This window comes from Cibotium barometz, chromosome 22 (assembly GCF_041138505.1).
Source record: "Cibotium barometz isolate CiBa-2024 chromosome 22, ASM4113850v1, whole genome shotgun sequence".
Taxonomy (NCBI): domain Eukaryota; kingdom Viridiplantae; phylum Streptophyta; class Polypodiopsida; order Cyatheales; family Cibotiaceae; genus Cibotium; species Cibotium barometz.
The window spans coordinates 8513614-8583613 of record NC_141067.1 but is presented as its reverse complement, the minus strand read 5'-3'; the positions used below and the strand labels follow the sequence as shown (position 1 = coordinate 8583613).

General features: G+C 39.5%; 3 protein-coding genes across 5 annotated transcripts; all 3 read left to right on the top strand.

Annotated features, from left to right (window-relative positions):
* The first annotated feature begins 15994 nt into the window (after positions 1-15994).
* On the top strand, positions 15995-23524 carry LOC147626232 (uncharacterized). 2 transcript variants are annotated; one of them, XM_086816898.1, is made up of 6 exons: positions 16005-16069; positions 16818-16890; positions 22637-22687; positions 22774-22846; positions 22941-23197; positions 23301-23524. In XM_086816898.1, the coding sequence occupies exons 3-6, from the start codon at positions 22639-22641 to the stop codon at positions 23441-23443; spliced, it is 522 nt and encodes a 173-aa protein (XP_086673024.1). In that variant the 5' UTR covers positions 16005-16069; positions 16818-16890; positions 22637-22638; the 3' UTR covers positions 23444-23524. The 2 variants fall into 2 exon arrangements, with proteins under 2 accessions (XP_086673025.1, XP_086673024.1); XM_086816899.1 differs by lacking the exon at positions 16818-16890 and having other exon boundaries at positions 15995-16069.
* Positions 23525-23778: 254 nt separating this feature from the next.
* On the top strand, positions 23779-25971 carry LOC147626231 (uncharacterized). Of its 2 annotated transcripts, none has more exons than XM_086816373.1 (3): positions 23779-24178; positions 24748-24846; positions 25230-25558. In XM_086816373.1, the coding sequence occupies exons 1-3, from the start codon at positions 24023-24025 to the stop codon at positions 25293-25295; spliced, it is 321 nt and encodes a 106-aa protein (XP_086672499.1). In that variant the 5' UTR covers positions 23779-24022; the 3' UTR covers positions 25296-25558. The 2 variants fall into 2 exon arrangements, with proteins under 2 accessions (XP_086672499.1, XP_086672500.1); XM_086816374.1 differs by lacking the exon at positions 25230-25558 and adding an exon at positions 25593-25971 and having other exon boundaries at positions 23782-24178.
* Positions 25972-68909: 42938 nt separating this feature from the next.
* On the top strand, positions 68910-69888 carry LOC147626230 (chlorophyll a-b binding protein of LHCII type I, chloroplastic-like). Its single transcript, XM_086816372.1, has one exon. The coding sequence runs from the start codon at positions 68923-68925 to the stop codon at positions 69727-69729; it is 807 nt and encodes a 268-aa protein (XP_086672498.1). The 5' UTR covers positions 68910-68922; the 3' UTR covers positions 69730-69888.
* Positions 69889-70000: the final 112 nt, after the last annotated feature.

Sequence of the window (70000 nt, the reverse complement as noted above, 5' to 3'; positions counted from 1 at the left end):
ATCTCAGACTTCGAATGGATCATACAACATGCAGTATGCCATAATAGATAGATAGAGATTATGCATGGAGGTTTTTAGAGTAGACAGACAATAAATGAAGAAACCCGTGCATCTCAGACTTCGAATGGATCATACAACATGCAGTATGCCATAACAGATTGACCATCCAAACAAAACCCAACAAAAGGGATTCACAAAGATCATTATCCCAAAGAGTGCATGGACTGCCACATAGTCTCGCAGGTACAAATTACATGAGAAGAAGAACTTCCAGAGCAGAAGCCAAAACCAACGACATGGTGTTATATACTCGCCCCGTGGAGCCGAGGAAGCTAGCTAAGGCCTCCATTTGTTTTAATGAGGATCCTTCAGTGCATATTGTGTAGAGCTCCAGCCTTAGATTTTGCCAGGCAGTCCTTAGAGAAGTAAAGCCCATAACATGGATACCGCCAAAAGGGCAATAACATGGCATCTACAACCAAAATCAGTTGAGATAAACCATGTACGAAAAGTGTGTGTTTGTGGGGGTGTGTGTGTAAACGAGCCCATGCATGAGGTGAATTAAATATAGCCCATGCCATATCATATGGTATGCGTTTGTAAAGCATCATTAGGATATATGTAATAATTATACCACTAGCAATATCCATGCAACAGTCCTTGATACATACAAGCTTTTGTAATAGATTTTTTTTTTGGGTGTAAATCCAAATACAAGATATAGTAGTAAAAATCCAAATCTCCAGGCCTTTATATCACAAACACCAAAATTAGTTTAGATGAAAACTACCCCGAATGTGAGTGTGTATGTGCACACACACACGCACACACACACACACACACACGTATATACATACCCTCCCCCTACCTCTTGGCCACTCGTCCTAGCCAACCATCCCTCCCTCCCTCTCGGCTACCTCCTTGCTCGTCCTTCTCTCCCGTTATATTTATATATATATTATTTAAGTTTATATAATAATATTATAATTTAATTATAAATATATATATATATATATATATATATAACCTTAGTAGCATGAATATATGTCTTAATTATATTTTTAATAATGATTTAAATAAGAAATAGATTCATAAAAAAGTAATAAATTAAGAGTATATTTTTATGATTAGTATTTATTAAAAGTTGGTATATATTTATACTGATAATATAATAAATATATTACATTAACATAGTTATTAAGTTAAGAGTATACTTTTATGATTAGTATTTATTAAAAGTTGGTATATATTTATATTGATAATATGATAAATATATTACATTAACATAGTTGTTAAATTATTTAAATAATGGTATTTATAACAATATATTTTTATCACATGGTTGATTATTCAAAAAGTTTTAATGCAAAGGCATGATTCTACAAACAGAGGAAAAGGCATGATTCTACAAAGAGAGGCAAGAAGGGATTTGGTTCATGGTGTTACACCTCCTCATGATCATGTGGGTGTTCTTATAGTGGCTTATTGGCGAGGAAAAAATGTGACACTTCTGTTTCCAATAGAGAATGGAGAGATTGTGTATCTTCATGGTACACTGAAAAGCTTTATCATTTGGCCTTTTTTTGGGTAAGATTTCATCATTCACTTTAATATTATATTATTTTATGGTAAAATTATGAAAAGGTTACATTTTATGAATTGTGCTTAGGTATTAATACAAGGATCAGAATATCCTTTGAATGTTGAAGGATGGAAGAAAGAAACTCCCAAGCAGACAAACAAAGAGCGCAATGCTGATGATGAAGATAAAGAATGGGCACCTAAGCAAATGACACCAACAAAGAAGGCCTAAAAAACAAAGCACCTATGAAGAAAAGGACGAGGAAGATGAAATTATGCAAGGATGCCAAGAAAGAAGACCCGAAAGGAGGTGGTGTAAGAAGACCCGAAAGGAGGTGGTGTAAGAAGACAAAGATAAGTTAGATGTAGACGAAGATGATGATGAGTTTGAAATAGATGAATAATTCATGATAAACTATTTCAACCATCTCCGACTTGGCCTTATACAAAACACCCTTGATCATCTCTAATGCATTTGCGTATGATAAATCTAAGTTAAAGAAGGTTTTTGATAGATTATAATAAGTATAGACCACTCTTTTGAACAGGTGAAGAAATCAACCCGCCTACCTCCTTCTCCACTTTGTCACCTAGTTAGTAACCCTTCAAGAAGGGTTCACTCTAGGTACCAAAGGTTATGTGTAGAGTATTTCACGAATGGATATATTAGGGGTAGGGAAAATTTTATTTGCTCTCTCAAATCATCTAAGTATCTTATTAGAGAGGTGCTTAATGCAAACGAGGATAGTTGGGATGATATATGGAAAGCAAAGAATAAAGAATTTGAAGATTAAATTTGAGAATCCGAGTGGGCTTTCCTATCTGAGAAGATACTATATGTTTGGGATGGAAATCATCGTCTTGTAGCTTGGATTGAGGAAATAAATAGAGGTAAGTTCTTAGAATGTTCATACTCTATGTGATTGACTAATTGATTAAGTTATAATAAATAAAGATTGTGTCCCTTTAGCATTTAAACAGAAAGCAGAGTACGACCCTTATTTGGATACGGTTCTCCTGGACATAGAGGAAGAGAATGAGAGAGAGGCTCTCTCACTTACAACTAGATTAAATTGGTATGCCATTGTTTGTTTATAATCTATATTGTTGCTATTATTATTTGTTTAGAATGAGAGAAAGGCTCTCTCACTTACAACTAGATTAAATTGGTATGCCATTGTTTGTTTATAATCTATATTGTTGCTATTATTATTTGTTATTTTATTTTTTGCAACTCAAGTAATGCCACGTTTATAAGATGAATGAGGCGGGCTAAATTTTCTCACAACACCCATTGACAAGATCTATCCTATTCGAGCATTGGGGGGACAACAAATAAGGAAACCATACTTACACATGCTTGGACTTTAAATAATTAAGGTTTTTACATAAGCAAAATTGAAGGGGGTGACCTCTTCCGATCATGGCACAAATCGTATTTCAGGTAATAGTATGGCAAATTTTAAAGTATAAAGCTATATAGAAATGCAAGATAAACATACTTAATATATATATAGATTCTAGTGCCTCTAGCCACATGAATAGTCATGGTGAGTGGTTTTAGAGAGATGTAAAAAATGAAAAAACCTAGATATGTGGAAATAGATGATGATATTGTACATCCCATAATGCATGTTGGTAAAGTGCCATTATCTATGAAGGATGGCAAAATGAAGTACTTCATGTTTTAAATATTACAAAGAACATAGTTTTTATTGGATATATGGTTGAGTAGGGTTTGCAAGTGAAGTTCAATCCTCAAGGGTGTTCTGTAAAAGACTTCAACAACATCAATGCCGCTTGGTTGTTGGAAGCCATCGCTCGGATAGACTCAACCGGCGGGGACGGTTGTAAGGGCAACAGAAATGGTAAGATGTTTACTTTGGATGTTAACATGCATGAGCTAAAGGCAACCATGTTTGTGCATGGGATAGGTGTCATCGCAGGTAATAACATATGGCACAAGTGTATTGGCCATTGGATGTTATACCATCGAATGTATGGGGACTGACCAAGATTGCAATAATTGCAGGTTGCAAGTACTATGTTACATTCATTGATGATCACACTAGGAAAGTGTGGGTTTATTTCTTGAAGGAGAAAAATGAGGTGTTTGCTTACTTTTTAAAAATTTAAAGCCTTGGTCGAGAGAAGAAAAAAGGTATGTAAATAAAATGCCTGAGATCAGACAGGGAAGAGTATTTTTCCAATGAGTTTAGTGATTTCTTGAGAAAGCAAGAAACCAAGAGATAATTTAGTGATTTCTTGAGAAAGCAAGAAACCAAGAGATAATTTACAAACGGGTACACTTTGAAAAAGAATGGTGTTGTAGAAAGAAAAAATAGGCACATTGTAGAAGGGGCACGTGAATTAATGTCTAAAAAGAATCATATGCCAAATTATTTTTGGGCAAAAGCAGCAGCAAACTATTTACATTATGAATAGGACCCCTATTGTAGCTGTTCATGGTATGACGCATGAACAGAAGTTTACAGGCATAAAACCAGATGCGCCTCACTTGAAAGTGCTTGGATATATTGCATATGTGCATGTTTTTGATGAAGTGTGAGAAAAAAGTTAAATCCAAAGGTAGAGAAATATATCTTCATTGGTTATGCTTTAAAATAGAAAGGTTATAGATATTATAACCCCACCATCGTGATGAGATGAGATGCAAGTAAGTAGAGATGTTGTCTTTGATGATATGAGTAGCTGGTATGTACGAGTAACATAAGATGAAGATGTAAGAAGTAATAATGTCGCCCCACATGTAGCGCATCAATAATCATAGGTGCTTAGTGGACCTAGAGATTCCTTTAGTAATGGGATCCAGTGTTAGTCCATGGTCAGGCAAGTTGAGGGGGCAAGTTGAGGACAAATGTGGGTGCATATGTATCACACAAAGGGAAGGAAAAGGTAGATCAACCTTTTGTGCCCGATCTATTAAGTAGGTCACTCTCATATGTGGATATGGTGACTCTAGTGGCTCCGAGCAAAGCCTTGATGAGGAGCTTGGGATTTTGTCAGTGGTGGTTACTCTTGGTGCAAGGAGAATCAAGACTGTTTTGAGGAGACCTGTTATTAGTGATCTAGGTATACGCAGGTCTAGGAGGGTAAGATATCCTATTAGCACATTGAGATATGATGAATATACATTCCATCATCATGCTTACATGGTTAAATCAATACAAGAGTTGGATCCCACTTCTTCTGAGCAGGTACTTGGAAATAAAAAATGGAAAGATACCATGGATGAGGAGATGGTAGCATTGGATACAAATGCAACATGGGAATTAGTGCCTTTACCTAAGGAAAAGAAGGTAATTAGATATAAGTGGGTGTATAAGATCAAACATAACTCAGATGGATCAGTGAGAGCAAGTAGGCAAGATTAGTTATGAATAGACCTATGGCATTGACTATCAGGAGATATTCAGCTCGGTTGCATGAATGGTAACTGTGTGAGAGCTATCATTGCTATGGCTGCAATGAAGGGTTGGTCTTTACATTAGATGGATGTAAAGAATGCCTTCTTACATGGTGATTTGCAAGAAGAAATATATATTATGCAGCCACCACTGGGTTATAAGAGGCATACACACCTAGATTTTGTGTGCAAGTTACGCAAAGCCTTGTGTATGGCTTGAAGTAGGTACCTAGAGCATGGTCAAACAAGATCGGGGAGTACCATTAAATTTCAGATATCTAATGTAGAGTTTTCACTTTATGCAAAAAAGACATATAGAGGGATCATGCTATTAGTCATTTATGTGGATGACTTGATTATCATTGGTGGAACTGATGCTAATATGATGTCAGAATAATTTTGAAGTAAAAGTTTGAGATGAAGGATTTGAGTGAGCTACGATATTTCTTAGGTATAGAGGTGGTGAGATCACCTCATGGCATTTTGTTGTTATCGAGGCAGTATGGCTTGGACAGGTTGTCCAAGTATGGTACGCCGAGTTGTAAGTCTATTTAAGTGCCATTGGAGAAGAACACTAAGCTTTCTGTAGATACAGGTGAGCTTTTGGAGGACCCCACTATGTACAAATGCATAATGGGTTGCTCAATCTACATGATCATTACAAGACTAGACTTGAGCTGCCAGGCTGAAGCTATGTTGTTGGACTTGTGAGTCAGTTATTCAAGCTCCTAGGAAGACACACTTGGAAGGGGGTAGATAGATTCTTAGGTACATAAAGTCCATAGTTAATTATGAACTTTTCTATGAGGCTGGCACAAAGATATAGCTACATGGGTACCCATATGATGATTGGGATGGTAGTGTCATAGATAGGAGATCTACTAGCAGCTTTATGTTTTCTTTTAGGAGTGTTGCTATGAGTTACAGTAACAAGAAATAGCCCACAGTTAGCTTGTCAAGTATAGAGACAAAGTACATGGGCACTGCTATGGCAGCTTGTGAGGTATCTGGGTTTCAAAAGCTACTTGGTGATATGGGTGAGCCCGTGTGGATAGGATTGTTGTCATTTGTTAACAACATGAGTAACATACAACTGGCCCTCAGTAACCTAGTATATCGTGCTGGGACGAAGCACATTGAAGAGCATTATCACTTTGTGAGGGAGAAGGTTCTAGTAGGTGATGTAGATCTGATATATGTCATCACAATTGGCTGTCATCTTCACAAAGGCATTGGATACAGAGAAGCTTTGTAGGTTGAGGAGCTTACTTAGAGTATAGTGTGTGGAGTTGAGCTTGAGGGTGAGTGTTGAGATATTGAGCTCAACTAGTGATGTAGATATTGATGACCTGCCTAGGTGATAACTATGCACTTATGCCAACTGGCATGGTTGGTGAGATTATGGGTGATATGCCGCCAATGGTTTATAGGCTATGTGGTGTACTAGAGTTATGGCATAGCTATAGCGCCAGCTCATGTAATCGGGTTCACATTCTTGATCGACCTTTGCAAGGTATAGTAGGAGAGTACTTTCCTATATAGTTTTTCTCTTTAGTTTATGATTTTAAATTATATGAGGGAGAGTGGGATATTTTGTGTAATCTAATTCTGAGATATTAAATGTTATATGTCCATGCTGCTTCAGGTACACCTCGACACTAGGATCAAGATCTAATAGTGCACCTGCTATGGATTCCACTCCCATACTAGTCACACCCGTACCACCCCTCCCCCCCATGCAGCTCCACCACCACCTTCTGTCACACCCATTACTACCACACCCATACTAGTCACACCCGTACCACCCCTCCCCCCCATGCAGCTCCACCACCACCTTCTATCACACCCATTACTACCACACCACCACTTGTTACACCCACACCATCCCCACGGCACAGCATACCCTGATCCCCATCCACCACACTTCCCTTGTCCACCACATACACATCATGCCTATAGGCTAGGTTACCTATGATGTTGTAGGTCGAGCATTTTAGGCACGACTGCAAGAGTAAGTGTCGCTCTATCTACCACACGTGTATATTTCATGGACGTAGGTATATCTCTCTCTTGTGTCTTTCTCTTTCTTGTGTGTGTGTTTTGCTTGCAAGGAATTCAAGCTTTCTCTCTCCCCCGCCTTCTCTTTACTAAAAGAATATTGAGAGAGCAAATCAAGCATACCATTTATCCAAAATATGCAAATTAAAAATATTTAAACTTTAAATAGATATGGAGTTTATTTGGTGACTTACAATTGGATGCAAAGTTTATTTGGTGACTTACAATTGGATGCAAAGTTTATCTGGTGACTTATAATTGGATGGAAACCTATTGTTTTCATTATTTGGGTCAAGATTCACGTACGTGGTGTGTACACATGTTACACACTTGCAAGTAAACTACACTCGTTGATTCATAGAAACCGATCAACCTTCCCTTCCAATGAATATCTAATATTCCTTGTTATTGAACTCAATAGCAGCCTATGGCACTAGGTTGCATGAACATCAACACTATGGGTATTTCTTGAATATTTCTTCTTTTTAACGTTCACTGTCATCTTTGACATTGTGCACTAACACTAAAGAGATGGATTCCTTAGAGCGTCTTATGGAGCCTACAGAGAAGACATGAAGGGCTATGGAGGAGAGAAACTTGAAGAAGAAAGCTCTTGATCTTGACCCTTAATCCTAAAAAATAATGATGTAGATTAGAAAAACTAAAGAAGATGGTGAGAGAATAACAATAAGGAAATGACTCCCAGTAGAAAGGTGGAAGGAGAAAACAAGAAGGAGAGATGGGAGAAAGATGTGTGAAGAACCACGATCCATATGACCCTTTAAAAAAAAGAGAGGTTTTCTACTCCTATACTCACCCACCCATGTGTGAGCCATGCCCCCACACCCTTATATGATGTCGTAAACAACTCATGAGTGAATGTGTGAAGAGCGAAGGCCCATTGGATCCTTCCCCCCATTGGATCCTTCCCTCATACATATATATATATCCTAAATGTTAGCAACATACTTTTTGTAAAATCAAGACAAGCCCCACATAAAAACACACACACACACACACACAAACTCTCTCTCTCTCTCTCTTTCACACACACACACACACACACACACACACACACACAAAGACACACTGACTTTTTCTCTCATGAACCGTTCTCTCTCGAGTGTGTGACCCCACACCTTTATGTCGTAACAACTCATGCTTATTAGGACTTAAATTCCCTTAAGGAATGTGTGAAGAGCCAAGGCCCATTGGATCCACCCCACACACATATATATCCTAAAATGTCATTTCAGTTAACAACATCTATACAAGATTAAGGGAGACTGGCCCTCCCTCCACGTGGCCAAACGAGGGGGGCCTATTTCAAAATTATCCCCCCTCCTGCAAGCGTGATGTTCACGCTTAGTTCCCACGCTTCGTTTCCACGTCAATGTCACCTACGTTCGACGTGTTCCACGCGGTTGCTGCTCCACGCCTGTCTGCCATTCCGCCTCGAGCTCCACACGGTACGTCGTCTGCAGTGTTTCGTCTCACGTCGAATGTTAATGTTTGTAATGTTTGTAAAGCTAATGTTTGGATTGAGCGGGGAGGGTGCTGACGACGTCAGAGTCTGCAACTGCGGGGCTGGCCAGGGGGTAGAGGGGGCGCAGAGCTCTGGGGTGAGTGGGGCGCCTCAGCGCAGTGCCAGCGACGCGGATTGAGCGGGGAGGGTGCTGACGACGCCAGTGAAGCGACGTGTGGATTGAGCGGGGAGGGTGCTGACGACGCCAGAGCTCTGGGGTGAGTGGGGCGCCTCAGCGCAGTGCCAGTGAAGCGACGTGTGGATTGAGCGGGGAGGGTGCTGACGACGCCAGAGCTCTGGGGTGAGTGGGGCGCCTCAGCGCAGTGCCAGCGACGCGGATTGAGCGGGGAGGGTGCTGACGACGCCAGTCAACCGACGTGCCAGCGACGTGGATTGAGCGGGGAGGGTGCTGACGACGCCAGTGAAGCGACGGAGCGCTCTCGAGACTGTGTAGGCTTTTCACTGCAGGTGAGCGTAGGCATAGGCCGGCTCAGCATGTATAGCGGAACAGAGACCGACGACGTGCTCTGGGGTGAGTGGGAGCGACGCGGATTGAGCGGGGAGGGTGCTGACGACGCCAGTGAAGCGACGGAGCGCTCTCGAGACTGTGTAGGCTTTTCACTGCAGGTGAGCGTAGGCATAGGCCGGCTCAGCATGTATAGGGGAACAGAGACCGACGACGACGCAACAGACTGGACGTCGCTGGCGTTTGCATGGGAGATCTACTAGACAAATGGAGGGCGCAACAGACTGGACGTCGCTGGCGTTTGCATGGGAGATCTACTAGACAAATGGACCTGCATGAAGATATGCCGTGTGCTACCGTTGGACAGGAGATCCGACTGCAGCTGAGCCAGAGAACTACAGTTTTCTGAATTCGAGCCATTCCACGTTTCAAGCCATTCCACGTTTCAAAACAAATGATTTTTTATTTAAAAAATCTAAAATTATATACACATGTGTGTGTGTGTATAAGATTTAAATAAAAAAGAGTCCCCCGCGATGGATACCACGCGAATAGGACTATAGCCGTGCAGCTCCGGGGAGAGCCCCCCTCCGCGATGGATACCCACCACACCCACGAGCTCTGGGCATGACCTTCTTGGCTCTCTTCAGAAGACGTATCAATTAAATGGAGAGCGCCCCACCCACCACACCCACGTGCTGATTGCAAAGCTGGCTTTAGAGCCATGCAGCTGGGAGAGCCTCTGGACCTTTTTGGCTCTCTTCAGAAGACGTATCAATTAAATAAGCCGCAATATATATATTTCTAAAAACAAGTATAAAAGTATTTCATATACACATGTGTGTGTGTGTGTGTGTGTGTGTGTGTGTGTGTATAAGATCCGACTGCAGCTGAGCCAGAGAACTACAGTTTTATGAATTCGAGCCATTCCACGTTTCAAGCCATTCCATGTTTCAAAACAAATGATTTTTTATTTAAAAAATCTAAAATTATATACACATGTGTGTGTGTGTGTGTATAAGATTTAAATAAAAAAGAGCCCCCCGCGATGGATACCACGCGAATAGGACTATAGCCGTGCAGCTCCAGGGAGAGCCCCCCTCCGCGATGGATACCCACCACACCCACGAGCTCTTGGCATGACCTTCTTGGCTCTCTTCAGAAGACGTATCAATTAAATGGAGAGCGCCCCACCCACCACACCCACGTGCTGATTGCAAAGCTGGCTTTAGAGCCATGCAGCTGGGAGAGCCTCTGGACCTTTTTGGCTCTCTTCAGAAGACGTATCAATTAAATAAGCCGCAATATATATATTTCTAAAAACAAGTATAAAAGTATTTCATATACACATGTGTGTGTGTGTGTGTGTGTGTGTGTGTGTATAAGATTTAAATAAAAAAGATTTGGATTGTTCGGAGAGCCCCCCGCGATGGATACCACGCGAATAGGACTATAGCCGTGCAGCTCCGGGGAGAGCCCCCCTCCGCGATGGATACCCACCACACCCACGAGCTCTGGGCATGACCTTCTTGGCTCTCTTCAGAAGACGTATCAATTAAATGGAGAGCGCCCCACCCACCACACCCACGTGCTGATTGCAAAGCTGGCTTTAGAGCCATGCAGCTGGGAGAGCCTCTGGACCTTTTTGGCTCTCTTCAGAAGACGTATCAATTAAATAAGCCGCAATATATATATTTCTAAAAACAAGTATAAAAGTATTTCATATACACATGTGTGTGTGTGTGTGTGTGTGTGTGTGTGTGTGTGTGTATAAGATTTGGATTGTTCGGAGAGCCCCCCGCGATGGATACCACGCGAATAGGACTATAGCCGTGCAGCTCCGGGGAGAGCCCCCCTCCGCGATGGATACCCACCACACCCACGAGCTCTGGGCATGACCTTCTTGGCTCTCTTCAGAAGACGTATCAATTAAATGGAGAGCGCCCCACCCACCACACCCACGTGCTGATTGCAAAGCTGGCTTTAGAGCCATGCAGCTGGGAGAGCCTCTGGACCTTTTTGGCTCTCTTCAGAAGACGTATCAATTAAATAAGCCGCAATATATATATTTCTAAAAACAAGTATAAAAGTATTTCATATACACATGTGTGTGTGTGTGTGTGTGTGTGTGTGTATAAGATTTAAATAAAAAAGATTTGGATTGTTCGGAGAGCCCCCCGCGATGGATACCACGCGAATAGGACTATAGCCGTGCAGCTCCGGGGAGAGCCCCCCTCCGCGATGGATACCCACCACACCCACGAGCTCTGGGCATGACCTTTTTGGCTCTCTTCAGAAGACGTATCAATTAAAGGGAGAGCGCCCCACCCACCACACCCACGTGCTGATTGCAAAGCTGGCTTTAGAGCCATGCAGCTGGGAGAGCCTCTGGACCTTTTTGGCTCTCTTTAGAAGACGTATCAATTAAATAAGCTGCAATATATATATCTCTAAAAACAAGTATAAAAGTATTTCTTTGCATTAATTAATTACTCTTCTCAATTTTAAATTTTGACGTACTCATACCCCCCCCCCCAAAAAAAAGGAACAGCGGATTGATGTGGCCTTGGGCCGGATAAGGAATGGTGAGGACATGAAAATCTATACAAGATTAACCACATCCCCACCTCTTTCCACGTGACCGGTTGAACACCGGTTGAAAAGATATTATTTTATTTTATATAGTTAATAAAAAGGCCCTAACATTGGCACCTTTGACCGCTGGGTCGTCATCTATCTATACAGGATTAAGGAGAACCCCACCTCAGACTTATTTTCATCCATCTTTTTAAATTAGTTCCCTAAGAGTTCTAAAAGTGTATTTTGTAAAATGATTTTGGACTTTTTAGATAAAAAATGATTTGTTTTGTTATATATATATATATATATATATATATATATATATATATATAGAGAGAGAGAGAGAGAGAGAGAGAGAGAGAGAGAGAGAGAGAGAGAGAGAGAGAGAGAAGTGTAGAATAATTCGGGTTTTTTAATTAAAAAATGATTGAGAAAAAGTGGTTGCATTTTGGCTAGCCTTCAAATTTTTAAAAATTTTGGTTATTCCCTAAGAGTTCTAAAAGTGTATTTTGTAAAATGATTTTGGACTTTTTAGATAAAAAATGATTTGTTTTGTTATATATATATATATATATATATATATATATATATATATATATATATATATATATAGAGAGAGAGAGAGAGAGAGAGAGAGAGAGAGAGAGAGAGAGAGAGAGAGAGAGAGAGAAAGTGTAGAATAATTCGGGTTTTTTAATTAAAAAATGATTGAGAAAAAGTGGTTGCATTTTGGCTAGCCTTCAAATTTTTAAAAATTTTGGTTATTCTATGTATGCCAGGCACCTCAGTCTGCTAGCTTTGAGCTCCACGTGGTCGTGCCTTCGCCTCCTCGAGCTCCTCGACCGCCTTTGCCTCCTCCAAGTGCAAACCAGAACTGGTACTGCGCTGTTACCTTGAACTCGATGCAATTGAAAAAATGAGTGTTGTAATGAATTGTTTTATAATTAATGATTCAACCTAATATAAACATCAATTCAAAACCTTCCTAAAAAGTCGAAGATTGATGACTTTTGATTAATGTTTGATAAAGATTTGGATTGTTTTGTTTTAAATAAAAGATTTATTTATATAGAATATATATATATATAGAGGACTACCTAAAGATTTCAAACAAAATGTATTATATATATTTATCTATACCTTGAACTCGATGCATTCATGGATGGGAGAGGAGGCTATTCACATGAACGGCTTGATGTCAACGGTGTGGCCAACGGCAGCCCCTTCGCCATGGCAGAAGGAAATGATCGATCACTGTCTTGGTTTTTGTTGTGATACCTGAGAAGCCCATGGGACCAAATCCCTTCTGCATTGCATTGCCCCTCATACCTCTTATGCTCGAATTATTGACATGCACGCCTTCAAGAACAGATTTTTTTATGAAAGTTGGCACAGTATGTGTCCTCTACATGGGGAACACCCACGTGCTGATTGCAAAGCTGGCTTTAGAGCCATGCAGCTGAGAGAGCCTCTGGACCTTTTTGGCTCTCTTTAGAAGACGTATCAATTAAATAAGCCGCAATATATATATCTCTAAAAACAAGTATAAAAGTATTTCTTTGCATTAATTAATTGCTCTTCTCAATTTTAAATTTTGACGTACTCATACCGCCCCCCCAAAAAAAGGAACAGCGGATTGATGTGGCCTTGGGCCGGATAAGGAATGGTGAGGACATGAAAATCTATACAAGATTAACCACATCCCCACCTCTTTCCACGTGGGCAAAGGAGGTGCGCAACCCCTATGCTATCGATAGAGAGCAGCTGAGGCAAAACCTAATCTCACCAAAATCCTAGCCTATTCAAACCCTAGGTTGTCCAAGCCCTAATCTGTTGATCCTTGGAGGTCGATGAGAAGAGCTGCGGACAGCGACGATGATAATGTAGAGAAAAAGACGACAAGGAGGGCCAGTAAAACTAAAACTAGGAATTGAAGGGCATTTTGGTTCCCCAAAGAAAAACATAGAATAGCATTGGAAATGTCATGACGCCTTTGACCGGTTGAACACCGGTTGAAAAGATATTATTTTATTTTATATAGTTAATAAAAAGGCCCTAACATTGGCACCTTTGACCGCTGGGTCGTCATCTATCTATGAAAGTTGACATAGTATGTCTCCTCTACATGGGGAACATACATGTTGTTCAAACAATATGTGTCCTCTACATGGGGAACATGCATGTTGTTGAGACAAAGAGAGTGGTTCTCACGATAAGTGTAAGGGAGTTCACTAAAGGAGTAGTTTAAAACTCTTTAAAGCTGAGGCAAAACCTAATCTCACCAAAATCCTAGCCTATTCAAACCCTAGGTTGTCCAAGCCCTAATCTGTTGATCCTTGGAGGTCGATGAGAAGAGCTGCGGACAGCGACGATGATAATGTAGAGAAAAAGACGACAAGGAGGGCCAGTAAAACTAAAACTAGGAATTGAAGGTTGATGTTTTAAATATACCCATTTTGTTAACTTCAAGGTAATAAACTACGGTTAAGCTTAGAACTTTCTTCATTCTTTGTATTTAAAAAATCGAGGATGTATGTAAAACTTTATGTGAGTCGATGAAATTGTAAGCGCCTTTTGTTTAACTCACATGATATTTTACATATTCCTAGGTGAATACCTTGGGCCCACACTCTCAGCCATCTTTTTCAATGAGTTTCCCAAAAGCTAAAATTAGGTGAACCGCCTTCAGACATATATAGATATATATACAAATACATATACATATATATATGTATGTATATGCATATACATATATATATACATATACAAATACATATACAACCATATATGTATGTATATGCATATGCATATACATGTACATATACATATACATATACATATACATCATGTGGATACCTTTTTACCATTCATTCACTTGAGCGTAGTTGGGTCTTAATCTATTCTACGTACGTGTGATTTAGTTTGTGATTCACCGTTTCGATTATTTTCATAATCCATAATTTCTTCTAGATTAAAAAAAATTTGAAAAATATTTCATTAATATATTTCTTAATGATGTACAGTATGGATAACGAGGGGAAAATTGTGAGGTGTTCCATGGACGTTCAGGATAGAAGCCATTGTGCAGAGTATTCAAGACCTCAACAATCTGAGGTAAGAGAAGATAACGAGAAGACTCAACGAATAATGCATGCTTTTAAGCAATGCCGGAGGAAACTAAAAACCTCTACTAAGTGGGTGCGACGTAACCATGGTAAGAAGACTCGAAATGGAAAGAAGACAATAAATGTAACATCAGAGAATATACTCCATTTGGTCAACGACACAAACTCCCATGTGTTAAATGTGGAGAGCTTGATTGCTGGTCTTGGTCAGTGCATAAGAAATCATGGAAGTGGGGAGAGCAGTTCAACTCGAGAATCAGTTTCTGCCATTATAAGTGGCAATCACGAGATCAAGGATATTGTCGAAGCTACCTACCTCCGCATAATGGATACATGTGGTGCTTTCGGAGCACACCTTTGTGATATTGGTTGTCGAAAGACAATTGATGCTATAAAAGAGCAACAAGACAAGTTAAGTGCCCATGTTGATAGGCTTGGAATGGAAGTATCAAGCCTTAAAGTAACATTGAATAGGTTTGGGGCTTTACTTACCCAAATGAGTCGTAGATTGCAAACACGTGGAATGTAATTACTCAATTGGTTCACCAATTAGGAGTTGATCTTATGATCCTTTTGTAATGCTTATGACACTATTATCTTTTTGAAAGTTTGGGCTCTAAGTACTCTAATGATAATGATTACCAAAATGAGTTATAGATTGCAAACACGTGGAATGTAATTATTCATTTGGTTCACCGATTGGAAGTTGATGTTATGATCCTTTTGTAATGCTTATGACAGTATTTTCTTTTTGTAACTTTGGGCTCTAAGTACTCGAATGATAAGTATGGTTCTTTTTGTCTCTCAGATATCATTGTTGTGAGAGAGAGAGAGAGAGAGAGAGAGAGAGAGAGAGAGAGAGAGAGATTGATTTATATATGTGGATATAATCTCTTAGTATTTATATGGAGATTATAGAGAATGTCTCTTTTAATGGTTTTTTTATAGAAAATTCTCTTTTTATGGCTTTTTGTCTCTTATATGTACATGGGGGGAAGAGAGAGAGAGATTTCTAAGCTTGGTTTGGTCATTGGAAGACATTGGATGTTGATTTTATAATGTTTTTGTAATATTTGTGACATTGTTATTGTCTTTTTATAAGTATATATGTAATGTTTTAGGATTATAGATTTTGTCTGTTATTTTTATATATGTAAGTTTTAAGGAAAAATGTGAAATGAAGTTAAGGGGATGGAAAGAGCTCTCATGTATTCTACTTTGTGGATCAATGTAGGTACATTAGCTTTTCATAGGGCTGCCATATTGTTGATTTGTCATATAGTTTGGGTCTTCCTTAGTCTTTTGAGGTAAGCTACCAAAACTTTGCTTTATTTTTGTTTTTCTTCTTAATTGTATGTTTATTTTTAGAATTTATGATTTTTAAATACGAATAGTTCGATATAGTTTGATAAGAGCATAAGGATTTTAATGCTCATGAGAAAAGATGAAACTTGGCAAAGATCAAATAAGTTTATGACATTTACTTACCTGCATATAAGCACAATCTAGCTTGAGTCAAAGGGATGGATATATATATAGATATATATATATATGTATATATATATATATACATGTACATATATATATACATGTATATATATATATATATATATATATTCATGTATATACATGTATATATAGATGTATATATACATGTATATACACATGAATATATAGATGTATATATATATATATATGTGTGTGTGTGTGTGTGTATATATATATATATACATGTAAATATATATGTATAGATATATATATACATGTATATATATATATATATATATATATATACATATATATATATACATATATATACACATGCATATATAGATGTATATATTCTACTTTGTGGATCAATGTAGGTACATTAGCTTTTCATAGGGCTGCCATATCGTTGATTTGTCATATAGTTTGGGTCTTCCTTAGTGTAATGTTTTAGGATAATAGATTTTGTCTGTTATTTTTATATATGTAAGTTTTAAGGAAAAATGTGAAATGAAGTTAAGGGGATGGAAAGAGCTCTCATCTATTCTACTTTGTGGATCAATGTAGGTACATTAGCTTTTCATAGGGCTGCCATATTGTTGATTTGTCATATAGTTTGGTTCTTCCTTAGTCTTTTGAGGTAAGCTACCAAAACTTTGCTTTATTTTTGTTTTTCTTCTTAATTGTATGTTTATTTTTAGAATTTATGATTTTTAAATACGAATAGTTCGATATAGTTTGATAAGAGCATAAGGATTTTAATGCTCATGAGAAAAGATGAAACTTGGCAAAGATCAAATAAGTTTATGACATTTACTTACCTGCATTTAAGCACAATCTAGCTTGAGTCAAAGGGATGGATATATATATAGATATATATATATGTATATATATATATATACATGTACATATATATATATATATATATATATTCATGTATATACATGTATATATTCATGTATATACATATATATATATACATGTATATATAGATGTATATATACATGTAAATATATATGTATAGATATATATATACATGTATATATATATATGTATATATATATATACATATATATATATATACATATATATATACATATATATATATATACATATATATATATATATATACATCCCAAGAGAGAGAGAGAGAGAGAGAGAGAGAGAGAGAGAGAGAGAGAGCTTTATAATCTTTTAGTATGTATGTGAAGATTGGAGAAAATCTCATGAGGGATTTGTATATTATGTGTATACACAAATATCATAGAAAAAATATTGTTATTTTTATTCAATGTTTACTATTTTATAATAAAGAAAATGACTTTACTATTTTATGATGGAATTAGGTTTATAGCAAGAATGGTAGAGACACGTAGTTTGAGGTGTCCTCTTCAGACCATTTCCTTGAATGCTCCAAGGAAAAGAAGAAGAAATGAAAAAATAAAATGTGCACAGGAGTCAAGGGATAGTGAACCTCATTGTTGTGATGCAAGGATGCATAATGTTACCTGTAATACCGGTGATGTATTGATGCAAGAGACTCATAGGATTCTTGCAGAAAACGATACCTTTTGTGCACAAAGACAAGTAGCAAAAGAAACTTTGATGTGTTTACCTCAATCTAGCACTAAGAGGTCTCAAATTGCCTTGGGTGGAGATAAAAGGATATCTAACAAGAGTGCTAGAAGTGTTCGCCGTGAAATTGCTAGGAATAGGACTCTTTTGAAAGAAATAACAAGGGAAATTGCAAGTGGAGTTTATTCAGGGATATCACTGGTTCAAAGTTTGAGACTTACAAGAAGGTACCGTCGCTTCATCGCTAGAAATAGGACCTCTTATAATGCAGCTAGAAGAGTAAATGAGGGTAATGCAATTACAATGTCTTCCTTTTTTTCCCATGAAGAGAGAGAAGTACCATTTGCTAATACAATAAGAAGGGAGAGTATCGAAGAAATTACCTCTTATGTATTTGAAAAAAGAAAGGGAGGGATTTTGTCTATCCTCCATGAACTCCCGCCCGTACAAGGTACACATGCAGCTACTTGGCCTTTGGTATATTCGTGCACTTTAAGTCACTCATTAGGAGGGATGACACATGAGTGTCGGTTTTGTGGAGCACAGTTATGGGCAAGTGAAAAGAAGATGAGTTGTGGACAGGTTCTTGGCAAATATTGTTGTAAACATGGGCGTGTGTCTGTTCCTTCACTTGCTGAACCACCTGAGCCATTAAGGTCTCTTTTGATTGGTAGTGACACTACAAGTAAAAAATTTCGAGAAAACATCAGGGCTTATAATAGTGTGTTGGCTTTTTCATCATTGGGTGCACAAATAGATGACTCTCTCTTTCACAATAGTAGTGTCTATACTTTCAAGGTGCATGGGACTGTTTATCATCGGATTGGGTCCTTGGTCCCCAATAATATGTACAATCCTAAGCCACAGTTTGCACAGTTGTATGTGTTTGATACTGAGCACGAATTACAAAATCGACTAGGTGTCATGAATGGATTGGAATCCACAACCCTAGAAGCACTTCAATCGATGATGCACACTTCTAATCCATTTGCACAAGCTTTTAAGTATGTGGGAAGAATGTTGAGTGACAATCCAAGTTTGGATTTGAAAATGACTATATGTGAGACGAAATCCACATCTAGGCAGTACTCAATGCCAACAGCTTCCGAGATTGCTGGTATCATGATTGGTCAAGGTGATGATCATAATGTTGGTCGTCGTGATATTTTATTGCATACTCGAGAAGGCACATGCAAACACATCTCTAATTTGCATAGGTGCTATATGCCTCTTTTGTACGTCATGTTATTTCCAAGAGGGGAGGATGGATGGCACTTGAGAATCCCTTATGCTGATGCACAAGTGAGTGCATTGAGAAATGGTCATTGTGTGACTCAACGACAATACTATGCTTATCGATTGCAAATTCGCCCAGATACAAATGCATGCTTGCTACGTGGTGGAAGGTTGTTGCAACAGTTTATGGTTGATGCCTATTGCAGTGTTGAAGAGTCACGATTATCTTGGCTACGCCATAATCAAAAAAGTTTGCGTTCAGAGGTTTATAGTGGTTTAGCAGACATGCTTCATGTGGAAGGAAGTGGAAGTGGTATTGCAGGAAGGACAGTGGGAAGTAGAATAGTGTTACCTTCCAGTTTTACTGGTGGGCCACGACAAATGTATCAACTTTATCAGGATGCCATGGCAATTGTTCGTTCAAAGGGCAAGCCCGATTTATTCATTACTTTCACCTGTAACCCAAAGTGGCCAGAGGTATTAGATGCTTTACTCCCGGGGCAAAGTGCATGTGACCGGCCTGATTTGACTACTAGAGTATTTCACCAAAAACATTCAGATATGATGAAAAATATCGTGAAGAAGGACCTCTTTGGTAAGGTGATTGGATATGTGAGTGTCATTGAGTTCCAAAAAAGAGGATTGCCTCATTCACACACGTTATTGATCTTGGATAGTGCCTATAAACCTAAGACTGTCCAAGACTATGATAGATTAGTATGTGCCGAATTGCCTGACAAGCAAATGTTTCCTGCTCTGCATGATGTCGTGTTGCATTGCAATATCCATGGGCCCTGTGGGCCATTCAATCCAAGTGCAATTTGTATGGATAAAGGGAAATGCACAAGGAACTATCCACGAGCTTTTGCACAAGAGACTACTGTGGATGAGAGTGGTTACCCCGTGTATATGCGTCGAAATGATGGAAGAACTGTGGCATTGAAAAAGTGTAATGTTGATAATAGATGGGTTGTGCCATATAACCCTTATCTTTCAGTCACATATAATGCTCATGTAAATGTGGAAATATGCTCAACAATAGCAGCAGTGAAATATCTTTACAAGTACATATACAAGGGGCATGACAGAGCAACAATAAGATTTAGCACTGTACAAGGTGGGGATGTTAATGCTGCTTGCGTAGTCGATGAGATTCAGAGGTATTTGGATGCACGTTACGTCTCTGCATCAGAGGCATGTTGGAGACTCTTTGAGTATGATTTACACAATGAGAAGCCTGATGTGCAACGGTTGCAGGTACACTTAGATGGGGGTCATAATGTTATCTTCAGAGATGATGATAATATTGCAGATGTTTTTCAGAGGGAAAATGTAGGCAAGACTACTATGACTGAATGGTTTACCTGTAATCAACAACATCCTGAAGCAAACAATACATTGTATGGTGATTTCCCTCAACAATGGGTTTGGAACTCCAGGTTGAAGAAATGGACCAAAAGAAAGATTGGAAACACTATAGGGCGCATGTACTTTGTAGCTCCTTCGGCAGGTGAGGCATACTATGTTCGCCTACTTCTTACAATATGTAAAGGATCTAAGTCATTTGAAGATTTGCGTTCGCTCAATGGTCACATCTATCCTTCTTTCAAGGCAGCTTGCATTGCCAGAGGGATACTGGAAGATGATTCTGAATGGGTTGCATGTATGGAGGAAGCATCATCTATGCAAAATGCCTTGCAATTGAGATGTCTTTTTGGTACTATATTGCTATTTTGTGAGCCTTCCTGTCCAGGAATATTGTGGAAGAGATTTCGAGAAGAAATGATAGAAGATTTTCTATACCAGTTATCAAGAAGCAGGGGTCAGTTTATTGGTATTGAACAATTAGCTGAAACTCATGCACTACTACATTTGGAAGAAATTCTTCGTGCTCAGAGACGGACATTGGCAGATTTTGAAGGAATGCCTGAACTAAACAGAACTGATTTGGAAGTCTTGGGTGAAAATACATTGCTTTTGGAAGAGAGATCTTTTGATACTGTGGAACAATATAACCTGTCAAGTGCTATGGAGTCAACATTAACAGATAGCCAGCGTGTTGCTTTCGATGCTGTAATGCATGCAATTGCGACAGATGCAGGTGACATTTTTTTCCTGGATGGTCCGGGGGGATCGGGCAAGACCTATTTGTATAATTGCTTGCTTGCGCGAGTACGTGGACAAGGGTATGTTGCTTTGGCCACTGCATCGTCAGGTATTGCTTCTCTACTCTTGGCGAATGGACGTACTGCACATTCTAGATTCAAGATACCTCTGGAGCTAAACAATTCTTCAACTTGCAAAATCCCTGTACATGGACAACTTGCTGAGGTTTTGAGAGTTTGTAAGCTCATTATTTGGGATGAGGCTCCAATGATTCATCGTTATGCTTTTGAAGCATTGGATAGGAGCTTACAAGATGTATTATTCTCAGATAAGCCATTTGGTGGAAAGGTTGTATTAATGGGAGGAGATTTTAGACAAATCTTGCCTGTTATTATGAAGGGAAGACGTGAGGATATTGTTAATGCAGCATTGTGTCGTTCCTTTCTATGGAACTCTATCAAAGTTCTAAAGTTAGCTGGAAATATGCGTATTCAATCAAGCAATACTAATGGATGCAATGAGTTTAAACAGTGGGTCATGAATATTGGGAATGGAGTGGATTGTAGCGATGATAATACGATGGTGACACTACCAAGTAATATGGTCTTGCAAAGATCGAGTCTTAAAGACTTGGTACATTGGGTATACTCTGAATTGGCTATCACTACGACATATGCTTCATACTTTAGTGAGCGTGCTATTCTTGCTCCGATAAACAGTCAAGTGGATATTGTGAATAAGACAGCTTTGGATGCAATGCCTGGTGAGCCTAAGCAATATTTCAGTGCAGATTCAATTCTTGAAAATGATGAAAATTCATTCCTGTATTCCACAGAATTTTTGAACACAATCGACCTTCGGGGCGGATATCCACCTCACTGCTTGGTTTTAAAGTTAGAAGCTCCTGTTATTTTGCTTCGTAACTTGGATCCAAGACGTGGACTCTGTAATGGTACACGGATGATATGTAAGGCCTTTCACTCTAAAGTCTTGGAGACTGAAATCATCACTGGTACTAAAGTTGGTGAAAGAGTATTTCTTCCACGGATTACCTTTATATGCAGCGAGGCCCAACTACCATTCACCATGAGGAGGAGACAGTTTCCCGTCCGGCTGGCATTTGGCATGTCAATAAACAAATCACAAGGCCAAACCCTAAATGTCTTGGGGTTGTATTTGGTGACTCCAGTGTTTACTCATGGACAACTGTATGTCGCGTTGTCACGAGCACGGTCTCCTCATGCTGTGAAGGTGTTACTTGAGGATAACGCTAATGTGGAGTGTTCATTTGATGATCTTCAAAGTTATACACCTACAACAAACAATATTGTTTATAAGGAGATCTTGATGACTTCAGAGTGACAAGTCAGGTTTCTTATTTAAGTTCTGCAATTTGATTAATTTTGTTGTGATTTCTTTTTTTATACATATTTGTCCATGGTAAAAGTACCTATTTTTGTTGTTTACAGACATGTCTGAGATTACCTTTACATTGGACATGCCTTTGTCGAGGATAGAACGTGAGTTTTTCTCTATATTTGCTTAACTTTTCTTGATTACAAAGTATGGAACATGACATTCTATACTAATGTCTATCTGTATACAGAGCCACCGCTATGGTCAGCTCCTATTACTGCAGGTCACGTAGCAGGGATTATGATTGATGCTTATAGGGATGGGTAAGTATAAGTGTAATTGTTAGGCATTGTATGAATATTTTTTGAACCTATATATAAATAATTGTATAACCTATTTGTTATGCTTTGATTTTAGGATATTACATGACATTGATACGTTTATGGTAAGAGTTGTCGACGAAGGCATCGAGATGTACGGGATTGGTGTTCCTGATGAGGAGTGGGGTGTGTATTTGTTTTGGAGAGAGATGGACAGATGCTTTGCATCATTTGAGGGGTATTCAGTACCCGATGAGTGGGTGTTTCTTACATCCATCATGGCCATTGGTATTCGTTATGCGTTTTATACTAGAGCTCCTCATGTACCATCCACTCGATGTTCTATTGTACGAGGTAATTTTGATTATGTTTTTCTATTATAAGATTTTTTTGAGATTTTATTTATCGATGTGTCGTTATGTGCAGATTTGATTTATCATTGTTTCGTTTTGTGCAGGTCCTTTGCATTCATCGATAGTAGAGCATGTGCGGGATGGATCACCGCTTTACAATAGAGAGCGTATTGTGATGAGGAGACAATTGAATGATCCTTCTCACAAGAGAAGAATTCAATTTGTTGATTCTGACATTACTGACTGAGAATACGTATTTTGTGGTGCATTTTGAGAATATGTAATATTGGTCCTTTTTTGCATCTTTGTATGCTACATTACTATGATATTTTTGTTTTCGCCATAAATCTACGAGACATGGATGTTATTTTAAGATATATATATATAAAGTCACTTGAAATAATGTATTGTGTTTACTTAAAACATGACCTAAATTGGAGAAACTGAGTTTATTTTTTCTAGAACTCTACCTGTCGGCCGCAGCAACGCGCGGGTCCAATACTTGTACTTTTTCAACAAACATAAAATCAAGACAAGCCCAGCCCCCCTCTCTCTCTCTTACGCTGACTCTTTCTCTCATGAACCGTTCGTTCGCTCTCCCGTTCTCTCTTTTAACGTAAATTGCGAGCCCTCTTTCAATTACCGGTCCTTCACAAAAAGTCGGCTCATCGCCAACAGACCCTCCCCGCGATAAGCCCCTCCCCCTTCAGATTGAGATTTCTGTGCAGTGTCTGGTCCCGTTTCACAAGAGCAGGAGCTGTAGGATCTCTCTCTCTCTCTCTCTCTCTTTTAAAGGGTTAGGGTTTTTCTGAGAAGACTGGGAAAAATGTGTCCCATGCGGTTCATCCTGGTCCTCGCCTCTCTCGTTGTTGCTGGCTACCTGTTCTGTAAAGCACTCTGGATGAACGGCGAGGACGATTCCATTTCTAAGGAAGGCAGCGTTGCTACAGAAGTGGAAGAGAAGGAAGGTGTTCTCAAGCGGGTAAGCTTCTCTCTAGGATGCATTTTTTTTTGTGTGTGTGTGTGTGAGAGAGAGAGAGTGAGAGAGAGAGAGAGAGAGAGAGAGAGCGAGGGAGAGAGATGTGGAAGAGAAAGGAGTTCTCAAGCGGGTCAATTTTTGTGTGTGTGTGTGTGTGTGAGAGAGAGAGAGAGAGAGAGAGAGAGAGAGAGTGATGATGATGATGGAGTTACTGTGTTAGAGAGATGATGATGATGGAGTTACTGAGTGCGTCTCTCTGTGAGTGTGTGTGTGTGTGTGTGAGAGAGAGAGAGAGAGAGTCCTTTTGATTTTTTTATGGAGGTTTCAACATTAATTAGAGGTAGGTCTAGCAAATTACAGTCAACAGTGATAAGAGTTTAATGGCATACCCTACCCTCAAGTTTCAACTTCACTAGTTCACTTTGCCAAGCATTCCTCCCTTGATGCGCTAAAATTAGAGTCAGTTTTTTATTCTATTACCAGAGAATTGTTGCCTTGCTGCCCTTAATGTTGGAGCAATGAGGTGAAGCCAATAATGTCGATCCAATTTATCATAGATTTTCTGCCTGCAGGGCTATACGAAATTTGTGTCTGGCATGTGGACCCTGGTGGACATGGGCAGTGGCAGGTACCTATGGCGGACTATGGCATTGCAAGAGAATGAAGCAAAGGTGAATTCTCTGTAGAGCACTTAAAAGCTAATCCATCTCAAAGCAGTGAATGAAAACAATAGAGGTGGAGGATGAAAGCAAACTTTTCATGTCCTGAAATGGGATGTCAAGTTCTGGTGATGCAGACTAAACTCTGGCTTTGTATTGGCGTTGTATATACTTCTACACTTGCTTAAATAAAAGTTTACAGATTCATTTATTTTTTCCTTCTTCTGTTATCAAACTCTTAGGTTGGAGGTAACTTTCTCTCTCTAGGACTGCTTTGTATGTCATTGTTTTTGTAGGCTCCTGTGCCAAAACAGGATGGCTTTAGAAGTAGATTAGAGAACATGCAAAGTTATAAAAAAGGTTAGTATCAGAGCTTTGCCCTCTTTGTTTGGCAGGTGGGTTCTTTCATGTCTATTTGGAGTGGTGCTTACATAAGGGAATATTCGCATAGCTTTGGATAAGAAAATGTGATGCTTACATTTTAACAACGTACTTAGTTCTAAGGTTCATTGGGTCACATAATTGGCTCGTCATATCCATGGTTTCAAAGGAGTTGGTGTGTGTCTATCACCTGTCGGATCTTTCGTTCCTTGTAACAAATAATGCTGGCCTTGCTTTCTTCTATGCAAGTGCAAAATGCTACCCCCAATCTTGTCAAGTTGTATTTAGATGGTAATTGTGGGCTCTTAGTGCTGATGTCATTGCTTTTAAGTTCAGCACCACCATGAACTGAAATCTTCCTCATGGATACATGACAGGCTTTCCTGCTGTCAAGCTATTGATGCAGTATATTAATGCCTTTCAAAATCTGACTTCACGGAACTGGATAACTTTGTCATCGAGTGCCTTTCTGATCCAATGAGAGAGTGCCGTGATAAGTTTTGCATACAAGAATTTTAAAGAGCAATTATATTGTTCAAGGTCATGAAGCATGTGCTCCCAACTAGACTTAACTTACTTGAGTCAGAAAAATGAGGGTTTGCTGCCTGGTTATGCATTAACAAGATGCATGAAGCTATTGGGAAGTACGGCTGCACTAGTCATGGACCGATCTGCGAAGAGCCACTGGGTGGTCGTCTTGTTGTTTGACTACAATATTTTTATAGGGCTCATATGATATTTCCTGTGTTGCAACCATCTACCTGCCCCTCTCAACATACAGAGTTTCAGCGATGTGTCGATGGAGCAATTAATTGTATGAATTATATACCATTGATGTTTCCACTATTATGATGCAACCATGGGTGGCTGCCAACACTCAACCAGTGGCCACTTTGATTGCATCATAGGGGCCTAGACTTTCAATCCCTACCGCTCATTGCTATGGGGCAGTAGCAGACGTGTACACTGCCTCTAGTGAATACTTTCACAAATTGTAGAGACCTGTGACACAGTGGGTGTCAGTATAGGAGGGGATATCGAGCTTTATTTGGATTATGGTTTAAAAATTTAAGACATAAAAAAATAAAGACTTTTGGATTGCCAAGGCCACACAATGTTGTCAGCACGAAATCAATTAAATCTAGAAATACCTAACTACTTTGGAGATTATTTTCATATAGAGGGCTCCATGCCATATGAAAAACAGAAAAGAAAGTCTATTTTTGAATATATTTTAATAACATATGGATGGACCTAGGAAGAGTGCAAATTGCTATGGTGCAGCTGCATGGAATTAGTGTTAATTTAATGAATGTAATGGACATTTAAAATTTGTCTTAAAGTTGGATGTAGCTCAAATTCAAAAGAGCCAGAAAATGGAGAGGGTAAGCACTTCTTTTGTGAATAGAGCATTGGAGTATAGCCAAGGTATAAGAGATACCGTGGTCATAGTGTGCAATAAAAAATGGAGCTGTGGTGAGTTGGTTATGCCCATGTATCGGTAGAAAACCATTAAATAATGAAATGGCTTTTTTCTCATACTCAAATTCCTAGCATTATTGAATCTCAAAATGTAGGTGAATGTCTCAATGTTGATGGTGTTTGAAGTTTTACAATTGAATGGCATATGAGTGCAGACTTAAAGACATTAAAGTCAATGTTTGGTATAAGTGGTGGTGCTAACACTAAACATCTTTGTCTTTATTGTATGGCAAGTATGGGGACAAATGAGTGGTGTAACACAAGGGCTATTGGAAGGCCACCCACAAGGAGTACGGTAGATTTATCAAAATTCAAAACTATAGAAATGATTTGGGATCCTATCCTCTCTATTTAACTCCAGAATGTTCATATTTGTACTTTGCATGCTGAAATGAGAATTTTACATAAACTTCTTCGTCTTACCTATACTATGCATATTCAATCAAGCCTTCAAACATTGCAAATGAATGCATAGATAAATGTGAGGTATTGCTGTCAAAGATAGGTTTTCATGGTGGTCAAGTCCACCTAAGGAAAGACCCTAATCTTTCTAGTAAGACAGCTAATGTTCTTGTAGATATATCAATGGGAGGATCAAAGGCTAGAAGATTTTTGAGCAATCATAATCAAAACAGGTAAATGCCATGTGGGAATGTTCGAAAGAGCTTTGCCAATTAACAACAAATGTAGCAAGTAATCCACATGTAGCAAATAAGAGAATGGAAGTGTGGATGTGACTTGATGAATTTCTCAAGCTTCTAAGAAAACAAAAAAGAACAATAACATATGCACAAGATTTCAAAGAAGCAATCACAAATCTTATTCAAGAAATCAAGCTGGCATGGGGAGAAAAAGATCACATATTATTTGGTAAGTCAAAAAAGCCTTTGCATGCTATTTCTTTTAGCCATTTTCTTTGTATGAAACAAACATGGCTAATATACAATATTCTTGCACATGCAGTGTATTCTTTATATTCATGGGCCATTCTTTGCTGAGAACCAAGGTCCACTTGCTACTTGGAGTACTCAAGGCATGGAAAAATCACATTTTCAAGCACGCACAGCATTTTTTAGGAGTACAAGGCATGGAGGAGGACAGACAAGGAGCAATGCATTGAAAGAGTTATTCAACTAGTTTTTTAGGAGACAACTTCAAAGAATGATAGCATGAATTCAGTAGGAGAAACAATGCCAGTTTTGAACATATTGGCAGAATAAGTTATATGTACAAGCTCTTGCATAAAAGTAATTTTGAATAGAAATTACTTCTTGAGTTTTTTTTTAACATTTTTATGTTCAGGCATATCTCCTCTATATCTTAGAAATTTCTTTCTGTTGTATTCACCCAAGAAGGTTGACATCTGTCTTGTTATTTGCAATAGCATAAGATGAATAGCACAAAAAATAACCAGCCCTTGAAGCCCAAAATCCAGGACCATATCCAAAATTCTGACTGCATCTATCTTCTCCAAGAGCATTACTTTGTTTGCATTAAACTAGATATGGGAGTATCCCATCAACCTTGAAACAACTTTAAGGGCTAACATTGGTACATTTGGATTATCTGCGAAGACACTGTGATAAACAATGAAAACCTCCTTGTCTATATATGGCAAATAGTGGGCAAGGACTGAGTCTTTTTTGCTGGCATCCTTCTTTACAGCTCCCCTTAAACCCATTCCTCTGTCCAAGAAGTTGTCTTCATCTGTAATTTCAATCTACATAATAAAAAAATAGATTCAATTTAACAAACAAAGGAAAACCATGTGCAATTTCAATCTACATAAGGATAAGAATGCCCAATCAATCCAACAAAAAGTTGGCTCACTTTCTAATTTTCATCTTCTTCAAGAACTTTATCTCTCCATGAATTAATGGAGCTATACTTCTCTTCTATTGGCTTAGAAACCTGTTGCTTCTCTCTCCCAAAATCAATAACTCCAAGGGTCTCCAGCCTCTGCTCAAAATCTTCATCTTTAAGAGGAGCAAGAGGTTCCTCTAATGCAATTCTAATACACAAAGACAAGGCATTTGATCCATTAATAAATCTTTCATTGAGGTCTCTGTATCTAAAGTAATGAACTCATCCTTATGTTCATTCACAATGTCTATGAACCTTGAGGCAACATCACAACCCTCTGCTATAATTGACAGACAATAGTCCTCCCTAAGATTGTAAAGTTTTTGGATATATGAAAGCAAAATAAACTTTTTCCCATTGATATGGAAGGAGGGGAGGCTTGGCAAGGTAAATGATGACTCTAAAACATCCTCCTCTAGGATAGGAGACTCTTCAATTACTATTTCAGCTTTGAACACTACCCACATCCAAACCTGCACTCAGCTTCTTTTCAATTTAATCCTCTAATGGTTCAACTAATTCTTCAATTTCTCCTTTCACCGATTCACTCAAAATCAAAGCATTCTTCTGAGACGAGGTATTCTTAACCTCTGCCAAAGTCTCCCTCATGTCAACCAAAAGGTACATGAAAAAAAGGTATGCAAGAGATTTATGAATTTGTAAGATTCCTCCCCCGATCCCTTTTTGATGTCCAGCATATTCCCATGTAATCAAGCCCTCTTCAAAAATATAAAGACCTTGTTTCTAACTGTTTTAACCTAGAGAGAGAAAATATTCTAGAGAGAGAATATTCAGATTTTGAATATTTTTTGGATAGAAAAATATATCACCTTATTAAAATGAATTCCCCTGAAACAGAAATTCAGAAAGAATTTTTCAATGTGCAATTGGAATTAATTGGAAATAGGTATAAAGAACCTTAGTCTAAGGGTCTAGATTTTCAGAAATCTTTGGAATATGGTCCAATTAAAGTTCCTAGGGGCCAATAGGATCAATCCATGTGTAGGGAGGATATAAATCCAATTTTGTAAAAGAAGATACCCAAAAATGAGTAAATGCTCACATAAGGTGAAGAGTTGAAAATGTACAAGGTTTGTTAGTAAAAAACTATGAGCAATATTAAAAATATGAGATATTTTGGGTATAATGATTCCATTTTGACACCTAGGTAAGGAAGGTGAGTTCCTTCAATGCTCACATAAGATGAAGAGTTGAAAATGTACAAGGTTTAATAGTAAAAAACTATGAGTAATATAAAAATATGAGATATTTTGAGTGTAAGGATTCCATTTTTGACACATCAGTAATAAGGAAAAGGAGGGCCTTCAATGAGGCGCCTAAATCACATGCTTGAATGAGTTTTAAACTCATAAAAATTGAGATATTTCATCTCTCCTCTCTCCTCATTCAAGTCTAGTTCCAAAAAGTTAGCTTAACTGACCTAAAAATGGTCAAAAAGTGACCAAACTGACTTGGAAAATTCTAGAATCAGTTTGTTTGGTTAGGAGCTCAATTTTTCCTATAAATAGAAGCCTCCCCTTGTTGAAAGAAATATAGTGTCTTATGCATTGTTACTCTACTCCACCTAAGCCAAGAAATGTGCATTGTTACTCTACTCCACCTAAGCCAAGAACTGTGAATTCTTTAATAATTCACTAGTTTTTGACACTTTCCTCTTTCTTTAATCCCCATTGGTGGCTCCATCAACATACTAAACCAATTGATTGGTTGGGGGCCTCTACCGTGAACAAAGACTCAAACAAATTGTAAGGTAAATGGTGAATTTTGAATTTTTTTATAATTTCTCAATGTTTCTCTCTTCTCAACCCCTCTCAAGCTTGAGAAGCTTAATTGGTATGGTTTTTGAATGCTATTTAAGTTAATTGATGAATAGTAGTGAAGAGTTACATAATTTGATAAATACTATTGAAGTTAATTGATTAATGATAGTAAAGAATTACATAAATTTTTATTTATGTTTAATTCTAATGGTTTTTTTCTCTATCTCACTTAATAAATGGTCATACTCATGACCCATTCTCAATTCAAATGAAGCTTTTCATAAAGCTTTTCCTTAATCCAAGATTAATCTATGCTTGAGAACAAATTAATAGTTTTTTTAATCTATGCTTTTAGTTTATGATTATTTTTTATTTAATCCATTAAGGATTAATGATCCAATTAGGGATCATTCTAATCATTCCCTTAAAGATAAGCCTTATCTTTTAAAATAATTGAGATTTATCAGTTATAGTAGCGGAGCTATGGCAAAATTTTATAAAAATTTACTCATAAAATGATTTCATTCAAAGCATGAAAAGAGAAATTCCTACCATATTCTAAGAATTATCATTCTAGATTAATTGAAAGAATTTCATTGTAATTATAGGAAAATTGAATTTTTATATTATGCATAAAAGATAAATTTTTATATCAAAAATATTACTTTTATCATTTTTATTTTATGCATAGAAGTATGCATAATGGATAAATTTTTATATCAAAAGTGTTACTTTGATCATTTTTATTTTTATGCATAGAATATGCATAATGGATAAATTTTTATATCAAAAGTGTTACTTTTATCATTTTTATTTTCATAGATAGAAGTATGCATAATGGATAAATTTTTATATCAAAAGTGTTACTTTTATCATTTTTATTTTTATGCATAGAAGAATGCATAATGGATAAATTTTTATATCAAGTGTTACTTTTATCATTTTTATTTTTATGCATAGAATATGCATAATGGATAAATTTTTAGATCAAAAGTGTTACTTTTATCATTTTTATTTTTATGCATAGAAGAATGCATAATGAATAAATTTTTATATCAAAAGTGTTGCTTTTATCATTTTTATTTTTATGCATAGAATATGCATAATGGATAAATTTTTATATCAAAAGTGTTACTTTTATCATTTTTATTTTTTATAGACTCTTTAGTCGATTTATCCCTAAGGAGAAAATAATAGCTCCCTTCGCAATTAGAGAAATTATGTAACAGGGCATGACTATGGCCCAGTACCGTCGTCTTATGCGTCTCCCGAGGAGATTTTGAATTTTGGAGCCGAGCCACTCTATGTACTTATTGCAACTTATATATAATTATATAAATGTTTTTCCTGTTATTTAAGTGAATGTTTATGGACGATCGGATAAAGAAAAATCTGTTTATCAGACATATGTCATAAATCTCCAATAAGATCAACTGAGGAGCCAATTATGTCTAAAATTTATCAAGAAGCACAAAAAGGTTGTAATCGTGTGAAATGATTCATACAATTTGATATTCAAACTGATAATTCGTAAATTAGTAATTGGATCTTCAGATGGAAGTACCACAATTGTATGGAACCCTGACTTGCTTGAGGCCTAGACATGATGGTATTTACCTTACAGTTCCAAGTACCATGACTACCCGTATATACCGAGGGTATAACTACAGCTCTTTATCGGCAGTATATACAAGTAAATCTAAGACTTGAAATTATAAGCGTTAATGCTATCCAGATGATGAATTCGAATGTGATTGATATGATTTTTAATTCTGTTTGAGAATTGATGAATTGATTTGGATTTTGATTGAAAAATGATGATTTCTGAAATTTAGTTAAAATATAATAACCTGAACGAGACCACAATGAGGATGAATGGGACGACTCCCTGTGATGATATTCATAACTGGAATGATGATAATGATTTCAGCAAATCACTATGAGATTAGTAGATTGTGCTATCGAATTACTACGGTTAATACTTGACCGGTAGATCAAGTTAAGGGATGACAAATTGAGAACTTGCTTAACTAAAATTTCCCGTGGAGGAATGTTCAGAAGGAAAATTTTTGTGGACCATTATCGTGTTAAAGATATGAATGATATGATTTGAATGAATTATTATTTAATGATGAGTTCTATATAAGGGATAATTATTCCCGTATTCTGTTGGGTTGACCAGAATATAAGGAACCCCAGAATAAATTGGATCTTAAGAAAAAGAGTTGTTCTCTTCCTACGAGATGAGGACATCTCGCGCTTTTTTTAAGTGGGGTAGAATGTAAGATTTCTCCCCAGTTTTTGAGGTATTCAAAAATAAGAATCTCCTTTCTGATCTTATAACTATTCTCTCTCTAATATATAAATTTTTGACAGAATCATGAGACGAGGAAACCGTAGCCGTCAGCAGCCAGACCTTGTCTCTGAAGATAACGAACTTGATCTTGATGTTCGCAAGGCTCTTCATAGGACTCAGTGTCAGGACCCTTAAAGGAGAAGGGGAGAACCTGGGTGAGACTGTGGAGAAATGGGTGGAAGCCATGGAAGAGTATTTTGACGTCACAGGTTATAATGAGCTGAGCAAAATGGCTCTTGGCCGGTTGAAAATAGTGGAAACAGCCAGGGTAGCATGGAGGAACCACTGTGACACCAACCGTCTGAATAGAAATACTCAATCTTGGAACGACCTAAAAACCTATTTGAGAAAGAGATTTTGTCCCCCTGGATTTTTGGAAACCAAAATGAACGAACTTTTAGAGCTAAAGCAGGAGAACAAAACCATTGAAGAATATCACCAGGCCTTTGCTCTTCTACTCAAATACTCACCACCTCTAGATGAAGAACAGCTCATGGCCAGGTTCATTTGGGCAATGAACGAACCTTTGGACACACTGGTCAAAAATGCCAAACCAGTGTCCATGGCTGAAGCAGTAAAAATGGCAAAGGATTTTGCCAAAGCCTTTGTAGTAAAGGTCCCGCCAAAGCCTGCACCCTCTAACTTTAAAAGATTCCAAGCCCAGGAAGGTACTTCAAACTTTCCACCCCCAAAGAGGCAGCAAGGACTGATTCAGAATCAAGATGCAGGAAGATTTCAAAGTGAAGGAAGATCCTTCCCCCAGAATACTTTCTCAGGAGGACCATCTATTTTAAGGATGCAGAACAATGAGCCCAGAAGTGAGAACCGGTGTTTTGGATGCCAAGGTTTTGGTCATCAGTTAAAAGACTGCTCAACTCCTGCCATGTCAAGGGGACAGGGAAGTCTAGGACCCCGAATTCAGAGACCAATTCCTTCATACTAGTCTAATCAGGGTCCGTCTCGCCCAAGCCAGGGTAACCCCAGAAGAACTCCAAATCAACCATCTGCCTCTATCCAGAGTAACCTCAAAACTCCTTTCCAGAACAGGGGCAACCAAAGAGAAAGAATTCCACCTCAGACTGCAGCAGCCAGAGCAGTCACAATTTCAGAAGAAGTAGAAGAGGAAAAAAGGACAGATCTATACTACAATTGAAAACCAAGGGCTTAACCGACAGTTCTGAAGTCATCCATACTCCAGCACAATACCAGGGAAAAATCGATCGTCCACTTCCAAGGTGTAACGTTGAAAGTGATTGAACAAGAAGAAGAAGAAGATGAAAGAGATCATACTCCACCTGCGAGATGAGGACATCTCGCGTTTTTTAAGTGGGGTAGAATGTAAGATTCCTCCTGCGACCCCTTTTTGATGTCCAACATATTCCCCTGTAATCAAGCCCTCTTCAGAAATATAGACCTTGTTTCTAACTGTTTTAACCTAGAGAGAGAAAATATTCTAGAGAGAGAATATTCAGATTTTGAATATTTTTTTGGATAGAAAAATATCTCACCTTATTAAAATGAATTCCCCTGAAACAGAAATTCAGAAAGAATTTTTCAATGTGCAATTGGAATTAATTGGAAATAGGTATAAAGAACCTTAGTCTAAGGGTCTAGATTTTCAGAAATCTTTGGAATATGGTCCAATTAAGGTTCCTAGGGGCCAATAGGATCAATCCATGTGTAGGGAGGAGATAAATCCAATTTTGTAAAAGAAGATACCCAAAAATGAGTAAATGCTCACATAAGGTGAAGAGTTGAAAATGTACAAGGTTTATTAGTAAAAAACTATGAGCAATATTAAAAATATGAGATATTTTGGTATAATGATTCCATTTTGACACATCAGTAAAGAAAAGGAGGGCCTTCAATGAGGCGCCTAAATCACATGCTTGAATGAGTTTTAAACTCATAAAAATTGAGATATTTCATCTCTCCTCTCTCCTCATTCAAGTCTAGTTCCAAAAAGTTAGCTTAACTGACCTAAAAATGGTCAAAAAGTGACCAAACTGACTTGGAAAATTCTAGAATCACTTTGTTTGGTTAGGAGCTCAATTTTTCCTATAAATAGAAGCCTCCCCTTGTTGAAAAAAATATAGTGTCTTATGCATTGTTACTCTACTCCACCTAAGCCAAGAACTGTGAATTCTTTAATAATTCACTAGTTTTTGACACTTCCCTCTTTCTTTAATCCCCATTGGTGGCTCCATCAACATACTAAACCAATTGATTGGTTGGGGGCCTCTACCGTGAACAAAGACTCAAGCAAATTGTAAGGTAAATGGTGAATTTTGAATTTTTTTATAATTTCTCAATGTTTCTCTCTTCTCAACCCCTCTCAAGCTTGAGAAGCTTAATTGGTATGGTTTTTGAATGCTATTGAAGTTAATTGATGAATAGTAGTGAAGAGTTACATAATTTGATAAATGCTATTGAAGTTAATTGATTAATGATAGTAAAGAATTACATAAATTTTTATTTATGTTTAATTCTAATGGTTTTTTTCTCTATCTCACTTAAGAAACGGTCATACTCATGACCCATTCTCAATTCAAATGAAGCTTTTCATAAAGCTTTTCCTTAATCCAAGATTAATCTATGCTTGAGAATAAATTAATAGTTTTTTTAAATCTATGCTTTTAGTTTATGATTATTTTTTATTTAATCTATTAATGGTTAATGATCCAATTAGGGATCATTCTAATCATTTCCTTAAAGATAAGCCTTATCTTTTAAAATAATTGAGATTTATCAGTTATAGTAGCGGAGCTATGGCAAAATTTTATAAAAATTTACTCATAAAATGATTTCATTCAAAGCATGAAAAGAGGAATTCGTACCATATTCTAAGAATTATCATCCTAGATTAATTGAAAGAATTTCATTGTAATTATAGGAAAATTAAATTTTTATATTATGCATAAAAGATAAATTTTTATATTAAAAGTATTACTTTTATCATTTTTATTTTATGCATAGAAGTATGCATAATGGATAAATTTTTATATCAAAAGTGTTACTTTTATCATTTTTATTTTTATGCATAGAATATGCATAATGGATAAATTTTTATATCAAAAGTGTTACTTTTATCATTTTTATTTTCATATATAGAAGTATGCATAATGGATAAATTTTTATATCAAAAGTGTTACTTTTATCATTTTTATTTTTATGCATAGAAGAATGCATAATGAATAAATTTTTATATCAAAAGTGTTACTTTTATCTTTTTTATTTTTATGCATAGAATATGCATAATGGATAAATTTTTAGATCAAAAGTGTTACTTTTATCATTTTTATTTTTATGCATAGAAGAATGCATAATGAATAAATTTTTATATCAAAAGTGTTACTTTTATCATTTTTATTTTTATGCATAGAATATGCATAATGGATAAATTTTTATATCAAAAGTGTTACTTTTATCATTTTTATTTTCATATATAGAAGTATGCATAATGGATAATTTTTTTTATCAAAAGTGTTACTTTTAGCATAATTGAATTTTATGCATAGTGGTATGCATAAAAGATGAATATTTTATTATAAAAGTGTTACTTTTAACATAATTGAATTTTATGCATAGAGGTATGCATAAAAGATGAATATTTTATTATAAAAGTGTTACTTTTAACATAATTGAAATTCATGCATAGAGGTATGCATAAAAGATGAATATTTTATTATTTTATTATAAAACTATAAAAAAATAATTATTTTATTATAAAAATGTTATTTTCATCATATTAAATTTTGTGCATAGAAATGAAAAAAATAAATAAATTATTATTTTATTATAAAAATATTACAAAAAAAAATAATTATTTTATTGTAAAAGTGTTACTTTTATCACAATTGAAATTCTTGCATAGAGGTATGCATATGAGATAAGTTAGGATGTGATAAGATGAGTTAGGATGTGATAAGATGAGTTAAGATGTGATAAGAAGTGTATGAGATGTGATAAGAGGTGTATGAGATGTGATAAGATGAGATAAGATGTATATGAGATGAGTTAGGATGTGATAAGATGAGTTAAGATGTGATAAGATGTGTATGGGATGAGATAAGAAGTGTATGTGATGAGATAAGATGTATATGGGTTGTCATAAGGCGAGAATGGATGTGATGTTAAAGAATAGATGTGAAGGTGTATGGGGCTATATGAATGGGAAGAAAAAAATAGATGTATGTATGTGGAGTATGGATGTGAATGTGCATGTAAATGTGGATGTATGGATGAAGATGCATGAATGTGCATGTAGATGTAGATGTACGAATGAGGATGTGGATGTAGGCATATGGATGTGTATGTATGGATGTATGCATGTAGATGTGGATGTATGCATGTGGATGTATGCATGTAGATGTGGATGTATGCATGTGGATGTGTATGTATGGATGTATGTATGTGGATGTGGATGTATGAATAAGGATGTGAAAATGGATGTATACATGGATGTGTATGAAGAATAATGAAGGTGAATGTGTATGGGAAATAATGTGTCGTTGATATGAATGAATGGATGAGAATGAGTACATATGAAGGGAATGTGGAATAAGTAATGTGGATTGAGGAGGGATAATGTGGAAAGACGGAGTTCGATATAGAAACTGTATTTTGTGATTGTTTGTAAATGACTGTTTTATGTCAAGAATGCTGGGGAAGCATTTTGACCGTCTTATGGATTAAGGTCATGGTGACCTAACTGATAAAGTTGCAACTGCTGAACGGAGAGTCAATGGATGATGTCTCGCGTAGCAAGGTCGGCCGAGGTCTTGACCAGCCTCGGTTCGATTAAAATGGTGAGCTTCCGGTACGGTGGATGAGGGGCCAAGGAAGCAGCCTATGAGTGAAGCGCTAGGTCACCTGCGAGACGAAGGATCCTAGAGGGTGCTGACCATACGATGCTCGGGCTCTGGGTCGCCCAGGATACCCAGGCGTGCGTCGAGGAAGATATTGGAACAAGGAGTAAGAGTTGTTTTCTGAAACCGGGCATGGATCTGGTTGACTGACCTTGCTGGTCCTCAACGGATGAGTCCATGGCTCTTTTATATGGATCTGTTGGTTGATCTTGCTGATCTTCAATGAGAGTCCATCTTGATAAGTGATTATATTGCCGAGTATTATGGGCTAGGAACTATTGAAAAGGCCCCTGAGAGTGGACAGGTGGTGAGCGTTCTAGTTGCCAATGATGCCATAGATACTCTGATGAAGGAATGATGGGAAATTGAATCAACCGGATAAATTGGAAGATTGTGATCAGTGATACTATGGTTTCATTAAAAGATTGTTTTAAAGTTAGCTGATGTTGAGAAAAAGGCAATTTCATATTGGGTGTAAGTGGTGTGACTAGTTTTATGTTTGTATGAACTTCCGACTAGGGGGCCTTGGAACTCTTTTCCTTGGTACCCGGGACAAAACCTAACCAAATTCCTAATTGGATCCCATCACTACAGTGGTTGGGCGGTTGGCTAACCCATGGGACTGGATGGGGTTAGGCTGGACTGATGGATCCGTAAATCGAGACTCAACTTTTGTTATTACGATAGATAAAGTAAATCCCGGACAGTAATTGTTCTATGGATAGGAATCAACGGCTGTGCCTCTTGAATGGGGAAAAAAGCGTTGATCCCAATGATCCAAGTGCAAGTTTCTTCCTTGATCTGACCAAGTATCTTATAGATGCAATTGGATCAGCTTGATCAGAAATGATCTTGACTACGTTAGAGTAAAAAGTTATCCTGGTGGAATTGCCCGTGCTTTCCGGTAAAGGAAGTTTTTTTTCGGGTTCGGTTTTGGAACAACTGATGGATTAGTCTCTTATCCGGATATCCGTGGGTGAGGCCCCGAATGTAGGATCCCTGTCCCGCGCGAGAAGTGCTACTTCCGCTAGTACCCTAAATCCGTTGCTCGGTGGGAACAGGGATCTTACAGAATTAATATGCAAGCTGTATTATGCTTAGGACATATTTGTTGTGCTAGCATTTGATACTGAGCAAATTTTAACGATTCAAACTTTCTTGTAACCTTCCCCATGTCTGCTGGGCTTTCACCAATTAAAGACAAATGAACATACTCAACTTCATTCACTTTGATTATTTGACCCTCACACAGAAGTTGAAATTTGGCCCACTCTTCAGAAAGGAAGTCCTTAGAGTGATTTGGAATAGCTTCTAAATCAAACTTTGTATTAAAAACTTCTCTTGCAACACTGAAGAAACCTGATTCACATCCCCCCTTGAGCATGAAGTCAAGGAGCTTTTCACTAGGTGTTTCATCCAAGATCTCACATAGACCTATTGCTAAAGTACCTTCATGTTGCTCCATGATGGTGTTGAGAAGGACCTTGCCAAACGATGTGCAAGGATAGGATTGGAGATATCTTAATGCTCAAACTCACGGCGTTTGGTTGAAGCCCAAGGGTTAATCAAACGGCGCGAAATTACGCTTTCTAGCAATGGCAGAATGACTTAAATCACGTCGTTTGGTTGAAGCGAGAGTTGAATTTCTTTTGGAAAATGTGAAAAAAAGAGTGCGCTTTCTTTTATATGACACTGCCACGTGTCATGACCATTGAAACATTGAGTGTCCACGTGTCATGACCATTGGAACCCATCCGTACGACGAATGGGAGCTTGCCATGTGTATAACCATTGGAGCCCATGTGTCACGACCGCTAGAGCCCACATGTCACTCCTTTCCCTTTAAAGTGGAATTTTACCATTTTTTTCATTTTCGTAGTCAATTTATGTTTCAAGTGCTACTTTCTTCTCTTTCTCCATTGTGGCCCATTTGTTGTGTTTTTTCTCCCTCTACCAAATGGCACGAGTAGAAGCCTTTTTCTCTTCTCTGAACCCCCTTTTTCGTGCCGTTTGGTTTATGTTAGAATTTCTTTTCTCAGCTATTTCTCATGGTAAGAACTAAGCAAACAATGAGAAGAGTTGGGATAGGCCCCAACGTTGCTAGCAACAAGTAAGCCATCTGGGAAGAAAACAGAAGCAATCAAGCTGTAATTCAGAAGAAGAAAGTCAAGTCTAGGCTTCACTACCAGCTAAAATCTCTTAGGGAGATAAGAACAGCTTAGAAAGCCACCAATCTTGTCGTCCCAAGGGCACCTTTCATGAGGCTTATATATAAGGCAAGTTTCAGATAGGCTCTGTAGGCAAATGAAGTCAGAGGTGTTTGAGTTTATTAGATGGCAATTTTGTGCTATTGCTTGTCTACAAGAGGCTTCTCAGGATTTTCTCATAGACTTTTTGAATGACATCTATATTGCAAATGCCCATGTCCACAAGGTGATTTTGATGATGAATAAATATTTTAGTGTAGTCAGCAGGATCAGATATAGATTTGATAAATTTTTGTAGCCCATCCCAACTTCTGATAAGAAGGCGTTTAATATCCTCAACATCCCACCTGCTGCAAGGCCTATCAAGGAGAATCCTCTCCAAGTTGAGGAGGTCACTCATTTATATGATACAAGAAAAGCTGAAGATGTAAAGGTTGAGAAAGACAATAAAGGCAAGAGACACATGAAAAAGCACAATGCTTTCAGAAGATGAGATTTTGAAACAGGAAATAGCAAGGATTGGGGCCTTGAATCACCAAGTAAATGGGAAGAGTTCATGGGTGGCCAGATGATTGTTGTCAATGTATCAACATCTGGAGAGGAGGAATATCTCACCACCACTCCTACAGGCAAAATCATGCTTGAAGATAAAAGTCTTGAAATCACTGACTCTGTTCTCCTTTATGGGCTCAGGTAATTCTTAAGCTCACAAGGTTGTGTTTTTGGTAGATTTTAAGCTTGGTTTCCTGATTATGATTTTTTTGTTTCAGAGCCATTATCACAAGTTTTCCAAAGGAAATGTCAGATAACATGTTTGTACTAGATCCTCTGGTCAGTTTCAATTTGTTGAAGGATTTTGATAGTAAATTGGAGCATTTCTTCAGCAGATTGGATGTGCTATTGTGCAATATAATTATATTGCCTTATGATGAGAGGTTTACTCATTTTCCTTTACCAAGCTTTTAATGAAGGCTTTTGATTATTCTTTTCTTATCATGCATTTTTATTTAGTCAACCTTCTTGGAAGATAGGCCATTTTCATGAATTCTCTAAGGGGAAGTCATGGGCAAAGCAAACTGTGAGTCATATTATTAATTTTGTCATTGCTTTATTGAAATTTTGCCATGTTTTATCAAATTATGTCTTTTTTTACAAATTTCAGCTCATGCAAAGCTATCATTGCATATTTGGAAAAGAAATATGAAGATCTCGAAAGTGAGAATCCTTTCAAGTATTTAAGTCAGCAGGTGAGATTATTTCCCCTTTCCTTTGTTTCATTATGATTCTGTTATTCAAGAAATGTTTGTTTGATAGGTACCGATTCAACTAGACTCCACATCTTGTGGATGGATACTTATTGTTGCCAATGCGTGGAGATTTATTGAAATGAAATACAGAATGATTACATTGATTGTAGGTTTGTATTACCTTTGTGCTCTTCATTTTAGCTTTAATTTCAGTTTCTAAATTATTATTTTTGCACTTTCTAGATGCATGACTATCCTAAGTCATGGTTTGGTGGGTCAGGGAGAAATGCATTTCTTGCATTCTTGAGAAAGCAATTACTCCCTATGACCCAGATTCCCCACTTCCAGAACAAAAAGAGAAGACACATAAAGCAAAGAAGCTAAAGAAGAAAGACAGCAACAAGGGGATGCCCATGTATTCTCTCCTAAAGCATGATCATTCCCAGAGCCAAAAATTGCCCAAGAAGCCCTCCTCCAAGCACAAACCAAAGGACAAAGGTGTACCTCTAAAGTTCTCTGATTCAAAAAAGACTTCCTCTAAGAGCATAAAGACGAATATATCAAAGGCCAAGGAAGCTGCAAGTGCTAGAAGGCAAGTGAATTTTGGAGCCACTACTGAAGATGATGGATAGGTGGAGGGGGGGGATTAAACATCCAAAGCTGCAGATACACAGGTTGAAGAGCCTAGAAATGCCCTAGTTGTAGAGCCTTCATCTGAAGAGGCCCAAAATTCTACAGTTGTAGCCCAACAAACTGAGGAGGCCCAATGATTTTTATCTATTTGAGGAGCCCATTACACATGCTCCTTATGTAATTTATGGAGCTTATTTGAGTTTATCACAATGTAACATCTTGTTATGAGAATAGAAAACATCTTTTTGTAATGAAAAGCAGATTTTTGTGATACTGCCTTGTCACTCTACCATTTTCTATATCAGATAACATAATTAAGATAACACTTGAATTTTAAGACACACAAATACATGTTTAAAGTTGAGAAAAAAACATGTTTGTATTCATCAATTCTTTTCATTTCTTCTCATTTATAAGGGCTCAAAGGCTACAATATTTGGGGGCATACACTTGATACAAGAGGTTAATTTTTCAACCCTCTTTCCAATGGCATCATCATTGATCTTGAACCTATATTTAGAGTTTGTACAATCAAGAAACTCAAGTGAATCTCTAATATATTTTAAGGTCTAGTTAGCATTAACAACAAGCTATCTAGGTTCGTGAAAAGGGAAAAACTTGATTTCTATTTCAAACTTTGGACAATTTTCTTTAGAGTCAAGGGGGATCCAACTGCCAAGATTTTGCCTCCACCTCCTATAATGATACCCTAAAACCAGGGATTGATGGGCTATTTGGTATGATAGGGCCAATGAATTGGGACTTGCCTTGCACCTTACAGTGTCACCTAGATGAAAGATTTCCCTTGATTTCCACGTCTCCAAGAACAGAGTCCAAATCTTGTTCAGCCAATCTTCTATTCAGCCACATAGTCTTTTCTCTTTGCAACACCAAGGACCTGAAACATGCAACAAGCAGATGAAGAGGAACAAACCATGAGAGCCTTATTCTCCTTGAGATCCTTCCTGGTGTGTCAATGCCTTCTAGATGTCCTGTGAAATTTTGGTTTTAAAGCTTAAAATTGTTTATGTATTTGGGATCTTTCAATTGAGTGAATTTAAAAGAGGAATGGGCAAATCTTCAAGCTCTCCATATGAACCTACTCTGGATGGAACTTTATTTTATTATGCAAAGTAGACAAACAAACCATTCTTGATGAAAAAAGATGATGGTTGTTGAGGATATAGAATATGCAAAATTTCCTTATGAATGGCTTGAAATGTGCCGCTTCTTAAGCTCTCCACAGCTGCCATTCAACACATGTTGATGGAAACATGTCTCGAAATCAAATAGCTACATGTTTATCTTTTACTAAAAGCAATAACAATACATATTAAAAAATTAGATTGCATCACAAAACTTACAGTATGAATGCAAAGATGGTTGCACTGCAGGGTTCAAGAACATATCCTTGGCCATGTAAACATATTGAATTTTTACAAACCATCCTTGTTATGTCACCATGAATGCATTGATGCAGCCTTTCCAATAGTTTCTAATGTCCTCTCATTTAGTTCTCTTCACTCTGTGAGAGCCCTTACAAGATGGAAGCATTGTTACCCAATTAACCGACATCTAAAGTCAATGGCTTCCAAACCCCATCTTCTTTTATGTTATGAAATATACAAGAAGTAATAGTGTGAGCAGGGCGTCGAGAAGAAGCCATTAAAGCTTGAAGAGCAAAAGAAAAATAACGAAAATTGTGTTTGAGAGAAATGGTGGGTATTGTAATGTGAGAGGAATTCAAATTGCAAAAAAGGGATAGTTAATGCACCTTGCTTTTTTGGACCTCATGCAAAAAGAGATTTATTCCACACTTGAAACTAACTACTTCACCTCGTTTTTCAGTGTATTTTGGCTAAATTAGAGAAAGATGGCTGTTTTGAATTTGAAAATAAGCCCGAAATCTCCAAGATAGAGGAGACAAGAAAGTCATATTTTTGTGCACATGGCAGCTTGTTATTTGTCAGTTCCTTAATGAAAAAATTAAGAAAGTGCATTTTTTAGGCTTTTGGCCCTAATGAGCTTCCTGGGGGGAGTAGTCAAGGGGGAAGGCCACATGGGAATCAACGAATTGGATCATCCGAGTTGCATGGATTATTTGGAGTTCGAGGTGGCATTTGTGGTAGAGGATGAAGAGGCCTTGGTGGGTGTAAGGGGAGAGCTCGTAGGGATTTGTAGGCAGAGGGACTTATAGGCAGTGTAGATGATCTCCCAACCTCGGTGATGAAGGAAGTGAAGGGCTTCGGCGGTGCGAGAGGGAGGGTATGGGTATGGGCAAGCCCCTCGTCGGGGATGGAGAGGTTGATGGTAGGAAAGTCGAAGAGAGTGGCTAGTAGTTTGGAGAAAGAGATTTGGACCTAGAAGAAGAGGGTGACAAGAAAGGAGATAGAGGCAGATGGGAGCTTTGTGAGGATGTAGGAAAAGGTGGCAGGGGAAATGGGTTTGTCGCACTAGGAAGATGTGCTATTGGAGGAGGTTGAGGCAGATGGCACGATAGTTGAGGTTGAGAAGTTGGGCAGGATTTTGGGGAGGGGTGGCGAGGTTGGGGAGCTCGGTGGCTATGTCCATGAATGCATCGACTTTTCGTTTGACGGCGCTGGGTACTAGGCAAAAAGGGGTGGGTGGAGGTTGAAGAGCTCGGGCCTTCGCGACTTGGAGTTGTAAAGCCTTCTAGCGTAGGGCGGCGCCCTCAAGCACTTCCTTGTACTAATTGAAGGAAGAGTGGATATTGTGGCCTTCCTCCTCTACGTGCTCCGCTCGCTATTGGAGTTGATGGGATTCTGTTTGGGTGAGGGCAAGGGCATGAAGGGCATGCTGCTCCACTTCTTAGGAAACCTGAAGTTGGCATTGAAGCTCGATGAGGGAGGTGAAGGTGGTGGCGAGGGTGGCCTCGTGGTCCTCCAAGGCCACTTAGAGGTGATGATTGGCCAACGTGGCCTCATGGAGCACCTTGTGGGCCTGTTGCTGGTTGGCTTTAGCGATCAGCATTTTTTGCTATGCAGCCGTGACTTGCTCCTGCCTGGCATAAAGTCTGTCATTTGGTTCATGAGCTCTCGAGCGGGGCTAGAAAAGCCTTGGGAAAAATTGGGCACCGTGTCGTGGGTGGAGCGAATACCCTCTGAGAGGAGGCATCCTGGGAGCGAAAGTTACTTGCGTGGGCCCACCGTGTAGAGTGTCCATGGTATTCCACTGGGGGGGAGGAGGCGGGGGAGAGGAATTTCCTGCTTCGGAGAAGGGAGGTAGTGGAGAGGACACATGACCATAATCCTTAAAATGGCCCCCAACCGGGCACTTCTTCTTTTGGGGTGCATAGGGGAGGACCTTATAGGATGAGTCGGAGTGTGCGGCCATGCTACTAAGAGTAGAAGGATGGCAGGCAAGGGTGAAAGCTCCGTAGAAAAAACTGCAATAGTTTGGCTAGGGGAGAGAGAGAAAAGTGAGTGAAATAGAAGTGGTGGGCCCCTTTTATAGATTTCCAAGAAGGGTACAGCCATGGCTTCAGGAAGGTACAGGCGTGGCTTAAGGAAGGTATGGCTATGGCTTAGTTTGTTTGAGAAGGGCACAAGCACATTGAAGAAGGTACGGCCTTGGCTTCAGGAACATACGACCATGGCTTGGTGAAGGTATGGCTGTGTCTTTAGGAGCGAACGACCGTGGCTTCATGAGGGTACCATCATGTCTTCTTCTTTATCTTCTCTTTTTTTTGGGCACTGTGTAAACAGGTTTTGTACCCTAAGGTTATGTAGTTAGCACCCCATTGCGGGTTTTGTACTTACTCCTTGCCCAGTTACTAGAGTAAGAAGGCGGCTCCAATTCAGTTTTGTGAGATTGGTAGCTCCACCAGAGGCTTCCATGGAGGGAGTAGCTGGGGTTGGAGAAGCAAGGGGTTAAGTGGGGTGCACCAAGGGAGGTGGATAATAAGGGGTGGGGGAGTAGCCGAAGTCGAAGGTACATCACTGTCAGGGATAGTGGACTGTGGTTGGATGGTCAAGGCATCCTCATGAAGTTTTCCTTTCCCCTTGTCCCGTGTGCAGTAGCAGTAGTGGTAGAAATGGAAGCTATCTTGGGCTTCCATTGAAATATGGGTGATTCTGGAAGCACGAGGGTAGGAATGGTGGACCTTGGGTGTCATGGGACCCAAATTTGTCGATTGCCTTCATAGAAGTGTTGAGCTTGGAGGAGAGCCTTGGGGATCCACCTATAAGTAGTCATAGGGCGTGATGCCGAGGTTTTTAGTGATGATGGTTCAGTCTTGTGGAAGGTTTGCACCAGAGGTTCTCTCGTACCTTATGGGGTTGTGGTTTCCCAATTAGGGGCCGTCGGGAGGAACGAGGAGCTGGTTAGACGTGAGTTGGGGAAGTGGACCTTCAGGGAATCCACTAAGTTGTAGCACGTTCATAATATTCTTGGGCTGCAAGGAGTTTCTTGGGCACCAGGTGTGAGGGTTCTTGCATTGTGTGTCTTGGGCCCGAAGTTGTACCTGGGGTGGGTTAGGCTTGTTAGTGGGGTTAGCAGCAATGGTGGCTTCTTTGATGCAGGTTTGTGTAGCTACATAATTGGGTGTTGATGAGGGTTTGTGAGGCAATTGGGTATTCGTAGTGGGGAGAAGCCTCTTTTTGGGCAACATGGTTCTATGCTGGTCAGAGAGCAGAGTGATGGTGGTTAGTGGAGAGGGGTGATCAACTTGGGGTGGGTGATTGAAGTACAAGGGTTCTTCATCTGCAATAACTTGTGGCCGGAGGCCAGTTGTTGCAAGGTGGCCATCCTTACATCCCAATCATTTGGCACCGGTTGTGTCCCATCCATTCACGCCCTAGAAGGATTTCTTCGCTCATGGTTCCTATAGGCATCACATAAAACATCCCTTCCAAGGGTTTTTGCCAATGTGGAATAAAGTTGTGATTGTGCCTAAACATTGAACCAGTTGTGAGGTAGCTGTAGTGACCATGGGGCTAGGGTGTTCATTAATGGGGGCCTCTCGAGAGCCATGTGTCATAGGATGTCAGATTTTGCTTTTCTCATGTATCAACAAGAGCCAATTTTTGGGTGAAACTCGTCGGGGTGGTCGTTCCTAACCACAACCGAGCAGGTTTCACTTCCTAGTCCTCTTCTTCAAGGTCCACTACTTGGGCCATGTTGACCCACGATGTTTTTGCCCCAAAGTTTTGCTTGCAGCTCTTTGGATTCTCGTTGGGCTATTTCTTTCATTTCTTCATGCTGTTTCTTTTCTCATTTTTTTAACATGAATGGCCCTTAGTGTGGTTTCAATGAGTTGGCCATAATAGTGCTGTAGTTTGCTACCATTGAAGTATCCCGCCATCTCAATGCCATAGAATGCACACTGCGCCTTGTGGGGTTATTTCAGTGACTAGGAAATGTCCTAAGCCTCTAATTGAAGTTTCTTTTCATTGTTTTTTGTGCTGTAGAGGAGGACCATGTCACCCTCACTCAATTTGTTGTCTTTGAGTTCATCATCAAATCACTATTTATGCCTGAGTTTTTTTACTGTCATACTATATACAGCAAGGAGGTGTGTTTCATCGAGCCTTTTAAGTTCAAAAAGGCGACAACCCAGGACATTGCCCGTGAGTTTCTCTTGTACCACAATTCTCAAGCTGTGTACTAAGAACTCCATAGGCATGACCGCTTCCGTACCATAGGTTAAATTGAAGGGTGTTGTGTTTGTGGCTGTCCTGTAGAGGATGTACGATATGCCCAAAGTGCCGCAAGCAATTTTTGTCCGAATCATTGCAGCTGGCCTCAATTGTTTTGGTCAGGATGGCATAAAGGACTTTATTTATGCTCTTGGCTTGGCCATTGGCTTGGGGATAGTCGGGGGAGGATTTCTTGTGGGTGACTAGGAATTCTTGTTACAAGAATTGTATCACGTGAGTGACAAAATGTGTGCCATTGTCACTCACTAGCTCAAGAGGACACCCAAAGCGAGTGATTACTGATTCATAAAGGAAATTAGTTATGGATTTCGCGTCAGCTTTACGGGCGACCCTACCTTCGACCCATTTAGTGCAATAGTCCGTGGCCATTATGATATACTGAGCTTGAGTGTATCGAGCCGTTGGACTAATGGGTCCTATAAAATCAATTCTCCACTTCTCAAATAGTTGTAAGACATGACAGGGTTTAGGGGCATGTTGTCCTTAATGCGTGGGTTTACCACTCGTTGGCATTTGTCTCTCGTTTTGACATATTCCGCTGTGTCTTACCATTAAGGTGGGCCACCATAGCTCTCTTGCTATATGAGGACTTTACAAGCAGGGATGTCTACTGCGAAGTGTCCTCCAGCGCGCTAGCAGAGTGGGCCTACTATAAAAGAATACATATTCGTCTCTAATGACATAGCATCTTATGATTCTATCCTTCCCTTGCTTGTAGAGTTGTCCTGCAATCAATTGGTAGGGGGCAGCCTTTTCAATGAGGCACCTTGCTCAGTCTTTTTTGAGGAATGGGTCAATGGGTAGGCCATTGGCAAGAAAGTGTGCAACCTCCTCTCTCCATTTGGGGATTAAGCACAATTGGAACAAGGCGGCATTTGGCAAGTTGTCATCGACACCCACCGGCGGTGGCTCTCCATTGGGAATGCATGACATGTGGTCTGCCAAAACATGCTGTGAGCCCTTCCGCACCATGACAATGAAGTCAAACTCAAGCAAGATTACCAACCATCTAGTGATTCTGCCGGTGGTAATACAAGGTTTGTTTACAAGGTAAAGGAGAGCTTGATGGCCTACAAAGAAGATGAACTTGGTTGCCGGGAGATAATGGTGAAACTTTTTAACCATGTGGTATAGTTGCATTCCTGCCTCATTGAGTTGGCGAGACGATTGGCAAAACTGATAGGGAAATCCCTATTGTGTTCACCAGGTTGAGCTAGTACACACCTAATTGCAAAGGCGGAGGCATCGATGTGGATGTGAAATATGATGTCCCAATTGGGGGACCTCAAGATGGCAGCGATTTTTGCCAAGGCTTTATTTAGGGTGTTATATACATGTTGGCATTCCTCCATCCATTCAAAGATGATTAGAAGTCCATAAAGGGGGTGAGCAATGTCAGTGTACATGAAGATGAAATGTAGATAGTACCCAACATGTCCCACAAAGTGCTGGACTCCTTTGAAGTTGGTCAATGGTGGCAACTCAAGGATGAGTCGCACCTTGCTGTCGTCTATGGAGATTCCTTGTTTTGAGACAATGTATCCCAAGATGACTCTGCTGAACCCAAATTTGGCATTTGAGAGGGTTGAGGGAGATTTGGAAGAGTTGACATCTCTCTACACTTTTTGTAAACACTCTAAGTGTGCTTTCCAAGTAGAATTGACACATCATCCCCATGAAGACTTCAAGGAATTTCCAAAGATATTCCTTGTAGGTTGTGCACATTCGGCACTGGAAGGTGCCTGTGGCATTGGTTAGCCCAAAGGGCATGACATGGTATGCATACGTGCCCCATTCACTGTTGCAAAGGCTATCTTATAATGATCCTTTGGATCGATCAACACTTGGTTATATCCAAAGAATCCATCAAGGAAGCTATAGGCTTCCTTTACTGTGACTCTCTCGAGCACATGCTTCGCGAAGGGCAATGGATAGTGATACTGTATTATGGGCGGCATTGACCTTTTTGAGGTCTACGCACATCCGCACTTGTCTGTTCTTCTTGTTGGGAACTATCACTATGGGTGAGACCCATTCTGTGTGCTCTATTTTGTAGATGAATTTGGCATCTATGAGTCTATCAATTTCCTCCCAAACCATCTTGGAATATTTGGGATTCATGGGGTACACTCTTTACATTACTGGTCTCGCTCCCTCTACCATGAGGATGGTGTGTTTGATCGCTTCGGGGGGTATGCCCTTCATGTCTGTGTACTTCTAAGCAAAGCAATCTTGGAATTCTGTGAGGAGAGCGACTATGTCTTTTTCTTCTTCACCTGCTGAGAGGTTATCCCCTATGTAGATAGGCCTTGGATCTTCACCCCAGCATATGAGGTTAACTTCTTGAACCTTGGCTTGGACCATCATAAAAGGTCCCTGGCTCTCCATCATGAGTTCTTTGGACCGAGACATATTCCACAAATCGATCAGCCATTTTGAAGGTTATGAAGTGCTTAGGGACTTGTCTAGTCTCCTGAACTTTAGTGCTTTCTTCTTCTACTAGTTTTTTGGCGTCTTTTTTTGTAAGCGCTACTTTTTGTCACGTGCCTTGTGCGCAGAGCGACAAAGCTTTTTGGGGTTCATGTTGGGGATCAACAAGTTCCTTCAGTTTGTAGGTGACCGTATGGATCAGGAAGGAGGCATTGGCGAGCTCCTTTTGCCAAACTAGGCTGAAGTATGCATGTGCTTTAACAGCCCCTACATATTTCAACCAATGCGCTTCTAAGTCAGTAGGGAAGACGTATGCCTCTTCCCTAGGGAACCCATCGAGTTTACAAGTTCTGTATGGATGGTTTTCCCATAATGGTTCCTCCTTGTTATCATTTCTAGGCTCATGATTGGCAACTTCGAGTAAACATGCGGTGCTTAACATGTAGAGAGACACGATTTCTTGCCTGTCAGCTATCTTGAACCAGGTTCCTATGCATTTTGGAAGCATGTCCAAGGTAGCAAGGATATGCATCCAATTCTCAGAGTCTTCCAGCTCTGGGAGGGTTGCAAATTCCACGCTATCCCTTTCGTCACATCAATTATTTTGTGGCATGTTTGGCATAAGTGGATTGTAGTGGACCGGGTTGTTATTACCGAGTCCTCTGCAAAGGGTCGGTCACTCATGGGATGGACCTTCTAGGTGCGAAGGTTGATCTTGAATGTTTGTCTTTTCTTCGATATAGATATGATTCGTGTCCCAATCATGGATCATTTTTATTTCTCTCATAAAGGGGCGTCCTAGGATGCAATAATGAAAAACAAGTCATCACCATAAAGGTGTGTCGGAAGTTGGTCCCAAGGATCTTGACCTTTAAATCCCTCAAGATGCCTAGGCTCCATCAGTAAGTTTCACTAGTAAAGCTATGTCATCCATAGCATGTGCTCTCCATTTTTCCCAGCATTGTTTTCTGTGGGAGATGACTTGAATGCCATCGAAGGCAGTGCTGCACTGAGTTCATATCCTTTGAAGTATTGCCTAAGTTTGTTAACTCAAACCGTGGGGGCACCAGTGATTCCATGGGGCTCTATCAATTCATCTTCATCAGTCTTGTTAGAGCTATCTAGCTCTGCAAGCTCTTGCGTTCCTGCTCCTAGGCATCCAATCTTTCAAATCTTTCCATAAGCTCGAGCTACCTTGGAGTAAGGTGCCATGGGGATTTGGATTTGAGAAGATAGGAAGGAGGAGAGACCTACAATGTCCCTAGGAACGGATGCAATTTCCTGATATGAATCACCCTTGTCTACTTTTAGGCTCTTGCAAGTGTTGGATATTGGGACCTCACTTCTGTGTCTATCCTTTTCAGGAAATCCTCTCCTAGGTTTTTGAGATACTCTACAGTGGGGAGTATCTATAGCAGTTGGTGCTGCCATTCGAGGGGGTATCTGAGGGGGTGCTCGGTCTTGGAAACCTCTGTTATGTTCCTGAGATTCCTCCGTTAGTCTCATCATGTCAAAAATCAAGGGGCATGGTTCAAGGTATGCCATTGGATGCTCATCCTCTAGTTGAGCTTGACAGTCCCTAACCAACTCTTGAGCTGCCTTTAGCCCCTCCTTTTCTTCAATGGGGTTAGGGTATTCGGCTAACTTCCTGGGCAGCTGATTGAGATATATCAATTCTTTGGGCGAGAGGGGCTGGAGGTCACAATTTCTCCTCTTCAGATGAGGAGGTTGATGCATCAGTGGTTGTTCCATCTTCAGCACGCTCTTTACGACCACATGGCTATCCCCTTTGCCTATCTTTGCGGCCTTCTTCCTTCGTGAGCACCTTGTCGCGCATGCTTGTTCCAGGACATCCCTATGGGATAGAACTTTTGTGTGTCCTGGGCGTCCCGGATTTTGCAAGGTCGATGCCTTGGCTGTGTGAGTTGCGGCCCTTTTTCTACTTTGCATTCTGCATTAAGAGGGACCATGTAGATGAAGCCATCTCTTACACTTAGCAAATTAATGCTAGCGTTAGAAGAAACTTCATGGGCTTTTCCAGCTGTGCATGCTCTCAATGGCAAGTCCTTGTACATATGGTCGATTTTGCACTCCATGCATAAAGCGGTTAAGGTGGAAGTACTTACAATAGTAGTTTTCATCCCTTTTTTTACCGAACACTCAGATACTTGGTGAGGTCCTGCACAATGATAGCATTGCATGGGTGGTCATTTAGATGCATTGTTCAAGTCCCATCCTTGGAGTCAGGGTGGCTAGGTATAGGGGGTACATCTGGTCCCTTTCCACCATCACATAGTGACTTAGGGTTTGGGAGGGTGGACTGTTTGATTCAAAGGGCTCAAAGGTGGTCCCTTCAACGGCTTCCCCCTCATCACCTTCAAAGATTCTAGTCAAGGTTAACTGACAAGAATGGGGGTGATTCGAGGTAATGGGGGCTATGGTGGAAGTAGGGGGTGGTAAGGGCACTTTTGATACCCTACAAATTCCTCTCTGGGCCACTTCATAGCTTGGTTGAGGTGCATTATGTAGTGCTAGTGTCGGCAAGGCCAACGGTTGCCGAGGGTTTGCTGGCAAGGCTTGGGGTAGTAGGCTCGAGCTTGAGCAGATCTTTGGTGGTAACAATTTGCAATTTTGTTATTGCCTCATCTTTGCAATAAACGCAGTAGAGAGAGTGGGACGAGGCCTCAAATGTGGCACTCCATGCCAGTATGGTTAGCTTGACAAATAGGGCACCACACTAACTCCCTCTTTGTGTAAAGATGGGGTTGGCCAACTCAATCCTCCCGACCTTGGCCGGTTCTCCAATGTTGGGTTGCTGCATCAAGGTCACGGCCAGGTATTCAACCTATTGTCTTGAGAAGGACTCTTTGCATGTCCCGTCAGATCTTATGCTGGTAGTTTTGAAGGAAGCTTTGGATGTGCCCTCATGTAGTTCTCGGGAACACGTTCCCTTGAAATTATCCCCAAAGTCCATAGCACTCCTACAGCATTGTTGAAAGGAGATGTGGGCTAGAGAGTATACGGAGTTGTGCAAGGGTACATCCTCAAGGCCTTCAAGGAACCTAGTGATCAACCTTTCATCTGAGAACTTGTCTCTGTCTAGTCGGAATGGAGGTATCACACTCGGTCGATGTAGTCCCAGATGGTTTCCCCATCCTTTTGTTTCACGTTATGTAGTTGCTTGACTAGGCTCCATCAAGTTCCTTGGTGGGAGAATCTGACCTCAAAGGTGGCATTATCCTCAACCTTTAGTGATCTAAACCATTGCCTAGCTTTGCCATCTAAGGTGAGGCCAAAGTCACTCACCTTAACTTGGTCATCCACGTGGCCAAATGCCTCACAGATCTTATTAAACATTTCTAAATGTGGTATGGGATCTCCAGTTCCATCAAACTTGGTGATTAATTTAGAAATGTTGGCTGGTTTGTTTTGCTCTTGTCTCGGACCTTGTGCTGGCTGAACTAGAGTGGGCTTTCAACCATCACTGAGTATGAGTATTCAACATAGAGCTCAAGTGTGAGGTTTATCAATTATTAGCTTGGTCTCAACTAGCCTCGTGGGAGTAGGTAACACTGGAGGTGGGATCTCCATGTCCCTATAAGATTTCTTGGCATGGCCGGTTGAGGAGGTAACACTGAAGGTGGGATCTCCATGTCCATATAAAGATTCCTAAAAATCATAGGGTTTCTACTTGGGTAGGCTAAGTCAGCACCATTTGGGGTGGCATTGGTAAAGCTAATGGTTGTGGGGGTAATGGCAATGCTGGCACTCCAGACATCCTCATCATTCATTGGGTGTGGCAGTAGTTGGTTGATTCATGATTTTCATATCTTCTAAAACATCCACACCACTCGTCCACTCTAGCTCTGAGGACTAGGAATTCATGGCCTATGTGGTTGCTTCTACAAATAGCACACCACGCCAATTCTCATCTACTAAGACTAAATGAGAAAGGCCTGAAACTCTTGATCCAACTTCTTTGAGTCCTTTGATCACATCATTTATTTTGTCTTTAGCACTTTTGGGTGCCTCTACCCTCTTTGAATCTTGGATTTTAACATTGGGCTCCCTCTTGGGTCACGAATTCTGATTGTATGCTATCTATGATTTGGATGCCTATAAACTTGTCATCAAATTATATGACATCCAAGCAACATTCCACTCATTTTAATTGTATGCTATCTATGATTGGGATGCTTGTAAAGTTATCATCAAAATCTATAGCATCCAACTAACATTCGGTGCCTTTCATATAACGCATCATGTAGCTGCTTACTTCTTAAGCCCTCCAAGAATAATGAAATGAGCCTTGTATGGCTTGGTTTTTCCTCATTGACTATGAGAGAGGGTCTTATCCTAGGATGACTATATTCCCTTCCTCCCTCAATCCCCTGGCCGGTCTCATTAATGTCAAAACAACATTGATGTTTCTTCTTATTTGTGGGGTTATGTGAGTTCGGAACCTAGTCTTTGTTAGTTCTATAATTGGCTCTGAAGCTATTATGGCCATATGCTTGGGCTCCATTCTAAGAGGTCCCAATGTAAAGGATGGTCCCACATATCCATAGGTTGACATCCGAAAAGATGTTTCCCTTGGTTATTTAGGGGATACAAAGCCTGAATGTATCATTGGGTATCCATATGCCAATGCTTCATGACCAATTGGTACACTTGAGGCCCTATTATCCTAGCTCTCCACTCTTGTGGTTTCCTATCCTAACTATATCGATACTATTGGTTCAACTAGGGTTACCGACTTGGTTCTTTGGAAAGACTATTAGTTATGTCGGAATCATGGAGGCTCAAAGAACATAACGAATCTCATAGTTTAGGTGTTAATGACATGCTAAAGATGAGAGATTAGCTTAATGATAAAAGTTTAACATAAACAAGGCAAAATGAGTAGAATGAGAAAGATGATTTCCATTAGATGTGTGCCTCTTATATAGGCTAAGTACAAGATGATTAGGTCAATGTTAATTAAGATTAAGTGGTAATAAAATTCCATGATTATCTCCCAAATTCTCTCCATGATTCTCTCCCTAGAATCTCTCCCCACCATGACTGTAGCCTGGACACATGCCCTAGATTCTAACTTCCAAAGTCAACATAGGAGGTCGCTTTTAATGCTCCTAGCTCCTAGTATACCTCATGGATTCTTTCACCTTTACTGGCATAGTTTATAACTACTAGATTTTAACCTTTGACAGATGACCTAAGGCTTATGCTCTATATCCATAAATCTCAAGTACGAGTTCTTGAATTCTCAAGGACTCTATGTGGTCCTTATGCCCCTATCAGCACACTAAACGATTGGATACTAGAGGAGTCTCTTGTAGGGATGCATGTATTTCCCTTTGGATCTACATAAAAAACTCAAGTCCAATGTGTGAAGCAACGATAACTTTTGGGTTATCTAAGATCTATGGCTTACACCCTAGCATAGCCAAAATGACCATTGGTCTAAGAGAACCTATTATGATCAATGTAGATGGGAACCTTTGCAGTTTCATGATAACCATAGGTGCTATAGCACATACTAGGTTTTATTTTAGCAGTTTGAGTATGCAGTACCTTTTATTCTCACTAATGGCATATCTCTCTCTAGTAGGAGATACACACCTTGAGATCTCTCGCATACCTCCTTGATGATTCATTTATAAATATATGACACTCACTTGGCTTCGTTCTCACTTGCAGAATATCTATAGGGTTTACACCCCATAGTACCGATCCAGTCTCTTCCATTGTGAAGGACTCTTGGTCTGCTTCCAAACTAGTGTTTGGCATAGTAGGGGAGGTCAATTCTACTCATGGTTTAGTACCACTCCCTCTAGTACGTCGGCACGTGAGACGAAGTCTCATATTCAAAGGTTGAGTTTGAATAGAAATAAGCAATGGTTCGGCCTAATCACAAATGCATAAGCACCTAATCAAGCACCAAAATTGTTTGTGTGGAAGTTCTGTTTACGATAGTTTTTATGATTTTTTTCATTTTTAAGGATCTTTTATGGTCTTGTTGTAATGTTTTTGTATTTTTCAAGATTCTTAACAAGAAAACAATAAACTCGAAAAGAAAAGAAAAAACATGCAAAATGCATAACACAGTGCAATTATGAATTCTTTTTATTTTTTCCACTCTGTAAAGTCTAGTCAGATCGACGATCCAGATGTCAGGATAATCTAGAAGTCAAACGATGTGAACCAACACGATCGTGATATTTTGACAATCCCAATATTGGGTTGATGATCTAAATATGGCCATCTAGAAGTCTCATTCAAATGATAGATCAACAATCATAAATAGATATCTAGATGTAAATGATTTAAAAATTAGACCGACAATTGAGATTCTTGAGCAGACAAAATCGTCGAGATCATAATGCAATACGGATTGTGTCGGTGAGATTGGCAATCCAAAAAGTGCATTTATGAAAGTAGCTAGCATCAATTTCAATGTCCTTTTGAGGTACTACATGGGTCTTTACTTAGCTCTATTCTTTTACAAGAGAATATTTGACATGTACCTTGACACCCATTATTTATGGTTAAGTGTGTGTGGCAATGAAGATCATTTACCACACCTAGCCCCACATTAGTTATTTTTCATAGTCTGGTCAGTGATCTAAATGCAACATGGACGATTTGGATTGGGGTCACGAGACGATCCAAAAATTCTAGAGAACAGAGTACACAGATTTTAAATTTTCAGGGTTTTTCTTAATAGACTACTGGAGTCTATCCCACTACCACCATTGTCTAGCCAAGAATGGGTTTGTTCTTGCATGCAGTAATGAAACCATCAACTCGTTCTAAGGATGTCCATCTGAATTGGTTTATACTATTTAATACCTTTGCACAGATGTTTGCATCATGTGAGGGTGTTAAGAAAACAAAGTTAACATATCAAGTGATGTCCCTTGATAATGATTGGATGAACTAGTTTTGGGGGAGGGATGGGATGTAAAGAGGACCTCTGTAGAAGATGCCATTGAATGCAAAGTAACAATGCTAGATGTTACATTTAGGTGAAATCAAAACATCAAGTTTGTTTGTGTTTATAGCAAATTCTGTTGGAGTGACATCTGGAAAGCCATTGGCCATTGGCCTTTCTTAGGCAAGAGATCCAATTGATGTGTAGTGATACATTGAGGGATTTCTATTTTAAGTTAAATGGTAGGAAAATCAAAAGCCTACTATGTTTGTATCAAACCACATATCCTAGAGGTTGTGGAATCACCTTAAGATTGTAACATTTCCATCTATAATAAAATTTCAAGAGTTATCTTTGCTCTATATGTTGTTATATGAATGTTACTTCTTTCTTCTTTTTGCATTTTTTTCTTTCTATTTGCTTCAATCTCGCAAGCACACATCTTGGACATCCCTGCTCCTCTACCTCGAAACTTTTTAGATTTTAACATCAAGCCATAATAGGCTATTACTTACATACATTACTTTAAATTTTGCATATAGGTATCGTGGAGAACAAAAGGAACATTTCATCTAAAGACATTACCATGAAGCAAGTTTTCTTCGTGCTATTGACTATATCATTGAGAACATGGAGATACAAAAATGCCTTGTTAACATCTAGCATGATAAAATTTTATACATATCGAGAGTAGTTAATACAAAAATCAATGCCTTCTTACATTTCCAATTATATTGAATTTACACATGGACTGATGCAAAATATTATCGTTGGATAGGGGAATCTTGCTCTTGTTGTGGGGGAAAGTAAGCTTGCTCTTGCTATTGGGGAGAGTCACTAGCATGCTCTTGCTATGCTTGCTTCCGTCGAGGGGTCGAGGGGATGGCGAATCTCCAAGGTGGATCCACTCCCTATTGGTTAGCATTTATGGATACTATAGCGCGGCAAGGCAGCATTGGTCTTGGCTATTGTGGAGGGGTCACAAACGCATATGGTGTTGAAATATACAAGTGAATAGGGTGTGTGCGGGAACAAGCCCTTGGTTAGAGGCTGTAAAAGAGAATCTGTAAATGTGAGAGAACCTGTTAAAAGGTGAGAAGAATCTACTGGGAGAGAATAAAGGGTAGCATGAGAAGATTTAGGAAGTGTGGAGATATTCTGGGAGAGGTGGAGAGAATCAAGGAGAAATCAGTGGGATTAGATGCTTGGATGTAAACTCTATAAATTGAGGCATTGGCCTAATGAGAATTTGCTGGTTTTTGATTATCCATGCCTACATTAAGCTATTTGTTAATTACTCACTAATCACATCTTAATTATCATCTAATCACTTTGTTAATGATGTTGATTCTAGCATTTGATCCACCATAGCTCATCACATTGCTGTAATTTCAACATATGGTACATTAGGCTCTCATTGCCCAATATTATTAGAGTTTCAATTGTTGTGGCCCTGAATAGTTGTACATCCAAATCTGTATATTTCATTAATCGGAGATTCTACACATACGAAAAATTACATATGTGCTATTAGTGAATGTACAAAGAAACTGAGATATCATTAGAAGAAGAAGTGCATGCTTAAAATTTATAAGGGCAATCCCAACATTGAGTGCAACAGCAACATGGCATTATTGTAGCACACTCTCCAACCATAGCTAAAGTCATCATGTTGCTGTGGGACTCTTAGAGGATAAGGGCCTCAATACTAACTATTAACTTTCTAATAGATACGCACACCATTTTTCAATTGTCAATACTCTCTCTCTCTCTCTCTCTCTCTCTCTCTCTCTTTCCTATATTAAAAATGATTGCGTGGACTTATTGTCTCGTGTTGCCATGAAATCCTACAGAGATAACATCGCTTCGACTCAATATCTATAACAATCAAACTCTAGTCTACACTACAAAAGTCAATAAACAGTATAAGATGGTAAGTATCTATATCAGAATACCAAAAGTACAATTTAGGTCACATGACACTTACTTTTCATGGTAGGCTATTACAAAGATCCGGACTTGGTCCAAAACTACATGCCTAAACCATGGACATATATCCACATAGGAAACCTCCTCTAAAACCAGAAGTGAGGATATAAGAGAATCTAAAATATATACCCTACACTGAGCTTCCCATGGGAGATTTGATAAAACCAAGCTGCATAGATAATTCACATCGTATTACTTTGACAACTAATAACACTTTAAATTAAAGTTTAGGGCATAAACATAGCAAATCTTAAAATAGCCTACGTAACTCTATCATTGATCTCCTTGTACATTCTAGATAAGACATCAATCTCCTCACAACGAAGGGGGACCAATACCTCAAAGCTTCAACATTAGAATTATGCAATTCTAAAACATCAACTTCTCTCCTCACCCTTTCAATACTCTCCCTATTTTTGGCTTTGTTATTGGTCTTTTGTACGTTGAGCCGTGTTACATGAATGATTGACCTTTGTCTCTTAAGTGACAGTTACTCTTTCCCCCTCAGGGGGGGATCTCCAAGATACCTTTCATCTTTGTGTAAGTGAGGTTAACTGGCTCTAGAGATTTGTCATACTTGAACCTAAGAAGTGGCAAGTACATCCTTTGACATCAATGTCATTCTGTGTGCATGGGCAGCTAGAATGTAGCTATCCTGAAAATGCTCAATGAGCCAATCCTTGGTAGCCTTCTACAAGCAACAACCCAGTGTCGAGCCCTGCCAATGCATACAAAAGTGGTTCCATTTACCAAATGGATCTAACTAGGCGCGCTAGAATGGAAGCTTCAAAATTGCACTCTCCATGTGCCTTTGCACCTTTCTCGCAGTTCACGTAAAACGGACCTATTGTTGAAATTAGGGTTGCAGGAAAGCACACAAAGCTTGGAGAATAAGAAGCAAGAATGCACACAACACAAAGTGTATTAGATTGTGTCAATGTACAAAGATAAGTTAGCCCTAGAAGGATGGGCGTATATACAAGCCGGGGGAAAAAACCTCCTAAAGAGGGAAAAAGTGCCCCAGCGGTCCTAAGTGTGTTCACACACATCACTACCTATATATATGGCAACAAATCCCCCCTGGGAGTGATGGTGTGAACGAGAGCTGGCACTCATGTATAGGAGAGTGCCATGCCCGAAGTAGATCAATCCACAAAGGGGAGCAAGCCCAAAGCTTTGCGGAAAGCTTCGAACTTCTCACGAGGAAGCGCCTTTGTGAAAAGATCGGCGAGGTTGTCCTGTGTTGGCACATAGGCCAAGCTGATCTCTCCTGCTGAGAGTCTCTCCTTGACATAGTGATAATGCACCTCAATGTGCTTTGTGCGAGCATGAAAAACTGGGTTTCTCGCAACTGCCAATGCGCTCTGACTGTCAGTGAAGATAGAGGTGGCAGACTCCTGTCCAACACCCAAGTCAGCCATAAGCCGTCTGAGCCACACACACTCAACCGTAGCTGTGAAAGCTGCCCTGTACTCAGCTTCACAACTAGAAGTGGCCACAGTAGGTTGCTTCTTGCTCAACCAAGATATGCATGAGCTACCGAGCATGAAACAAAAACCACTTGTGGACACTCTTGTGTCATAGCAACCAGCCCAATCTGAGTCCGAAAAAGCATGTAAATCTGGCGGCAACGATCCCCCCTTGGGATAAAACAACCCAAAATGTATGGTGCCACTCAAGTAGCGAAAGATGCATTTAACTGCCTTCCAATGCTGAGACCCTGGGCTATGCATAAACCTGCTCACCTGTGAGACTGCAAACTGAATGTCCGGCCTCGTAATGCATACATAAATGAGGCAACCAACAGCTGTTTGATAGAGTGTGACATCAAAGTGATCTCCAGCATCATGAAGACTCAACTTCAAACCTGTCTCCATTGGAGTAGCAATAGGCTTGCAGTCTTCAAGGCCAAATCTCCGCAACAATGTCTCAATATACTTTGTCTGACACAAAGCAATACCTCCATCACACTGCTTAAATTGTATCCCCAAATAATGATGCAAATGCCCCAAATCTGATATCTCAAAAGAGGCATTCAAATCAGCCTTAAAATCAGCAATATGATTCTCATTTGGTCCTGTGAGCAGCATGTCATCGACATAGAGAGCAATGATTAGATGTACACCATCCACACGTTTAACATACAAAGTGCTTTCTGTTGGACTATTCTGAAACCCATGTGCAGTCAAATATGCATGTATCTTTTCATACCAAGCTCGTGGAGCTTGCTTTAAACTATATATAAAGCCTTTTTCAACCTGCACACTTTGTTTTCCTGCCCTCTTTGAACAAAACCACGAGGCTGCGATACATACACCTCCTCATGCAAATCTCCATTCAAGAACGCAGTCTTTATGTCCAACTGATGTACATTCCAACCATTATGAGCTGCCAATGCACAAATGCTACGAATGGTAGTCATACGACAAGTGGGAGCAAAGGTCTCATCAAAATCAATGCCCTTTTCTTGAGCATAACCCTTTGCAACAAGTCTAGCCTTATAGCGATCAACACTACCATCTGGCTTTCGTTTCAATTTAAAAACCCACTTACATCCAATGGCCTTTTTACCAATAGGCAAATCACACAAAGACCATGTACCATTCTTCATTATAGCATCATATTCACTTTGCATTGCAGCCAACCAATTTTCTGAATTTTGTGCCTCATCAAATGAAAGAGGTTCTTCCTCTTCACACATACTAGACACAGCCAAAGCATAACAATCTGATGCATAAGAGGCATGCTGAAAACCTGAACGAGTACGACTAGTAATAGGTGCATCAATCTTACTATCATGCAAGGTTTGCACCAGCCATTTAGGCATACCTCTAGCCTGCTCATTTTCAGCCCTATCCTCATGAATTACATCCTGTAAATCTGCATCAGAAATAGGCTGATCTATGATGTCGTTTGAAATCTACATAGGCTGAATATTTGCCTCATTAGGACTTACATTTGAATTTCCACCTGTAAAGAGAGGCAACAACGTATCAAATACATCCCGTGAGCTTACACCTGTCTCTTTGGTACATGATAACAAGGGCTGCACAGCATCTTCCACAAAAACAACATCTCGACTAATCAAGATACGCTTTGACTGCGGATGATACAATCTGTAACCCTTGCTCTCAGCACTGTAACCAACAAAAATGCATTTGACAGCCTTATCATCCAATTTTCTGCGTTGTTGCACAGGCACTAAAGCATAGGCCAAGCAACCAAAGACACGCAAGTGACCAATAGAAGGCTTCCTGCCATGCCAAGCTTCGTATGGAGTAATAGACTGCAAGGCCTTAGTGGGACACCTGTTGAGTACATATGCAGCACACATGACAGCCTCAAGCCAAAACGCATGTGGCAAAGCTTGGCTCTTGACCATACATCGTGCCATCTCCATAAGTGACATGTTCTTCCTCTCAGCAACACCATTTTGCTGAGGGGTATACGGCACTGTACATTGGTGTTTTATCCCACGACTAGCCAGAAATGCATCAAACTCTTTAGACATGTACTCCCCCCCTCGATCAGTACGGAGGGTGCCCACAGTACAATTGGATACATTTTCAACCATAAGAAAAAACTGTTTGAAGCACAAAAACACTTCGGACTTTGCCTTCAGTGGATACACCCATGCATGCCTTGAGTAATCATCAATGAAAGTCACAAAGTACAAGTGTTTACCAAATGACGGAGTTTGCATAGGCCCACATACATCACTATGTACAAGCTGCAATTTGCGAGTGGCCCGCACAGAACCATCCTTTGGAAACGCAGAACGCTGCATTTTGCCCAAAATACAGCCTTCACAAACATGTTTCAATGGTGCCTCAAGAGGGGGCAATGAAGCAACCATATCAAATTTCTGCAAACGCAGCAAACTAGCAAAGTTCAGATGACCAAAACGAGCATGCCATAGTTTTGCATCTGAAACTGCCTTTTCATCAGAAACTGCATTTGCTGAATCTTCCACACACTTTGTCATAAGAATTGAGCCTATACAGCCCACGAAACAAGGTGCCAGATACAATAATCGTATCACCAGAAGTCAAATCATGAACAGTACATTTGTCATCCACAAATTTGATTACAAATCCAAGTCTAGCAAGCGCAGAGATAGACAATAGATTCTTCTTTATCCCTGGCACATACAAAGCATCTGAAAGTGTGAAAGCGCTGCCATTTGCAGCAGTAAGCATAATTTTACCAATGCCCTTCACTGGGTAAGAAGCATTATTGGCACATGTGACAGTATTCCCATTAGGGACAGCCTCAAGAGAAGTGAACATATCACGATGCGAGGTAATGTGCTTTGTAGCACCACTGTCAAAATACCAAACATGAGAATCAACAGAAACTGCCAAACATGCATCATGTACAGATGGGTCATACTGGCAATACACGCTAAACGCCCATTCTGTATCCTGTAACATTTGCAGAATCTGCATTTGTATAAGCATCCGCTATTGTGGCTGCATTTGACTCTTTCTTCTTTGCCTCTTTAGCCTTTAGCTTAGGGCAATTCTTAATGACATGATCATTTGCCTTACAATAGTTGCACCTGGTCTTTTTCTTGCCTTTATCAAGAGCCTTCTCAGACTTATTGTTGCTACCTGTGGAAGGAGAAGAAGTTGCAGACCTACTAATAGGAGAAGAAACAGTGGACGGGGCTGCCTTACCACTTCTTCTCTGTTGCTAGACAGCAATAAATGCTTGATCAACTGCACGCTGCCTGGCCCTATTTTGCCTGGACTGCGCTTCTTGCAAGAGCTTGTTGACTAAAGTATCATACTTGACAGCATCAGGTCTGTCCTCATTAAGAAGTCTCCACGTGGAAGCAAAAGTCTGATATGTCTCAGGTAAAGCATCAAGAACAGTCTGCACAAGAGAATGATCAGGAATAATCTCACCTGCAGAAATCAACTGTTCTTTGAGATCTTTAATCTCAGCAAGAAAAACATTCATGTCATCATCTTCTTGCATAATCTTCAATTCTAGCTCTTTACGCAGGTAAGCGATTTTTGCCTCGTTACGACCTGCATACAAACCAGCTAGAATATCCCAAGCCTGTTTTGCTGTTTTAGCTGAACGAATATGTGGGGTGATGTTACGTTTGACAAAAAGTGCAATCAAGGCATGAGCCTACGCATCTTTACCATCCCAACGAGCTTGTTCAGCAGTGGGTAAAACAGCAGCAACAGTAGAGCTGCTAGAACCTGCAACATCCTCAACAGATCCTACATCCACAGAACCTGGACGTACATCTATACCCTGCACAATGTTCCACACTCCTTTTGCAACCAAAACATGCTGCATCATGTATGCCCAAAGTGGATAGTTGCTATCTCCATCCAGTTTGTCTTCAGCAGACAACATGCGAAATACATCATTGCTGTTATCAGCCATGGCCACTGACTGAAACTGATGTAAAAGCTGCCTGTAATGAAGCAAAGACTGAACAGAAAACAACTCGTGCTATGTAGCACGGTCCACAATAGAGTACGTATGTCTGTTTTGCAGAAAACTGCACTGTCAAAATTTCTGCAGAAAATGACGAAAACACCTGTGCAGAACTTGAAATGCAAAAACGGAGCCCGAAACGACCTCAGATGCAAATTCCGAGAACGCAAAGCCCTACTGGCTTATTTGCAGAGTATAGGGACCTGCAAGCGCTCGTGAAAACTCACCTCAATCGGAGAACGTGAGTCGGAGGGTGCTAGCGGTGTTGCCCTGGGAGCCGATGCTTGCTCTGATACCAATTGTTGGAATTAGGGTTGCAGGAAAGCACACAAAGCTTGGAGAAGAAGAAGCAAGAATGCACACAACACAAAGTGTATTAGATTGTGTCAATGTACAAAGATAAGTTAGCCCTAGAAGGATGGGCGTATATACAAGCCGGGGGAAAAAACCTCCTAAAGAGGGAAAAAGTGCCCCAGCGGTCCTAAGTGTGTTCACACACATCACTACCTATATATATGGCAACACCTATGTTGCTCGTACCTCGGATTCCTCGTTGACCAAAGGCTGGATATATTTTTTCTTGGTGGTGCAGCTTTCTAACCCATTTTAGGATCTTTCAACGGGGAGGCCCTCGCAGTCCTCTTTGTTCGCACCATCTATAACAAAATCAGACGGATGGCTCAAATAATTAACCAATATTTTTTTTGATAAAAATCACTACAATGCAATATGCATACAACTAACACATTCAAACCCATACATCCCATTGTATTGCATTCACAATCAGAGGAACTCCAACATGCAAAATAGGCTCAAATGTCAAACAAGGAAGACGTTTTGGATTAAATTCACTACAACATGATAGGAATACTTCCACACATTGAACCCCCCATATCACATTGTATTAAATTCACAATGAAGGAAACTCCAACATGCAAAATCGGCTCAATTGACCAATAAGGACAATTTTGAATAAAAATCACTACAACGCGATATGCAAACAACCAACACATTCAAACCCATAGAACGTGTTATACTGCATTCACAATCAAAGAAACTCCAACATGCAAATAGGCTCAAACGACAAACAAAGAAAACATTTTGGAGAAATTCACTACAACGCTATAGAGGAAGACATCCAACACATTGAATCCCCCTTATCGCGTTGTATTAAATTCACAAAATGAAGGAAACTCTAGCATGCAAAATCGACGCAAATGACCAATAAGGATAAATTTTGGAAAAAAATCACTACAACGTGATATGCAAACAACCAACACATTCAAACCCATACATCATGTTATACTGTATTCACAATCAAATAAAGTCCAACTTACAAAATAGGCTCAAATGACAAACAAGGAGAACATTTTGGAATAAATTCACTACAACGCGAGATAGGAAGACTTCAAATATATTGAGCCCCCCATATCACGTCGTATTGAATTCACAATGAAGGAAACTCTACACATGTTAAACACCTATTTTACAAGTACATGTACCAATCAATACAATGCGAGAAGAGAGCCCACAAGAGCATTTTCCTCGTGTTGTAATTAACGTACTACAGGAAGAGCAATGTTGGAGTGTTGCATTTTTTGTTAGGAATATCTCGGGAGTCCATTTTCCTCGTGTTGTAATTAACGTACTACAGGAAGAGCAATGTTGGAGTGTTGCATTTTTTGTTAGGAATATCTCGGGAGTCCATGCAAAAGAGGCGTGCCAAGGAAGAACAAGACATGGTGCAAGTTGATAAACATTGGATTGAGAAATAAAAACTTACTTGTCAATAGAATGTCGTCCACGAAGAGATAAGATGGCGTAGATAACAAAGAGCAAATCACTCCAACAAAGATAGATGAAAATAAGCCGTGCTATTAGAAAAGCTCGCTACTTAATTCAACGATTAAGGGTTTAACATAAGAGGTCCCACCTTAAGTAGGTGTGACGTTGCATGATGATGTAAGAAGTAATGGAATTAGGTGCATGTGACATGCAAGGGTGATGATCTAATGCATGAGTGACATGTGTCTATCACTCGTGTGAAAGAACGTGGGCGATCACCAATGTATGTCTGCCATGTGTAAAGACTATGGGAAAACACATGCACTCCCACATGCATTATTTATTGTGTGAGTTTCAGATTTTGTTTTTCGTGCAACTATTTTCTTACTCTTGCTTGGTCCTATGCGACAGTGCAATCGCTGTTGGCGATTCTCCTAGGCGATAATCTTCCCGATACTGATCCACGACAGTCTCCAACCCTTTAGCAATTTTAAGGTGGGTTCTCAAGTCTTATCGGTCTTAGAATGTTCTTTTTCATAATTGAAAAATAATTATGAGCGTCATTCCTTTACCTATGCAAATCATGTACAATTAAAAAATGATTATGAGCGTCAGTACAACGCGATGTAAGGCTTCACTCGAGAATGTCCACCCTAAATCGTGTTGTACTGACTTGCATTATACAAGATCAGTATAGCGCGAATTCGAAACCCTACGAGCGATTGCCAGTCCATACTTACATTTTTTATTAAAATAGGGTAGATTCGCAAGCTTTAAAAGCCGCTTTTTAGTGTTTTCTACATATTTGTGCAATAAAGACCTTGTATATTGTAATTTAGTACAACGCGATATAATTCTTATAAAAAATGCCACTATTTCCAATCAACATCTTCGAATTCCATGTTGTACTTATGTCAAAAATATAGTTGTATAGTTACATATGTCAGAAATATTCTCCTACTTGTTTTCTATGAATTTTCACTCACAGTGGTTGAAGTTATGTAGAATTTAAGCACATTAGAATAAAATAAGCATTGAATCTCTTTAGAAAATATGAAAAAAGGTGAATTTAGATTCGAAAAGAAGAGAGAGCAACCCAAGATAATAATATTATTTTTGCACTTTTCCTAGATTCCAAGAAGAGAGAGAAGGCCCTTAAAGGGCCCATTTGGAGCTCGAATTTTCCCTAATGAATGCTAATGTACCCTAATGTTCTTATTAATCTAAGGCTAAAACTCAAAGTCATGATGAAATCAACCAAGTGGAGAGATAGTTTACCTTAATCACACCTGAGGAGAGCTCTTACTCTTTATTCCACCACTCCCATGAGACCAAGAATTGAACAAATTAAGCAACATAAGACATAAAAGGGGTTAAGTCTACAAGAATTGAAGAAATTAAGCAACATAAGACACAAAAGTGGTGAAGTTTAGAAGCAAAACCTGCTCTAATCATGCAAATCTACTCCTTCTCACCCTAATAGGCTATAGCACACATAATCACACAATGCAACTCCAATCCACCAAGGATTTACATCCAAGTGCAAGATGGAGTGGAAAAAATAGAAGTTTTTTTAGTAGAAAAATAGCTCTACTTCCTTACCTCATCCAAGACTAGATTGATCCCTGCTGGTATAGCGATGCCATTTACTCATGTCAAGGACCTTCTTGCTCTCTAGCAAGGAATCATAGTGCTAGAAGCTCTTTCTCTACTCACTAAAATCAACTAAGTAATCCTTCCAAAAGGCAATGGTTAAGCTAGGAAGCTTAAAGCACCCTCTTCTCCAATGATACTCGATCACACTCTCACGCAAGTAAGCAAGCATGCACCACTCAATACACTCCATCAACACACATAAGCATGCTCTCTATTTCCTTCACTAGCTCATGCTTGGAATGAGGCCTTCTAAGAAGATGACAGTTGTGTGAGCTTGGAAAATATTATCATGTAATATATATGAGAACCTCCCCTTCATCAACTAAGTACTTTCAATACATTATATATTGGATCTCCCTTTCATTTATTCACCTTCTTTGCAAGATGACTATCATCTACGGAACATGAGGTGTGTTAGTAATGAGTCTCATTGTAAATATTTTGGAGTTATATAGCATATAAAGCAAGCTTTATGGGTTATCACTGGTGATACATATGAATGTAAACTATAAACTCTTGCAATATGTCGCTACTACGTGGTATGAAATTGTCTTATAATTATCTAGCTAGCACCTTAACTCTACTACTAAACAAAGATAGATGGCATGACTTACAGCTGAAAGTAGGTTTTAGTTTGTTGAATGTGATAGTCTAGCAAATAACACATACAATTTACAAGTTAAAAAACAAACTTGTTGCTTGTGAAAAGTGATATTAGGTATTGTAAACTAAAGATTTAAAGGTAAACTTGTTGCTTGTGAAAAGTGATATTGTAAACTAAAGATTTAAAGGTAAAATTGTAGATGAAAACTCAAGAGTGCAAAGGGGCATGGTGCATTTTGAATGGATTGAGAATTTTTTTGGCCATTGAGGCAAAGGTTGCATTAAAAAAGCAAGTCAAAGTTGAAGTCTAAAATTTAATCAAGGGTTTCATAACAAAAAACAAAAGAAACCATAGGTTATGTAGGACGTTCCCATGTGAACGAACGGTTGGCGGGGCACTCTGTTGGACGGTCTCATGTGAAAGCACGGCGAGCAAAAAATCTGAAGAGAATCCAGGGGGTAACTGAGAGGAGTCGGATGGGAAGGATCGTGCGGCTGAGAGAGGGTTGGCAGCCTGTATGATCATGTCGTGTGGCTAAAAAGATGAAAACGAAATGTCAAGATTTCCTGCGCTTGCGGTGAGTTTACTGGTTGGCGTGAGGGTTGAGAAGTGGATAAGGTAGCTGGATTGGCATCCGGCTGCCTGCACTGTATATAGTCTGCGAGCTCCGATCAGCTCCTGCACAGCTCAGCCCCCCTCTGAGTGTTGAATCCTCTGCTGAAGCATAGTAAGCTATGGCGTCCATGGCTACTGCCGCCCTGCCCTCCACTTCCCTGGCTGGTCAAGCTGTTCTCAAGCCCCAAAGCGAGCTCGCCTCCAAGGTCGGCAACCTCGGCGAGTCCCGCCTCTCCATGCGAAAGACTTCCCCTAAGTTTTCTGAGAGCCCTTGGTATGGCCCCGATCGCTTGAAGTACCTTGGGCCCTTCTCCGGCGACGCCCCAAGCTACTTGAGAGGTGAATTCCCCGGCGACTATGGCTGGGACACCGCCGGGCTCTCAGCGGACCCTGAGACCTTCGCCAAGAACCGCGAGCTGGAGGTTATCCACGCCCGGTGGGCAATGCTGGGCACGCTGGGGTGCGTCACCCCGGAGCTGCTGGCCAAGAACGGTGTGAAATTCGGCGAGGCTGTGTGGTTCAAGGCAGGATCTCAGATCTTCTCGGAGGGCGGCCTCGACTACTTGGGCAACCCTAGTCTGATCCACGCTCAGAGCATTCTCGCCATCTGGGCCTGCCAGGTGATTCTCATGGGTGCCGTCGAGGGTTACAGAGTTGCAGGCGGGCCTCTTGGTGAGGTCACAGACCCCATCTACCCTGGTGGGAGCTTCGACCCCTTGGGTCTCGCTGACGACCCCGAGGCGTTTGCTGAGCTGAAGGTGAAGGAGATTAAGAACGGCCGCCTCGCCATGTTCTCCATGTTTGGCTTCTACGTCCAAGCCATTGTCACTGGCAAGGGTCCCATCGAGAACCTGTCTGACCATCTTGCTGATCCCACCGTCAACAATGCATGGGCCTACGCCACCAACTTCGTCCCCGGCAAGTGAGCTCCTCAGAAGAGTCCTTTATCTAGCCGGTGTTGTCTCTCTGTGAGCAGTGAGCTACGGTTCTGCTCACTTATATTGTAATGAATGATGGTTTCTTTGTGTGTTTGAAGGATGTAATTCAATCCAGTGTAATTTATGCTCAACCGAAGATTGTAGGAATGATCATGAGTCCCCATGAGCTCATCTCATATAGCTGGTTTTTTTATATTATCAAGAATTTGTTTTTATCTTGATTTATGAGTAATGTAAGAATTAATTTCAGTACGTGCTA

Coding starts and splice junctions, on each gene's coding strand:
- LOC147626232 (XM_086816899.1), top strand. CDS start 22,639: ATGTCTGAGATTACCTTTACATTGGACATGCCTTTGTCGAGGATAGAA. Junction 22,847..22,940: donor ATTGATGCTTATAGGGATGG/GTAAGTATAAGT, acceptor CTTTGATTTTAG/GATATTACATGACATTGATA. Junction 23,198..23,300: donor TCGATGTTCTATTGTACGAG/GTAATTTTGATT, acceptor CGTTTTGTGCAG/GTCCTTTGCATTCATCGATA.
- LOC147626231 (XM_086816373.1), top strand. CDS start 24,023: ATGTGTCCCATGCGGTTCATCCTGGTCCTCGCCTCTCTCGTTGTTGCT. Junction 24,179..24,747: donor AGGAAGGTGTTCTCAAGCGG/GTAAGCTTCTCT, acceptor TTCTGCCTGCAG/GGCTATACGAAATTTGTGTC. Junction 24,847..25,229: donor TGCAAGAGAATGAAGCAAAG/GTGAATTCTCTG, acceptor TTTGTTTGGCAG/GTGGGTTCTTTCATGTCTAT.
- LOC147626230 (XM_086816372.1), top strand. CDS start 68,923: ATGGCGTCCATGGCTACTGCCGCCCTGCCCTCCACTTCCCTGGCTGGT.